A 72089-nucleotide genomic window follows, 5' to 3' on the forward strand; every position below is an offset into this window, starting at 1 on the left:
AACAACATTAATCTCATACGTCCCCATCAGAGCTCTTGGGTAACCAGGTATGTTGTCAACAAGCAGTCATATTTTGAAAGGAATCTTTCTTTCTGACCAGTAGGTCTCCACAGTGGGCTTAACATATTCAGAAACTATGTTGTAAACAGATGTGCTGTCATCCAGGTTTGGTTGTTCCATTAATACAGCAGAGGCAGAGTAGATTGAGCATAATTCTTGAGGGCCCTAGGATTTGCAAAATGGCAAATGAGCATTGGCTTCCACTGAAAGTCACCAGCTGCAATAGCCCCTCACAAAGGAGTCAGCCTGTCTTTTGAAGCTTTGAAGCCAAGCAGTGACTTCTCCTCTCTAGCTATGAAAGTCCTAGATGGACTTTCCAATAGAAGGCCATTTCATCTACCTTGAAAATCTATCATTCAGCATAGCCACCTTTAATGAGTCCTCTTACCTACACCTTCCAACAGAAGTCCAATAGAAGGCCATTTCATCTACCTTGAAAATCTATTGTTCAGCATAGCCACCTTCACTGAGTTCTCTTACCTAGACCTTCCAGAAAACTTGCTGCACCTTCCACATCAGCACTTGCTGCTTCACCTTGCACTTTTATGTTACAGAGATGGCTTCTTTCCTTAAACCTCATCACCCAACCTCTGCTAGCTTCAAACTTTTCTTCTGCAGCTTCCTCACCTCTCACAGCCTTCACAAAATTGAGGAGAGTTAGGGCCTTGTTCTGGGTGAGGGTTTGGCTGAAGGGAAATTTGTGTCTGGTTTGATCTTCTATCCAGACTCCTAAAACTTTCTCCATATCAGCAAGGAGTCTATTTTGCTTTATCATTCATGTGTTCACTGGAGTAGGACTTTCAATTTCTTTCAAGAACTTTCCCCATTGCATTCACAATGTGGCTAACTGTTTGGAGCAAGAGGCTTAGCTTTTGGCCTATCTTGGCTTTTGACATGCCTGCCTCATGAAGCTTCATCATTTCTAGCTTTTGATTGAAAGCGAGAGATGTGCAACTCTCCCTTTCACTTGAACGCTTAGAGGCCATTATAGGGTTATTTATTGGCCTAATCTCCATATTGTTGTGTCTCAGGGAATAGGGAAGCTCCCAAGGGAGGGAGAGAGATGAGAGAATGGCCAGTAACTGGAGCAGTAAAACACACACAATATTTATCAATTGAGTTCACCGTCTTATATGGGCATGACTCATGGCATCCCAAAACAATTACGATAGTAACATCAAAGATCACCAATCACAGATAACCATAAATGATATAATAACAATGAACAAGTTTGAAATACTGTGAGAAGTACCAAAATGTGACAGAAAGACATGAAGTGAGCAAATGCTCTTGGAAAAATATGCCAAAAGACTTGCCCGAGACATGATTGCCGCACATCTGTAATTAGTAGAAACTGCCCTATAAGGGAAGCACATTCAAATGAGGTATGCCTGGAATACCAATTCTACAAAAACTCTTCTTCTAAAAAAAACTGGAGAGGAAGGAATACTGCCTGATTCATTCTATGAGGTCACCATTACCCTGACTTTAAAACCAGAAAGACAGAAGAAAAAAAATTAGAGAACAATGTCTCTCATGCACACAGATGCAAAAATTCTCAATAAAATTCAAGCAAATTAAATCTCAAATTTTTGTAAAGAGACAATAAAAATACCTGTGGAGGGTTTCTCTCAGGAGCACAGCTTGGTTTAGTATTTGAAAACTGATCCATGGAATTCACTGTATGAGCAGCCTGTAAGAAAAAAACAAAGCAGGACCAGGTCAGTAATAGATGCAGAAAACCCTTTTGTAAAAAACAAACATCCATTATAAAGAAGATGTGGTATATATACACAATGGAATATTATGCAGCCATCAAAAGGAATGAGATATTGCCATTTGCAACAACGTGGATGGAACTGGAGGGTATTATGTTGAGTGAAATAAGTCAAACAGAGAAAGACATGTATCATATGATCTCACTGATATGAGGAATTCTTAATCGCAGGAAACAAACTGAGGGTTGCTGGAGTGGGGGGTGGGGTGGGAGGGATGGGGTGACTGGGTGATAGACACTGGGGAGGGTATGTGCTCTGGTAAACGCTGTGAATTGTGCAAGACTGTTGAATCTCAGATCTGTACCTCTGAAACAAATAATGCAATATATGTTAAGAAAAAAAAAAAGAAGAAGAAGGTGGTAGCAGGAGGGGAAGAATGAAGCGGGGGAAATCGGAGGGGTAAACGAACCATGAGAGACAATGGACTCTGAAAAACAAACAGGGTTCTAGAGGAGAGGGGGGTGGGAGGATGGGTTAGCCTGGTGGTGGGTATTGAGGAGGGCACATTCTGCATGGAGTACTGGGTGTTATGCACAAACAATGAATCATGGAACACTACATCTAAAACTAATGATGTAATGTATGGGGATTAACAGAAGAATAAAAAAATAATAATAAAAAAATTAATAAAAAAAAATCCATTGATTATAAAAACTCTGAAAACTGGCATAGAATAAAACTTCATCAGCCTGATAAAGGCATCCATAAAAAACCTACAGCTAGCCCCATATTTAATGGTAAAAGACTATGCTTTCCCTCTAAGATCAGGAATCAGCTAGATTTGTCTGCTCTTTCTACTTCTGTTCAATGTCGTTCTAGAGGTTCTAGCAGCACAGTAAGGCAATCAAAAGAAATTAAAAGCAACCATATGAGAAATAAAAAGTAAAGCTGTCCTTATTCACAGACCTGATAATTTATAAAGAGAACTTCATAGAATCTACCAAAATGCCACTAGAACTAATAGGTGAGTTTAACAGGTTTCTGGTCAATATATTTTAGAAATCAATTTTGTTTCTATATATTGGTAATGAATACATGGAAATTAAGATTTATAAAATGATGCTTTTTAAAATAATAATACCAAAAATATGAAATATGTAGGGATAAATTTGACCAAAGTTGTGCAAGACTTATACTCCCTAAGAAATCACCAAACATTGCTCAGAGAAATTAAAGAACATCTAAAGAAAGTGAGAGAGATGGTATTGAAAGACCTAATACTGGTAAGGTGTCAATGCTCAAATTGATCTATAAAGCCTATACCAACTCATTTAAAATCCCTGCAGGCCATATTTGTGTAAACTGAGTAGCCACTTCTGAAATTAATATGGAAATGCAAAGCTCCTGATTTTGGAAAAGAGGAACAAGTTGGAGAAATTGCACTATAAGATTTCAATACTTAGTAGAAAGCTACAGTAATCAAAACAGTATGATATGGTGTTGGCAAAAGAAAAAAACACAACACAAAGATCAATGGAACAGAATAGAGTCCAGAAATAGACCCACACATACATAGCCAAGGATGCCAAAGTACATCTGTGAAAATGAAAAGGAAGCCACAGATTGGGAGAAAATACTTGCAAAATGCGTATGTTGCAAGAGACTTCTATCCGGAATACATAAGGAACTCCTACCACTGGATAACAAAAGACAAACCATCCAATATACATCTGAACAAACATTTCACCCAAAAAGACATACAGAAGGAAGGGCCACCTGGGTGGCTCAGCCAGTTAAGCCTCCGACTCTTGGTTTCTGCTCAGGTGATGATCTCAGGGTCATGAGTTCAAGTGCTGCATCGGGCTCTGCACTCAGCATGGAGTCTGCTTGTGATTCTCTTTCTCTCTCTGTCCCTCCCACTCATGCTCTCTCTCTCTCTCTAAAATAAATATTTTTTTAAAGAAGACATACAGAAGGTAAATAAGCATATAAAAATTGCTCAATATTATTAGTCATTGAGAGAACGTAAAATAAATCACACTGAGATACCACTTCACTCATACTAGAATAAAATGTAAAAGATGGATCTGACCAAATTTTTATGAAGTTGTGGAGGAACTAGAACCCTCATACTCTACTGGGAAGAACGTAAAAAGTGACAACCACTTTGGAACATGGCCTGGCAGTTTCTTAAAAATTTAAACATTCGGGACACCTGGGTGGCACAGTCAGTTGGGTGTCCAATTCTTAGTTTCAGCTCTGGTCACGATCTCAGGGTCATGGGATCAAGACCTGTGTCAGGCTCTGCACTCAGAGGGGAGTCTGCTTGAAATTCTCTTCCTCTCCTTCTGCCCCTCCTGCTCATGCACTCTCTCTCTCTCTCTTTCTCTCTCTCTCAAATAAATAAATAAATCTTAAAAAAATTTTTAAACGTTCAACTAATGGATGACCCCACCATTCTCCTCCTCATATGTACCAAGGAGAAACTGAAGCATGTGCCCATACAAAGACTTGTAGAAATAGGGTCAAGGAAGCTTTACACTTAATAGCCAAAAAATAGAAGCATCTGAAAAGTCTATCATCAGATGGGTAGATAAGTGAGTGAAAGATATCAGACAAAAAGAGTATGTATGCTATGTATCCACTTATATAAAATTCTAGGAAATTGCAAACTAATCTATAGAGACAGCAGATCCATGGTTATGTCGGGATGAAGGAGGAAGGTATTCGGATGAAGAAGGCATTATAAAAAGGCTTGAGGAAACTTTCAGAGGTGACAGATACGTTCATGATCTTGATTGTGGTGATGATTTCTCATGATGGATTATAATGTCCAAACTCATCAAATCCTATACTTTATTTTTTTAAAAGATCTATTTATTTATTTGAGAGAGAGAGAGAGCAGGTGGGAGTAGAGGGAGACGTAGAGAGAATCTCAAGCAGACTCCACGATGAGCATGGAACCTGTCACAGGGCTGGATCCCACGATGCTGAGATCGTGGCCTGAGCCAAAATCAAGTCGCTTACCAGACTGAGCCACAGGCACCCAAATCGTATACTTTAATATGTAAAGTTATTGTAAGTCAATTATACTTCAATAAAGCTGTAAAATAATGCAACCCTCAGTCCCATGCCCAGATATGCTGATTAAGTAGCAGTAGGTAAAGTACAAGAACCATCAGCTTTTTTAAACAGGTCTCTCGGGACATGCTGATGTAGGTGATCCCTGAACTGCACTTTGAAAAATGCTGCCAGAGGAAAATATATCTCTTGGCTACATCAACCAGCCAGGGGTACCATATACCAGGCATGGTTGGCCAGTTCACCCCAATCGGTCAGGCAAGCAGGACCCACCTAACTGGAACCAGCAACCACTTTTTCCTTCCCTCCCTTTCTCTCCACACTGTCTCATCCACAAGTTCATTTTTCTTTCTCGTCACTTCTTGTCTAGTGTTCTTACCTATCACTCTACTGATTCTGGCAGACCCTCCTCAAAAGTCTTCCCCTTGTGGCTTTAGACTTCTCATGTCCCTAAACACCCCCAAACTTCTGGAGCCCTCCCCATCCTTAAGCTGGAAGGATCCTGCAACTAAGAGAAAAGGCATTACAAAGTTTCCAAAATTGACTCATAGAAAAGATGTTTTGTCCAGAAAGGCTAGAAACCAAGCTCAGTCTAATGGACTCAAACACCTTTATTATTTTTTTTTCACAAATTCTTGTGTCCCTTTTTCTGACTTCATTTAGTTTTGAGATCTTGTGATTTCAGGCCAGCGGGCAATACGAGTGCATATTGTAAGAGTATGGAAAAAGTTAAAATTAAAAAAAAAAATTAAGAAATGGAAATAAAAATCCAATAAACTTTTTTAAAACACTGATAACCATGAGGAAGATTAATGCATTTTCCCTTATCACTAATCCTTTGTGTGGATTAAAAGGGGTTTTCTTTGTGTGGATTAAAAGGGGTTTTCATTTTTTTTTTTAATTAATTAAACAAGGAGGTCATTAGGCTGAGGTGGCTTTAAAGCCTTAGTAACCTACATAAGCCAGCAAAGCCTAAGCCTTCGATGCCTCAAGGTCAAGTCATGGAAAACTAAGGACAACCAGTCACGATCAGCCAACCAGACTTTCCCAAATAAGGCAACCACAGGAGCTGTGGTGAATCCAATCATTTCCTTGCAAGAGTCTTTCCTCTGGCTCCTGTCTGTGGTTGGTGGACTCCTAACCACTTCCCCTCTGGTGCTGCCTAATTCAAACAGAGGTTAGCTCAAATAAACTCTTGAAATGCTAAGTGTGCCTCAGTTTATCTTCTAACAGGATCAAGACATTGCCCGTTTGCTTCCGCCGCTCTGCCTTTGTCTGCTTCTCCTTCTGAAGTGAGTCCATCCCTCCCCCCCATTTGGGCTGTCAGATTTGTCTTAGTTACTTTGTTTGAAGGTCACTTTGCTAGCACCTGACCTGGGCGGTCATTCAAAGCTGGCAGGAAAACCTGTCTCTCAGAGTTAGGGGCAGCATTAGTGCTCTCTGAGCTGCCTAATACGCCTCTTCTTTGCCCGAGACAATGAAAACCTAATTTGGAAAGCTGCCCTGGCTTTGGAAGCCGCTGTTCACTCAGTCAAAAGAGAACTTTATTTACATAACAACAATGATCCTATAAATTGATTGACTGCTTCTCACTTGCAGTGCTTCTGGGTCCATTACAGTGATGATATCAGTCAGGACTCTGTGTTGCAGGTACCAAGAACTCCCAGGTCAGAGAACTAAGCAAAAGGGAGAGGGAAAAAATGGGCTCACTTAACTTGGAAGTACAAGGGTAGAGTAACCTTCAGGCATGTCTTGACCCAGGGATTTAGTTGGGTGCTCCCTGGTTTCTATCACCTGACTACCATTCACTGGGCTATCTTCATTCTCCTGCCCCATGTTTGGCCCCCGGCTGGCCCAGCTTACAAACCCACGATTGCTAGCCATATTTGCAGAAAGGAGCCGGAAGCTCTCTCCCAGCATTCACACCTAGCAAAAGTTTCCTTGGGTCTCATTGACTTCATGAGATCACATTATCATCCCGGAGCCAATCACTATGGCTAGACACATCCCATACTTCCTTTGGCCAGTTCCCAGGTCACAAGCTTATAGAGCTGGGGTCAGAATGAGAGTAGGGGAGGGGGCCCTGAGAAGAAAATCAAAGTGCATTAGAAGGGCACAGTAGGTGCTCTTGGTGTCCCTCCCAAATCCTCAATGCAAGGCCCATGCAGCCATCTCCCAGCTGCTGCACCACTGGCTGTTAACAGCTCATACCGCACTTCTCTGGAGGATTGTTTGGTAGATGCCTTCTCACTGACAGCTTTGGGGAATTGGGTCCTTCTCCCAGGAGTGGCCAGCAACGAATGACTGATTGATACAGGGGTATAAATCTGGAGAGGGCAAACTCCGTGCTACAGTTCATGCACCAGAGCTCGCTCTAGGATCCAGCTAAGACTAGGCATCCCCTGGAACCACTTCTTGGCATCCCCAACTTTCCAACCCTCTCCTGTTTCTCTTACCCCATTACAGGTTTGTCCTGAGAGCACGCACTCAAATAACCATTTGCACAAGAATCCCAATTGCAAATTCTGCTTCTAAGCAACACAACCTAAGGCAGATAAAAATGGAAAAAGCATGCTAAGTAGCAAAAACAATAGACCCTGGTGATGATGATGATGATGATGATGATGATCTTCGCCATGTGTTGAGGACTGGCCTCCATGCTAGATGATTTACAAACATGTCTTCTTCATATCCTCACCACAGCTTCCAGAGATGGTCATTGTTATCCCTGGAGGAAGTCGGCCTTTAGAGAGAGGAACTGAATTGCCCAAACTCATATTGCTAGGAGCTAGAAAACTTGGATTTGAACCTACTATCTCTTGTTGCCAGTTGCTACTGCTCAGAGACCAGGTCAGTAACCTCCACCCCACCCGACAATATAGCAAACCTCCTGTATCCGCTATATTCTTTCTTTAATGTGTCATATGTGTCAGACACTTTGCCAAGCTTTTTATGCAGAACCTCATTCAGTTTTCACAAAAGCTGTAAGAAGTGGAATATCATCCCATTTCACAAACCGGGACAACATGGGAAGATGCATGAGCCTGCCCAAAGTTGCACGCTAGTAAGTGGTAGAGCCCAGCTTGGACCCGAGCATCTGACTTCAGGGCTCTCTCTCCTAACATCTGGTTAACTATTGTTGCTAAAGTTCTTCCAAAATGTCCTAAGAAACCAGACTTCATCTAGCTCTGGAGAATCTAAAACAAAGAAAAGTTTCCCTTTTCTTTTTCTGAGCCTTGGCTTTCTAGCTAGGTAGGAAAGCAAATAATAACTCTGGGTCATTAACCCACGTCTCAATCAATTTAAGTCAATTCCAAAAACTGTCAGAGGTGGGTACGAAATTGTCTGTCAGCTTCATACATTTACGATGTGGGGGGGAAAAACCCTGAGAATCGTGTTTAAAATTGGGATTCATTTCCTTGAGCTACATAAAGAGAAGTTGGCTCATTTTCTTTATAGTAATTGCCACAATTTTCCTAGTAGTTCCCTCTTTGTTGTCTGGCTCTCCCTGAAAGTAAGCTTTGTGAGCACAAGGACTAGGTTGGTCTTGTTTATCACTGTTTTCCCAAGACTTGGCACTGCCATGGCACATGGTTTGTTTTTTGAAAATATCTTTGAAAGAATACATTTTGAAAATGAAGGGAAATAGCAATCGCATCAGGCTATCTGCTCCTGATAAAGTTCTCTTTAAAAGAGAGAACTGAATGATAAGGTTAGAGGTCTACTAACTCCTCATGATTCTACCAGTGATTAAAAGCCAGTAGTTTCATTATTTTTTTCTGTCCTCTGGTTTCCAGAACTTAATTCTGTCTTGTAAATTGAGGTCAGAAAACTGGTAGAAAATTGAATTCCTCCAGGCTGTTTCTCCATTTGGAGACTAGAGCCACCATCAGCAATGTCTTAATGAATCTCTACTCTATTAAATTGTTATTTGGTCCTGAAGCAGGTCATTTGTAGCCCCTCTTCCTCAGAACAGAAGGTAGGCTGCAGAAAAGAAAGGGAACACTCAGACAAGGCAGAACGATATTAAGAGGTACTCTCCAACTGTGGATCCACATTTAATTAACTCTTTCTGAACAAAGAGCGATCAGATAACAGGCTCACACTGTCAAGGGAGGTTGGAGGCGGTGGAAAATTCCTGCAAAGGACTGTCCAGAGATGGACGTGGTGAGACATCCAGGGATGGTGCATCTGTTTGGAGAACTGGGTCCCTTGCTGCTGGGAGCCTGGAGAATGCAAACTTCTTGAGTCAACTCAATTCAGGTGGGAACGAACCCATCTTTGACCCATCACTCAGTTGCTGTGCTGTCTCATGCCCCCATCATGTTTTATTGCCTTCTCTAGACTGGCCTCCCTGCCTTCATTCTCAAGCCCTGCTCCCCTTTGCAATCTAAAAAGAATAATTATTTAATGAGCTTCAATTACATCCAGATACTCTAAGCACATTACATGGATTAACTTGTTTACTCCTTACAACAAGCCAGTGGGGTAGATAGGGTTATCATCCTCATTTTGTAGAGGAGGAAACAGGGATTTAGGGAAAAGAAATGGTTTGCCCAAGGTCCCATATACTAGTCAATGGCAGAACAAGCTTCTAGCCCCGGGCAGCCTGATTCCAAAGACAATGATGTTCACCTTGCTGTCCTGCTTCTAGCCAACACCCAAGTTGTCTCTCTGAAGCCTGGATCTGACCATATCCCTCTCGTTAGTCTTCTGTGATTCTCTGCTGCTCAGCTGATGAAGTCCAACTCCATTTCCTAGTAAGTTTCTAGACTAGGCTTGAATCTGCCTCCACCATCTCTGACTCCCTGACACTCTCCCCAATGCACTCAACTTTCCATCCCCTCTAGACTTTTTACTGTTTCTTTTCTTTCTTTCTTTTTTTTTTTTTTTTGAGAGAGAGAGAGCACAAGTGGTGGGGGGTAGGGCAGAGGGAGAGCAAGAGAGAGAGAATCTTCAGCAGGCTCCATGCCTGCCACATTCACATTTGGGGGAGAGGGAATTCTACTAACATCCAGTGAGTAGAGGCCAGGGATGCCACCAGATATCACATATATAGTCCCATCCAACAAAGAATTATCCAGCTCCAAATGTTAATATTGCTGAGGTTGAGAAACTGGCTTATCCTAGAGCCTGCTCATAGCAAACAAAGTGACTGATGTGTCTGTTAGAACAAATACAGCTCCGAACTTCAGTTGTGATGAGTGTTTATTTTAAAGGACCTAGGCTCCATCCTTGAGAATCCAATCAGAAAGTCCAGACACAATCAAAAATCTTAAAGTCCCAGGAATCTGGCATGGAAAAAAATCTGAGACATGCATTTCTTCAGTGTTTGGCTAATCTGGGCTTTTAAAAATCAACACTGTTTGACATAGACAGGATACCTGGTATGGCAGAAAATACAAATGAGCTCCATTCAGAAGAGAGGTTAATTTTTTTTCCAGAGCTATTTTGGGGAGGAAGGTGGGGAGAATTATCAGAGATATAGGAGTGACTGAGGAGTGTGAGTTTATGGTTGTATTCCAGAATATACTGGAGAGTGCTTCAGATGGAAAGTGTGGAATAATGCATGTGTCTAAAGAAGCAAAGGCTGTGTTTTGTTGAGATATTTTGAACAGAATATTGAGAAAACCCTGATCTAGGGAAAGGAAGATTGCAGCTAATCATGAAGGATCGAGGCCCAACAGAAAGGACTTAGGAATATTTCTTGAGTAAGAAAATGAACTAATGAGAATAATGCAAAAATTTTTCCTGGGTGGCTATCTATCACTTCTTATCCAGACTAGGACACTCTTGAAAATGAAGGAGGGACTGTGCATAATTAACAGGGATTAATTGACATGACAGGCATAAACTGAGACGGTCCCAGGAAAATTAAAACTTTTGACAATTTTACGTAAATATTCTAATTATTGTACTTAGGCCACAGGTAGCGTAGACGTGGCATGCACACCACCATTCCTTCCTTCTATGCCGGTAGCAGACATTACTAATCCATTACAGTAGTCTTCCCCTCTAAATCAGTGTGTGGTCTTGAAATCATTCTCATTAGAGCATCGCCACTCTTCTCTACAAATTGACAGGCACTGGCATAAGTGATCAGACTCCAGCTGTGGGTGAGGACCCATTTTTACACTCCACTCAGTTCCACGTGTCTTCATTCTCCCACCATTTTTGTCCTTACTGGAATTCACATTCTCAGGAATCTAGAATTCTACCTTTAGTAATTAAGATTATTGATTATTAGATACCTTTTAAATTAATTAATTAAATAATATGTAAGTCAAGTTATTTTATTATAAAATAAATTCTGAATTAAATTCAGGTTCCTAGGGAGGCAAAGCCTGAGACACAATAGTCCTTTTATTTTCTTTTTAAAGTTTTTATTTAAATTCCAGTTAGTTAACATACAGTGTTATATTAGTTTCAGGTGTACAATAAGTGATTCAACACTTCCATTTGTCATCCAGCACTCATCATGACAAGTATGCTCCTTAATCCCCAACACTTATTTCACCCATCCCCCCACCCACCTCCCCTCTGGTGACCATCATTTTGTTCTCTATAGTTAAGAGTCTGTTTCTTGGTTTGCCTCTTTTTTTTTCCCTATGACTGTTTTGTTTCTTAAATTCCACATGAGTGATATCATACGGTATTTGTCTTTCTCTGACTGACTTATTTTGCTTGGCATAATACTCTCTAGCCCCATCCACATCGTTGTAGTTCCTTTAGACATAACCTTGCAGAATTACTTGAATATCTTGTTGTGTGTGTTTTAATGCTATATGATATTTTATCAATTTGATATCTAGGGTCAATTAGGCATGAATATTAAATATGTTTTTCAGTTAATGGTTAATAAAACAAAACCATCGGGTGAATTTCTGCTTGCTGCAAGTTGTAAGGTTTGATTAACATGGCCATTTTTCTGAGGAGCCATTCTGGTTTCTATCTTGGCAAATACATCAGATAATTTCAACAGGCTTGACTAGTAGTTACTAAACTGAGTGGGATGAACTAAGAACAATGATTGAGGGACACCTGGGTGGCTCAGTCGGTTAAGCGTCTGCTTTCAGCTCAGGTCATGATCCCAGGGTCCTGGGATCGAGTCCCGCATCGGGCTCCCTGCTCCGCGGGGAGCCTGCTTCTCCCTCTGCCTCTGCCTCTCTCTATCTCTCATGAATAAATAAATAAAATCTTTAAAAAAAAAAGAACAATGATTGATGGGCTGAAAGCTATAAGCAATTAAGAGACCCATCTCCCTCAATGAATATTAATGTTTAACCATTGAGGACATGGGGGGGCAAGGTCAGGGGGTGTGGTTGGAGCTTTTCAACCATAACAGAGATCAGTTATTTGGAAATAAGACTGACTCAAAGTATCTGCCTTGTTTAATATAATACATGTGCAAGTTGCTGAAGATTGATCTCTAATTCCATAATCTTTCCTGTAAATTGCTATGGGGGAACCCTTTGTGATGTGTGCCCTGCAATCTAACCTCAGACCTCAAAATTGGCCCTTAACTGAATTCTTACCAGTGTTAGAAGCTTTGTATTGTTCAACAGTAAACATATTTGTTATGTATTTGATGTACCCAAGGTTATTCATTATAAATTAAATATTCATTGCAAACTAAAATACCATTTCAGATGTAAAACATTTAACTCTCTTTCTCAGATTGATGGCCTGTGAGTTGTATCCAGGCTACAGATGTGTTTATTTGGCCCCATAATATTTTAAATTATGTTCTAAAGCTTGCAACTACTAAAAAAAATCTAAAAATCAGGAATTTTTGCATTTTTTAAAGCACATTTTATAAATGAAAAAAAAAAAAAAAAACCAAAGCCCTCCCACTCTGAAAAGTAGACTATTTAGCAGCACTGGGTATCCATTCCTGTGAAGATACAGGGTATTTTTCAGTTGTACCTAACCATCCTCATTTATTATGTTTCCTTCCTGGCCCCTCGAGGTATTTAAGTGTGCAACTCATGCTTTAGCTTAATAAGTCAATCACAAAGGAATCAACCATGAAATTGAAGATGTAGTCACCCAAGAGTATATTTTAATTTAAATTTAACATTAGCCAATGCTTCAGGCTAATGATGAACATTATCCAGCTGTTCCAACACAAACCCACAGACACACATGCACACAGAGTTTCAGAACAAGTTCTACTCATTCAACCAAATACATATTTGCTAAGTACCTACTATGTGCCAGAAATGATGTTGGGTGTTTTGATAACAACATTAACTTCATCCTTGCTCTCAAAAAGCCCAGAGATAAGCAGGACAAATACACAAGCTAACAGAAAATTGCAACACAGTGAACTGCTGGATTGGGGGATGTATTATGGAAACTCTGATGTGAGGCACATTCCCCAGATTTTTAAAATGTACCTTATACACTGTCAGTCTAGAAGGCAGAGGTAGGTTGAATATGTTTATAAGTTCACAATTGCCTTGTTCTTTTGGATTTAAATTTGTTTTTAGAATTGATAACAGTAAGAGGAAAGCTATAAGTGACTCACTCAAGACCAACTGGTTTATACCAGGGGCAGGACTAGAACTCAGCAGCTGGGCAATTTTATTTTTTTCAGGAGAGATTTCCACCCACTGGCTTGAAAAGTGGGTCACGCCATTGCTGATAGATATGAAAAATATTATCAGGAAAGATTTGCTTCAGGTCACTGCTACATAATATCTCCTGGCTTCAAACAATGGGCTGAAAGATATTTCTGTCTTGTGGGCATTCATCTAGAATACCTGGACTAAATGATGATTATTTGTGTGGGTTGGGGTCAGTCTTAATGCAACAGCACAAGATCATTATAGTGAAATGAAGGGCTTGGAGGAGGCTCTCATGGTCATCCTGATCCAATTTGTGTTTGACAAAATACTGAATGGGACAGCTAATCCCCAGAATGCAAGAATCAAATTGAGAAAGATCTCACTAGACTGGAACACTGGGCACAAGCCAAAAGATGAGCATTAACAGGGATAAATATTGCTTTAAAAAAATCAATTGGTCAGGTACAGTATGAAGAGGATCAGGCTAGTCTGTGGTTCCCGTGAGAAAGATCCAGATGTCTTAGAGGCTCATGTCTGCCAAAAGAGATGCTATGCCATAAAAAGATGCTAATGGAGAAAACTCTTCTAGTTAATAAATAACAAAATTACTACTAAAAACAGGCTCCCGATAAATAAACAAAGAGCAAAGTTCGAACTCAAATTGATTAAAGGAACATGAAGAATTTATTGGATCATGTACCTAAAAGTCCAAGAGAGAACTCCAAATGGTAGTCACTTTGTAATGTGTAACAAACAACATCTAAATTTCAGTGGCTTTCAAAAACAAAAGTTAATTTTTAATTTTTCTTTCTCATAGGTGTATGGGGCAGCCGCATTTGGACCGATAGAGGTTGGGTTTGGCTGGGCCAGACTGAACTCAGGACTTCCAGTTAGTTTTGCCTGCTCCATGGGTCTTCAGTCTGAGGCCCAGCCAAAGAGGCTGTGGCACCTTGGAGGTGATCATTTCAAGACTGATCACAGGAGCTCACAAGGGGTGAGTAGAAATAGGCATGCTTTAGGGTCTGTGCTGGAAACTGGAAACCATCACTCCTTCCCACATTCCACTGGCCAAGCCCAGTCAACTGAATAGCCCAACATCAGCAGAGTTGGGAAATCTAATCTACCCCATTTATTAGGAGGTATTGTGGTTGCATGATAAAGGACATGGATGTGTAATTCTAATGCAGAGAGAGAGATACAATTTTCCACATTCCATATTCTGGCTTCAGTACGCCTGGATTCAGAAATGCAAATAATGCCAAAAGGAATCATTTCTTTCATCTCTCTGCTTTATTGACTTTGAGTACTAAAACCCATCTATACTCATAGCTTACCATCTGCATTAACATAACTTTACTATTTCACTGTATCCATCAACATAATTTTACTGTTCCAGGAAACACTTGCCCAGCAAGATAAAAGTTGTGAATAACTTTATTGTTTGTCCAAGGAACTTCACAAAAGACCCATCAATTCTTCAATAGAAAGCATTAAACAATAGTTTATACCCAAGACTCTTTGAACCCCTCATCTCAAATTTCTGATCTTGTTCTGTCTACCAATCCAAAACTATTATATCATAATCCTTACTAATTTTTAAAAAGATTTATTTATTTATTTGAGAGAGAGAAGTAGGGGCAGGGGGTGAATGAGAAGCAGAATCTCAAGTAGGCTTGACTCCCAGCACAGAGCCTGATGCAGATCTCAATCTCAGGACCCTGAGATCATGATCTGAGCTGAAATCAAGAGTCAGATGCTTAACTGACTGAGCCACCCTCTACTAATTCTAATTAGTAAGTTGCCCCCTTACTAATTCTAACATTAGGGACTCACCTTATATGGGCTTCAAAATCTCAATAAATATCTCATTTTTGTCCTCACTCCTCTGAGATGCTACTAAGATTCTATCAAGGTAGTGTTTTCCTTTATAGTCATAAAAATCAGCTTATCTCTATCTTATCTGCAGGTTGTTTTGGTGATATTTTGGGGAACCAGCATTCAGTAGCCTCATTCTAAGGATATCACCACAAGGCTGCAAAAGGTGTCACCAGCTCCTTTAGATTTATGTTATAAAAGCTGAGCATCCCTACAAGAAAAGACAATTTCTTGGTAGCTACAGAAAATGTCCAAGGTAAGGCTGTGATTGTCCCAGGCAAACCACATGCCCAACCGTAAACCAGTCAGATCTAGCAGGTCATTGTGCTCTGGTGGGCTACACCCCAATCTCTTGGCTACTGCTGGAAATGAGAATGGAGTGAACCCCTCCTGAGCCACATGGATTGAGAGCAGAGCAGGTGTGGTTCCCCAGAGGACAATGGAGCATCTGATACCAGAAGAAGGGGGAATAAATGTTGAGAAGACATAAATGACAGATATTTGCTCAACTATTTTAGCCAATAGATATTACTGGGTCCCACACAAGAGGAGAAAAGCCTTCTTGCACTACTTAATATTGATCTCTACAAACTGTTGTATATCCAGAAGAGAGAGTGATAACAGAATGGGATGGGCACCAATTTAATACTGAAAACTGCATAGTTTATCTAGAACAAGAAGCCTTGAAAGTTTGTCATGTATAAAAGTGAATAAAACTGATTCACACTTGATTCAATTCAATTAAACCCACAAAAATTGGGGCTGAATTATGTTATGGACTGAATGTGAATACCCATCCCACCCCCCAACCCCCCCACCCCTGCCAAATTCATATGTTGAAGCCCTAACCCCCCAGTGTGACTGTACTTGGAGTAAGGAAGTAATTAAGGTTAAATGAGGTCATAAAGGAGAGGCCCCGATACAATAAGACTAGTGTCCTTCATGGAAAGAGACACCAGGGAGCGCTCTCTCTCTCTCTCTCTTTCTCTCTGTGTATACACATTGAGGAAACACCAGGTGAGGACATAGTGAGATTGCAGTTTTCTGGAAGCCAGGAAGAGAGTTATCACCAGAAATGAATCATAGGAGCCTTGATCTTGGGACTTCTACCCTCCAGAACTGCGAGAAAATAAATTTCTGTTGTTTAAGCCATCCAGTCCAGGCCATTTTGTTCTGGCAGCCTGAGCTGACGAATACAAGCATTAGTTTGCTACATAGTGTTCTGTGATTTCAGTAGGTAGGTGGCAACTTCTCCACCAGATCTTGACCATGGCAAAAATCCTATGCCAGCTACTGAGTTAGATATTAGAGCATCATCACAAAAGAGGCTCTGACCATACGGACTGATGAGAAAAAATACCCAGAATTTAGGGACGCCTGGGTGGCTCAGTCGGTTGGGCATCTGCCTTCAACTCAGGTCATGATCCCAGGGTCCTGGGATCGAGTCCCACATTGGGCACCCTGCTCAGCGGGGAGCCTGCTTCTCCCTCTCCCACTCCCTCTTCTTTGTGTGCTCTGTCTCTCTCTGGCAAATAAATAAATAAAATCTTTAAAAAAAAAAAAAGAAAGAAAGAAAAATATCCAAAATTCAGAAATAAGGACAAAAAATAAATACTATAGCATCTCATGTAGATATCATGTTACAGCACTAACAGTTCTGCTCACTCAAGATTTATCCAATTCTTTTAGAGAACGTATCTGTATTGACTTTGCTTTTTATTCTTTGGAGATCAAATACTGTAAAGTTGCATGTCATCTTACAGATTTCTATGCAAGGGAAAAGATAGCCTTAAAGATTACAGTCCTACTGTCCTATAGGACATGACTCCATTTTATCTAACTAGCAATCTTATTCTAATTTCTTCTTTCCAAAAAGCCTATAAATATCTAGTTCTTCAAAATGTTCCTTGAATAAGTTTTACCTTTTTACTGATTCTTTCATTGAACAGTCGAATAAAAATCCTGACCTGTGCTCAATTTATATTTGTATGAAAGTCATGTTTTCGACTTTTTGAAAATTATTATTTGATAGAGCCTTCTAGATGACTAGGAGAGAGTCATTAAAACAAATTGCAATTGGGACAGGGAGGGATTAAGGAAAGGTAGCCACAGTGCACCATGGAACCAGAAGGATTTAGCCTAGCCTAAAGGATTGGGAATGGCTCCCAAAAAAGAGACGTTTCTTGAAGCATGAGTAGGGATTAGTCAAGTGAAGGAACAATAAGGGGATAAGGTCTGCAAAGGCCCAAGGTCATCAGTGAAAGAGAGGAGGTGGATAGAATCAATAGGGGAGAAGCCATAAGAAGCATATTTTTTATCAGAGGGGTTGGAACCAGAGTTCTAGGCCTTCCAAGGATGTCAAAATTCCCAAAAGGTGAACAGAAAGGGAGCTCATGTCCCTCACCTCTGATCAGGCTTGCACATGGCTTTGGATTCTAGGTAAGCTGTCAAATGACTCCCACAGAAAAAAAAAATAGCTCAGAGGCTCATCCTTGGGACTCACAGTTCAGCTTCAGACAGCAGGAAACAATTCCCTTCTCCTCACCCACTGTGGAACCCTGGAGAGGAGGAAGGAAGCACTTTCCATAAGACCAACCGAAGAGAGAGCTTTCCCAAGCCTGTGTTACACAGAGGCCTAATTAAATCTACATCCATGAAAGGGAGTGGCAGCCAAGTGGGCTCGTTCTGATTCCAGCTCTGCTTTGCAGATGAGGGTTTTTCCATAATGAGCCCAAACCACTTCTCATTTGGTTGCAAATTTCAGAAGCCAGGAGGGAAATAAAATGTGGGGCTTGTGTTGCCAGGATATTAAGCCACTCATCATAAAACAAGATAACTAGAATGTGGTAGATAGAAGACAACGTTTCATCGAGCCTGGCTGGGCCCTGACTTCCTGCGCTGGCTGGGCACAGGAAGGTCTTTGTCAGGAAGTTTTGACCTGGAGGACTGTAAGGCAAAGTGCTTTGTTCGGCCAGCAACCAACCCAAGCAATGGCAGCCACATAGAAGAGTCGTTTCTCTTTGGATTTTTGACACTGGTCAAAATACTGCAGACTTTGGAGACATGCAGACCTGGGTTTGTATCCTGGCTCTCACTTACTAGCTCTGTGGCCTTACATAAGTAGACTCAACTTCTTCGTCTCTATTAGGGGATAACAACAGTCCTTACCTCAAGGGGCTACTCCTAGTATGAAGTAAGTCAATGCTTGCAAAATGCCTGGTCCAGGGTCTGACATGGAGCAAGTGTTTTCCCCCATTATTATAACTACAGAAATAATCCTGATGATGATGATGGTGGTCATCAAGGCCTGTCTGTAATTTCTATTATAAAAATTTGACTTAAAAAAAAATTTTGACTTCAAACCCTAGTCTTTTTTTCTATTGCAAGTTTCATCTTCAGCCCGTTTTAAGGAGTATGTCAATATACTAGGGAAAAACACAAAGAGTTTTGAGGTCCGTCATTCCACTCTGAGGACCAGGGGGGGTTCAAATGAAGAGATGGGCAATCAACCCATCTTGGTTTGCTTGGGCCCTTCCTGGTTTTAGCACAAAAAGTCCCATATCCTGGGAAACCCCATGGTTCTGGGCCAACCAGGACATTTGGACACCTTATTTATAGGACTGACTCAGGTTGCACAGTGAGTCATAGAACCAGAACGTAACTCCAGGTCTCCTGTCACCCAGCCTGGAAGGTGGGCATAGCAGAGGTTAGCTCCAACACCTTGTCCTGCGGGTGGGCTGAAGAGGTGCACATATGAAAGAAGCTCCTATTTATAAACTTGAGGGCACGGATTTTTGCAACGGGTACTACCAATGAATGAAGCAGGCCAGGGGAGCCTTGCAGCAAACTACACAGTGCTTTCGAAGTGGGTAGCAGGTATTTCACAACAGCCAAGGGTTGCTCTGTGGGAATGTGAGCCCAGTATTGCCAGATAGACTGATGATCCAAGAGATGGCAGATATCCAAATTTTTAAAAATGTGAAATCCCCAGTTTCAAATGTTAGCAACCAATTCCACCAAAACAAATGAACAAACAAAAAACCTGCATGGGCCCATCAAAATATATTCATGGGCCAAACGAGATGTACCAGCCCTCAGTTTACAACCCTGACCTAGACCATGCTTTTCTTCACTTCCAGGCCTTTCACACACTGGTCCTTCTGCTGGTACCCCATTTCCTACCCTTAGCTCTTCAGATTCACCCCAGATGTCATAGGCTATGGATCAACCACACGCTCCTGGTTTTCCCACCACTATATGGAAAGAGTCCCAGGGCTCTGTCCTTGGATGACTACTTGTCTATCTCTCTTCATTTCCTTGTTCATTCATCCTCATGTCTTCAAACATCATCTCCAAGCTAATGACTCCCAAATTTTATTACCACTCTGAAACTCTCTGCTGAACATGAGACCCATATCTTCGACTACCTTCTCGACATCCATTCTTGATGCTTCGTAGGCATTTAAAACTCAATACGTCCAAAGCTGGACTTTTGATTATGTAATTACAAATGTGTCCCTTCCCAATCCCAGACCAAAACTGGAGCCTTCCAGAATCCAAATTCTCAACCCTCTCCTGGCATCACCTTGGTCCAAGCAACCATCATTTATCATTTATCACATTTATCAGAATCACAGGCTCCACACTGGTCACTTGGCTTCTAAACCCCACAGTGTCCAACAATTTGCCATTCACCTCTGACTCTCCTTCACCTCTGACCACAAGTCCTAAGGACCACCTCGCTATTATCACCAACTCTTTGCACATGCTGCTTTATCAGTCAAAATGCTTTCCTCCAGATATTTGTGTGGTTCATTCCCTTTGCTCTTCTCACATCTTCACTCAAATGTCACCTTCATGGTAAGTATAGCTTTGAAAATCCAAATTTTCAATTGCCACCCTACCCATCACCATCGCCAGCACCCAGCAAACCCCACCCTGACCCCAGGACACTCCTGTTCCTTTCCCTGGCTTTATTTTCTCCTTAGCTTTTACCATCATCTAACATTCTATATATTTTACTTTTCTGGTTTGGGGCTATCTGACTTTTCTCCCACTAGCTCCTAGAGAACAAAGATTTGTGATTATTTTTTTTTCACTTCTCTATTTTCAGAACCTAAAACAATACCTAACACATAGTAAATGCTCAATAAATATTTGTTGAATGTATGAGTCAGATAACCGAGATCCAAAGGATTGGCTGTCCTTTAGGAACTATCATGGAAATTTGAATAAATCAGAATAAATCAGAATAAAAGCCAAAATAATAAATGAACTCAAAAGAAAAATAATTAAGCGGAGGGAAAAATATTTTTGTAACACTAATGACAGAGATAGGATTGATTTCTTTTGTTGAATAAGTGCTCCTTCAAAGAAATAAAAGATGACCAATATCCCAGGGGAAAACTCAGCAAAGGACACAAGATAACAGTTGGGGGAGGGGGAGTAATCAAATGACTCATTAGCATATGAAAAGATACCTGTCTCATAATTAAAGAAATGCAAATTGAAATAGCAGTGAGACATTAAGTTTTGCCTAACGGGCTGGAAAATAGAAAGATATTTATTATATACAATGTTAGCAAGAACTTGAGTAAATGGTGAGTGTGCAGATCAGGGAAGCCTCTGTGAAGGCAATTTAGTCACTAATATGCAAACTGTTAAGACACAAATCCTATGATCTACCAAGAATTTATCCTGCACTTTTCTTTGCAGAAATGCACTAAGATATATGCACAGAGAAGTCCATAGCAGTGTTGCTCATAAAAGAGAAAGACTGGAAACAACCTAATTCACCAAAAGTAATTGTTGTTAAATTATGAAGCAGGTCAGGACTCTATTTTATAGATGACAGTATACACCTATTTGGGGGGGGGGGAATGGTTAGGTAGATCTGAATTATTTATATGGAAATAGGAAGTGAAAAATGGAAGATGCACAACAGGGTGCTTCATTTTATCCCTTTTGTATTAAAGAAAAAAAAAAAAGGATACGCTTGTACCTGCATAGAAAATTTACGAAAAATATACAAGAAACCATTAACACTGGTTCTCCCTAGGAAGGGTAATGAGAGGTTGGAGGAAGACTTTGACTTCATTTATATATTTTCAAAATACTTAAACATTTTGGGGGGGCAGTTGGGTGGCTCAATCAGTTAAGTGCCTGCCTTCGGTTAAGTGCCTGCCTTTGGCTAAGGTCATGATCTCAGGGTGCTGGGACCCAGCCCTGCACTGGGCTCCATGCTCAGTGGGGAGACTGCTTCTCCCTCTCCCCCTGCCCCTTCCCCCTGCTCATTCTCTCTCTCCCTCTCTCTTTCAAATAATAAATAAAATCTTTAAAAATATATTTAAACATTTTTTTGTATTTACTTTTTTAATAAAAATTGTGTTTTAATAAAACACCATTTCCCCAAAATATACATTGAGTATTTTAAGATACACATCGTAGGACCAGTAGGAGATTGCCTGTTAGATCACAGGCCCCCCATTCCTCCACCCCAAATGCGAATTTTGCTGCTTCTTGCCATCTTAACCTATGTATGAATCAGAATGAGAGTTCTCTTACATCATTCAATTCAGACAATGGTGCCTTCAGACCTGCAGACCACAAAGATAATTACATTGTGATGGCATTTTCTCTCTCCTTGGTCTCAGTCCTCAGTACAGACTTTTGGAGAAAGAAAAAATTATGGAAAGCTTTTATTCCTGACTTTGAAATGTGGCATAAAAGCCCTATAACTACCTGGAAAAATGAAGAGTAATGCAGGTGGAAAACTTCAGGTCCAGGAATAACTTGTTCTTTAGGCTTGGGAATAACGTGCTTTGCATAATAACAGCTTCTAATTAGGATATGTTTTTGGGGGGTTTTTTTGAGTTTTTTTTGGTACCTCTTGACCACCTTCAGCCATTTTGCCCACCCCCCTCAACCACCACCTCTGGCAACCACCAATCTGTTCTCTGTATCTATGAGTTTGTTTATTTTTTAGATTCTAAACACAAGATCACACAGTATTTGTCTTTCTTTGTCTGACTTACTTCACTTAGCATAATGCCCTCAGGGTCCATCCAGTGTTGCTGCAAATGGCAGGATTTCTTTTTTTAAGGTTAATAATATTCCATTGTACGTATACACCACATTTTCTTTATTTATCTGTTGATAAACACTTAGGTTGTTTCCACATCTTGGCTATTGTGAATAATGCTGCAATGAACATGGGAGGGGTGTGCAGATATCTTTTAAGACAGTGAGTTTATTTCCTTTGGATAAATACCCAGAAATGGGATTACTGGATCATGTGGTAGTTCTATTTTTAATTTTCTGAGGAGCTTCCATATTGTTTTTAGAATGTATTTAGAATATGGGCAAGACCATACAAAATAAAACAAAACAGGGGCGCCTGGGTGGCTCAGTCATTAAGCGTCTGCCTTCGGCTCGGGTCATGATCCTGGGGTCCTGGGATCAAGTCCCACATCGGGCTCCCTGCTCAGCAGGAAGCCTGCCTCTCCCTCTCCCACTCCCCCTGCTTGTGTTCCTGCTCTAGCTATCTCTCTCTCTGTCAAATAAATAAATAAAATCTTTAAAAAAACAAAAAACAAAAAACAAAAAAAAAAGTCATCCTTCTCACTTCGGTATTGAAAATCCAAGATTACATGTTAAGACAATGCCTTTTATTTAGCTTACTTATGTTTATGCTAATGTATATCAATTTGAGAATGCCTTATGCCTCATCTAGATCTTTTATGCAGAAGTCAGGTTTACATCCATGGTCAGTGACTAAAATTTCAACACTTGGAAGCACTGGGGGAAAAATGATGATGGTGGTACATAGAGTTATAAATAGAAGTAGAAGAAGTAGAAATAGTAGAAGTGAAAATAGTAGACATAGCAGAAATAGTAGTAGTAGGTAGAATAGAAATAAAGGAAAAAGTTGATGTAAAAGAGGCCAATGTAGTAGTGACAGAGATTCTCTCATTGACCAAACTCTGCTCAGGCGCCCCTGAACTCTTTCCCTACTAGGCCTGACTTTTGGACTCCAATGTTTGTCTCTGCATTGTCCAATATTAACAAGAATTCTACTAGTTGGTTTAGCCAGAATTTCCCATCCTCCATACCTGATCACCCTTCAGTGTTTAACCATGTTCCTCATCCTCTACCATCCTCCAGGTGATGTCTGATTACCTTGGCCTGTCTTCAGCAAGAATCTTGTTTGATTGGCTTAGGCAGAATCCTCCTTACCCTCAAGGTTTTTTCTTAATAATTTCCCATCTGTTGACCTCCCCCCTTGTTCCTTGGTTATAAATTCCCACTTGCCCATGCTGTATTCAGTATTAAGTCCAATCTCTCTCCCCCATGGCAAGACCCCATTCCTACACCTATCATGATGACCCTTTCCATTACACCATGAGTGTCATGAAGACAAGGACCTGTGTGTCTTGCTTCTTGCCTATCACCCACCATCTAACACTATTCTCTCTCTCTTTTTCAACCTTCTACCCCCTTTCCAAATGCCTTTCATGACTTTGCTTTCCTTGAAACAACCACACATATGGCTATTTAAACTAATTAAATTTTTTTAAAAAACTTAAAACTCAGTTCTTTATTTGCACTACTCACATTTCAAGGACTCAAAGCCACATGGGGCTAGTGGCAACTGGTTTGGACTGAATACATCTACAGCATTTCCATCACCACAGAAAGTTCTATCGGACAGACTGGAACAGACCATTTCAATACATTCTAAGTTTTCTGAGATTTGAGTTCTCATTTGAGACTTTGCCAACACTGATCCCAAGATGGACTTGGATGATTTGCTTCTCCTAATGTTCAGAATCACCCAGCAAGATCCATTTGGACCAAAGGAAGACATTAATGGCATCCCATGAGGACCACCAAGTCTCATTTCTGTACAGATAGTACTTTGAGTGGTTTGGGATGGTAGCACAGTGTAACCTCTATGTGGTTCCTGGAATCCCCAAAGCCCGGCCTCTTCCTCCACAGTCATCTGTCTCTCCATGGAAGGGATGTTGCATCCATGTGGGAAAGGAGAAGAAAGGAGGCTGTGTGGTGGTGTTATTGCCATGAAGACTCTTGATGTCTCTCCTGATTCCCCAAATGTAGCAGGGACTGAGTGAGCAGTGACAAGTGGCTTCTTTGAAGCCGATCATCCCCATTTTAATTATTTGATCCATCGGAGTGCAGTGATTTGACGGGTTTAAGCTCAGGATCTTTCTAGGCAGCCAAAGTTCAATTAGGGAACATTAACTGTTCCCCAGTTACATGAGAGGCTCTGAAATTCCACTGAAACTCAAATTATACTTGGGTGGAAATCTGCAAGTGTCAGGCTTGAAGATTCATAAGCATAAACAAAAGGGAGAGGAAGATTTGGGAAGAAAAGTGGATGAGGAACAGAAATGGAGAATACAAGAGAGAATACATCCAGCCAGAAAAAAAAATGACTCACAAAAGTAGTCCTTAGGGATTTAAAAATTGGATTTACTGCTTCAACAAGCAGTTGTTAAGGAGCAAAAAATGTTCTATGTTAAGTGCTCTGGAGAACATAGAAGAGAGAGCTCCGGTGTTTTCCTCAGACAGATCTGACTTAAAATCCTAGACCTTCTGTGGGATACTATGAAACTATGCAGCCTCACTATGCTTCCAAGTTCGATGGTGTCTACCTCAAATTACCACTGTGAAGAGTAAATGAGAGAAGGTAATAGATGTGGAGCTCCTAGCATGCATCTGGAAAAGAGTAGGGTCCTAACTAAAGATAGGATGTGAATGGACTTGCCCAGTAAGTACAAAGAGAGAAGAAACAGGGGCCCATGTTCAAGCCCCGAGAAGGTCAACATTCCTTGAAAAGAAAGGTGGGAGAAGAGGAGGCAAAGGCTACTGGAACAGCCAGATAGAGCACAGAAAAACCAGCACTCTTGAAGCCAAGGAAAGAGATTGTTTCAAGATGCTCACAAAAGATAAGGAAAAACTGGGGCACCTGGGTGGCTCAGTTGGTTAAGCGACTGCCTTCGGCTCAGGTCATGATCCTGGAGTCCCGGGATCGAGTCCCACGTCGGGCTCCCTGCTCGGCGGGGAGTCTGCTTCTCCCTCTGACCCTCCTCCCTCTCATGCTCTCTCTATCTCATTCTCTCTCTCAAATGAATAAATAAAAAATCTTTAAAAAAAAAAAAGATAAGGAAAAACAAGGACTGAAAATGTCCATTCATAACCAGGTGTGGCCATTAAAAATGAGGTGTGGCTAAAACACCAGAGGTCATAGATGTTTATGACCTATTGCTTCAAGGGAAGAAATCAGATTATAAAACATCTATGTATTCATTGATAAACGCTGCTGACTGTTTAGTTAGCTCATTCATTCAACAAATATTCACTGAGTGCCTGCTACATTCCAGGCACTATTCAAAATGCTAGCAATATGGGGGTGAGTGAGACAGGTACCCCATGGTGCTTACATCTTACTATGCATGTATTTATGTGATATTATGTGAATATGTACACATGTTTACATAGCTTTACCTTTGGTTGAAAAGGAGTATATGTGATGGATAATAAAATTGGAAAAATTCATATTTTTGCATATGTACATTGCTTATATAACAAAATATGGCAAGCTATGTCCCAAATATTATTGATGATTCATCCAAGTGGTGGGACAGTGTCTGAGTGGTTAAGAGCTCAGTTTGGGGATCAGGCAACCTAGGCCAACTTATTTTTGCTATCTACTAGCTGCTTTGCTGAGCAAGCTACTGACCCACTCAGCCTGTTTTCCTTTCTCTAAAATGGGGATAATAAGAGTCCCTACCTCATAGTGTTTTGGTGAAGAATAAAATGATATAATGCAAGTATATGCATAACTCAGTGTCTGATGCATAGCAAATGCTCAATTACTCTCTGCCATTATTTTAAATAATTGTTCAGCTTGCCTGGATATTACAATTGTTTCTATAATATGGGTGTATTCCTTTTGTAGCTAGGAAACATAATAGAATGTATTTAAAACAATGACTGTAAGTGGAGGGCAAGTAGGGGCCAGTTGGCTGGAGATTAAATGCCTGAAGAGGAAAAAAGTAAGGTCGTACTGTTATCACAATCTGATTGTGTCAAATATTAGTACTTTGTAAATTCTGCTGTTGAAGACAAATCACAGAAGGATCATATTACCAAGGATGGGAAGTGAGATAGACCACTTACATGAAAAGCCCATTTCTGGAAATGGTGTGGTGACAAGTATCCATGGAAGAAATGAGGATCACAAAACTTTCATGAGAGCCCACAAAAGACAATTCGCTTCCCCCACATCAACAGTGAATCTGTAACTCAAGCCTCTGGTTCCCATATGCCAGGACCCTTTCTATTAGACCTCACTGCTAGGGTATCACTACTTTCAAATATATTCTCTGCTGGGTTGGTTCCCTGCCTCTCATCCTAAGACCTGTATTTGCTCAATTTCTGAAGGTTACATCTCACCTTTCTATATTTAAACATCAATAAAAGGTGGGGGGGGGTCAATTAAAAAATCTGTCAATAGAAGAATCTGATAACTATGTGCTTGAAACTATGTCTTTTCAGTCTTTCCAACAAATGAAACACCATACTAATGAAAAGTCTGAGCAGGTGAGTCAGGTGGCCCCAAGTGTACTTGCATAAGAGGTTCCTGAGTTATAATTTATTCAAATAGCCCTGGGAGGGTGGTTGTGTCAATTTCCCTCCTACTGCAGAAATTTTTTCTAAGACATCTCTGAAGGCTAGTAATTGAGCTGCTCATTGAGCTACTATTTATTTAGCAACTATCCTTACTAGACACTGAGTTGTGATCTATTCTCCAGACAGCATGCGGAGTGATCCTTGTGAAACCTGAATCAGGTCTCACTCCCCTCCGATAGCTTCCCATCACATTTGGGATACAATCCACATTCATTCCCTAGCTTACAAAGAAGGGCACCATGGTTGCCTCTCTGACCACATCTCCTTCCACTCTCCCTCATCTATGACCCTCCAACCTCTGCACCAGGACACTCCACCATTTCCTTTCACTCTCCCTCATCGATGACATTCCACTTCATTTTTAAGGGTCAAGGGGAAGACCCCTGAAAGTCTTCCAGGCCTTTAAATATGCCGGTTTATTTCCTGCTGGGGTTTCTATACTAGCTATTCCTTCTGCCTGGAATGCTTCCCATCCAGGTCAGTGCATTGGCAGCTCACCCCTGTCATTCCCATCTCAGTTCAACTGCCCCCTCCTCTCAAAGGACCTTCCTTGATACCTGACCTAAAATAAGACCTTCCCTGGGCGCCTGGGTGGCTCAGTTGGTTAAGTGACTGCCTTCGGCTCAGGTCATGATCCTGGAGTCCCGGGATCGAGTCCCGCATCGGGCTCCCTGCTCAGCAGGGAGTCTGCTTCTCCCTCTGACCCTCCCCCCTCTCATGCTCTATCTCATTCTCTCTCTCAAATAAATAAATAAATAAATAATTTTTAAAAATAAAATAAGACCTTCCCTGGTCACCCTCTGCCCCACCTCTCCTGTTCTATTACTTCATATTCTAATCACTACCAGGAATTACCTTGTATTTCAAATCGTGTTCCCCAGAAGCAAAGCCTAGGGACTTTTGTGCAACTGACTGGCTCACTAAGGGAGTGTTATCGGGAGAAACTTGTAAGGGGGGGTGCAGGAAGTAGGATAGGACATGAAAAGCCTGAGCAAAGATGTAGTTCAGGTGACACGTAGTAGCCTCAGCCCACTGGGAGCTCTGGAGCAGGAACCGCACCACGAAGTTCATCCTACCTTGAGGCAAAGGAGCTGGTCTTCTGTATCCCACTTCAGTGTGTCTGTGAGTGAGGGCGGCTCTAGTGTGGGGCATGTTAAGTTTTGAGACAATCTCAATTTTCCAATGGCAAGCCTTTGCACAAGGTTGTAGATGTGAGCTGTTAGGCTGGCAACAGCTGGGGGATGGATGCACCCACCGAGAGGCTCAGAGCAGCATACCAACACCATCTACAACATTTTGCCCCTCTATTATTTTAATTGACTTATGTGTGTCTGCCCTGCTAGACTTTAGGCTCCATGAGGGCAAAGATATCACCTGCTCTATTTACTGTGTTACTCTTTAAGACATAATAGGCACTCAATAAATATTGGTTGAATGTTCAAAGAATTAATGAGTTAAGACACTTTACTTGCTCTATCTAGCTAATCCTTACAATCACCCTGGGAGGCAGGACCTGCAAGTCTGAGTTCTTTCCAGGCTCGGATCCAAGCTTGCCCATTTGAGAGCCAATTAACCGGATAGCCTGGATATAAATAAACCATGCGGACAAACTTCTCTACAGCCTTTACCTAGAGCTTTTTTCCTTACTCTCCACTATCTCCCTCCATGCACATATGTAGGCTTTCCTTTGATTTTCAAAGTATTTATTCCCCAAACCCCAGATCTTGAGCCTAAATAATCACACAGAATCAGCACAGAATCCCTGCACTATTTTCCTTGATGCCTTGCTTTGTTCCCACACAAGTTAAGAATATTTTGAAAATAAACACTGGTTGTCATTAGTACAATGGATGAGGGCTGTATGTACAGATGCTAACTGCATGAGTTAGCACACATTAAGGTTATATAATGTTTTAATCTTTAAAACTAAATGGAATGAATTATCGGGCCAACAGGAATATTCCAGCCTGCTTCATCCCCATTCATTGCTTAGGGTTTTGTCAGGTACGTGAGGACAGAATGCCTTAAGATCTCACTCCTCTAAGAGTGATTTGTGCACGTGCAGCATCAGCACCAGCTGAGAGTTGATTGGAATGCAGAATCCCAGGCCCTACCCCAGGCCCGCTGAATTGAACCTGCATTTTACCCAAATCCCCAGGTAATTCAGGTGCACATCAAAGTTAAGGAGGTGCTGCCTTCCCACAACTGCACCCAGCCTTTCCTACCACTCCTCCTTTGGTGATGCTAATTATTTTAGAACACCCCCATTAATTCCCCAGATTCCTTTTGCCCTGAGTCACAGAAGACCGTAAAGGGGACCTAGATGCTCCCTTGGTCTGTAAAAGTAAAAGAAAAAGCTTGGGATCTTCCAAGTGAGATACCTGTCCTGAATCCAGAGTTTCAGAAGGGGATAGTGTAAAGAATACATGGTTCTGGAAAGATGAACATCAAGAAATGTCACCACCTCTCCTACTCCCTTTCCTTGAACTTCAGAGAGGGAAACTTCCCCATGAGCATGCGGACTGATTCTTTGTTTTGTTTTTTTTTTCAAAAAATATTTTAAATTATTATGTTAATCACCATACATTACATCATTAGTTTTTGATGTAGTGTTCCATGATTCATTGTTTGCGTATAACACCCAGTGCTCCATGTAGAACGTGCCCTCTTTAATACCCATCACCAGGCTAACCCATCCTCCCACCCCCCACCCTCTAGAACCCTCAGTTTGTTTTTCAGAGTCCATCGTCTCTCCTGGTTCGTCTCCCCCTCCGATTTCCCCCCCTTCATTCTTCCCCTCCTACTATCTTCTTCTTTTTTTTTTAACATATAATGTATTATTTGTTTCAGAGGTACAGATCTGTGATTCAACAGTCTTACACAATTCACAGTGCTCACCATAGCACATACACTCCCCAATGTCTATCACCCAGCCACCCCATCCCTCCCACCCCCCACCACTCCAGCAACCCTCAGTTTGTTTCCTGAGATTAAGAATTCCTCATATCAGTGAGGTCATATGATACATGTCTTTCTCTGTTTGACTTATTTCGCTCAACATAATACCCTCCAGTTCCATCCACATCGTTGCAAATGGCAAGATCTCATTTCCTTTTGATGGCTGCATAATATTCCATTGTATATATATACCACCTCTTCTTTATCCATTCATCTGTCGATGGACATCTTGGCTCTTTCCACAGTTTGGCTATTGTGGACATTGCTGCTATAAACATTGGGGTGCATGTACCCCTTCGTATCCCTACATTTGTATCTTTGGGGTAAATACCCAGTAGTGCATCCGGTAACCCAGAGGCCCTTCAGGGGCCCGCTGGTCAGGGGCAGAGAGTAAGCTTCTATGATCGGAAAGAAAAGAGATGGATGGGTGTCACTGAGTGATGGAAGAAGTGTCATCCAAATCAATCACTGATGTCAGTACTTTCGAACCCTGGAAGACCATGTAAATGGCCTGTGCTATGAATTTAAAAGTACCCCCCACCATAGGGATCCTGAATCAGCATCCTGGAGCAGCACCTAGGAATCTGAATTTATAAACAAATTCCACAGTCATGTTGGGAACCAATAAACTTGGTAATTACCATAAATCAGAAATGTTCAAACTTAATTGGTGATTTTTTAAAAAAATACATGGAATACTTATTATGCTAATAATAAGTTAATGCTATTTCCAAAGCTAATAAAATGCTAATTCCAAGGCTCTTTTCTTGCAGTATAATTCAAGGGACCCAAGAATCTGTAAGCCGTTGAACCAACTATTACTCCTTGTAGCAGAAAAGACTCTGAGCTTTCCCACCAGCTGGTTTTGTGCTCCTTGCATGTGTCATTGAAGGGCTCTGAGGTCTAATTTCTTCATCTGAACATGGGGTATTAAATTATCCATTTCACAAGGCTGATGTAAAACGCTAGTGAGTTTAGCTATGGGGACACGGTTAGTAATTCTATCAAGTGCTGTACATGGGGATAAGCAATTTCAATTTTCAACTGGCTCATTGAAATATTTCTTTATTGTATCTTGGAACAATTACCTAATTTGCAGTGTCCAGTGTAGGATGGAAATGTGGAGCTCCTTATTAAAAAAAAATTATTAAGAATTTGAAGTTGGTTACAGCAGAGCATTGGCACCCTTCTGAGCATGGGGCCTTGTGCACAAGTCACATACTCAAGAGGCTGGCCCTACTTATATCCACAGGCTCTGGAAATCAACCCTGCCAAGTACAGAGGGTTAGGGATGGGAAGGGAAGACAACAGCAATAATATGAGCTGAGCATTTGAAAGTACTTAACAAGTTTACAAAGTTCTTCCATATGTAATGGCTCAAACTGACTTGGTTATCAGAATCACCTGGGGAGCTTGTTAGGAATCCCTATTCCTGGGCTACTCTCCTGCCAATGTCCAACTAATAGTCCTGGGAAGAGGGCCAAGAATCTGTATTTTTAACAAGCTTCTTTGAAACACATCTTTATGGTCAGGAAAGTTCTGGAATACTTTTAGTAACCTATTAGATTCTCAAACGAGCTATTCTTCCTCCAACTGTGAACTGAGGTAGACATCATTAGCTCCATTTTGTGAATGAGGAAGCTGGGATTCAGAGAGGTTTGGTCAAAGCTAGGAAGGGCCAAAGCTAGGATTGAAGCCGTCTTCAAAGAGAAGGCTCTCATAGCTCCATTACATCACAGTGTGTGGATGCCCATGTGTGACAGAGAAAGAGAATATGAAAGAGTAAAATCTCCCACATCTCCCCTAGATTTGAACATAGAATTGTGTGTACGTGTTGCTTTGGGGGAGATGGGGGTGCAGCTGTTTGATTGAAGCCAAGAGAAAGCCGGACGTTTCTCAGAAGCCAGCATAACCATCAGAAAAGACTTCCTGGGCGGTCTCTAGTCAAGGCTATTTTTAAATTCTTGCTTATTTATGTCAAGCAATTCTTGCTTATTTTGTTCATTCAGTCATTATCCCTTCCCTTTGCCTTGTTTTTGAGTCTTCATTATTTTTTTCAGGTGGTCCATTCTCCACATGGGAGCCTGAGCCATCCTGGGAGGACAGGGGTCACACCGTTTAGTGCCTCTGCTCAAAAGTCCCCAGGACCTCCCCATTTCACTCAGGGTAGAAGCCTAGACCCATCCAATAACCTACAAGGACTTAATGCAACCTTCCTCCAGCTCCTGTCTCTTCCCAGGATCCTGTCCACTCTGTCCCAGCCACACCGATTAACCAGGCCTGCTCCTGCCTCAGGGCTTCTCCACATATCCCCACATGGCTCCCTCCCTCACCTCCTTCAAGTCTTTATTCAAAATGATGTCTTCTTAGTGAGGCTTTCTTTGATTACCCTATTAGGCATTGCAGCCCATACCCCTGGCTCTCTCAATCTCCCTTACTCACAACCATTAATTTTCTTCTATCACTATCTTCTAACATACTAAATAATTCCAACCCATGTGTAATGTGCGTCTGTCACCTGGCCACTAGAAGGTAAGCTCTGTGAGGACAAGGACTTTGTCTCTGCTCACCACAGCATTGGCAATAGCCCGCACACTGCCTGGCACAGAGCAGAGGCTCTGAATAGTTGTTGGATGATGGGTGTGGTCATTCAACAAACCATGTGTCCCGCCCTAAGCTAGACACTCACCACGCAACAATGAAGGAGACCCACCCCCGCCCTTGGGAAGCACACAGTCTGCTATTTAAGAAAGGACTCAAACACAAAGAAGTCAAACTGAGTGGTGGGAGTCCATGTGAGAGGAGCGTAGGCAAGGGGTGCCCAGGGAGGAACAGACTCAGCCCAGGAGCCAGTGGGAGCTTTAAACAGCAGCTGAGGATTGAGTTGCGCTTGAGGATGATTGACATTTTTACAGAGGGAGACCCAAGAGGGAGGAGTGAGCCCTCCCCAGACAGAAGGATCAGCAAGCAAAACACGCAAAATTCAAATTGTTCTCAGGAGGACTGCAAGCAATGGGACAAAGCATGCAAGCCAGGGTGTGTGTGTGTGGGTGGGTGGGTGGGTGTGTATGTGTGTGTGTGAAAAATGAGTACAGCTGTAAGGCTGTCCCGGAAAAAGACAGATGCCCCGGGGGTCCAGTGGACTGGGGTCCAAGTGCCAGTTCAGCCCAGCTCTCTCTGGCTGGCTTCCATACTGCCTTTTTGACAGCTCCCAATGCCCCACACAACTATATCCTCTGGTTCTTCACCCTCAGGCCTTCCCATATTTTGCAGAGCAATTTAGCCTCAGACCTATCTTCAGATTCATAAACACAAAAATATCTGTATAAAAATTAAGTGTCAAATATTCTGAGACTTACAGCCTCTAAGCACAAAATAAAATCGAGTAGAAGCTTTAAAATTTCAGACTCCTCCTTTCCTTTTCTACACTGATCTATCCAACTCAGAGAGATTCCTTTTACTTTCTCTGACATGGACAGCCACCACATCCCTATCCCCCACTGGGTCCATAGGGTTCCTCATGCCATTTTCATCTAGTGCACCTGGTTATCTCACTGACTCCTCGCTGCACCCCTGTGAGGTAGCCATTATGATTCCATTTCTCAGAAGAGGAAACTGAAGCCCAGGGTCACATCGTACATTAGGGACCGAGCTGGAGGGAAAGCCCAGGTTCATCTAAGTCCAAGGATAAAACACTTCTCACCCAACATCAACGAGAAACAGGACGGGACAATGTGTATCTCATCATCAAGAGATTAAAGGCTGCTTTTTAAAATTGAAGACTCAAAAACATGGCAAAGAATGGATTCTTCCCCCTCTCCTTCCACTGGGCACATATTAAATATTAATTCCCTTTGTCTTTGCAAACAGAGATGTTGACTAAGACACACCTCATAAAAAATGCAAGGTAAAGTCTCATTCTAATTGCAGCTTTTCTATTGGAAATGCATTTGGATGACTTTCCTCCCTGCAGCTGGGGTTGGACATTTGACCTTCTTTGCCCTTGGTCCATGTTGTCCAGAAGAACATGGGTGTCCGTGGAGTAGCAAGAGATCAAGGACATATTCCCATCAGGAGCCTGACAATCCCAGCTCCAGGCATCAACAAACACTGTCCTTAAAATATTTTTAGGAGGCAAGAGAACTTGAGAAGGAGTCCTTTCTGGCTAATGGTTCTCTAGATTTCGTGAGAGGGGCTGGGAAAGAAAGGTGGGGCAGCAGGGGTCAAAGGACCCACCAAGATGAAGGAAGGCCATCAACTGCAGGCTCCAGAAGGGACTTTATGTTTTGTTTTGTTTTCAAGCCTGATTTTCCCTTGGGTTTTTAAAAATAATAAATTTTACTGGGTTTTTGGTTGTTGTTTTTTTTTTTTTTTGGAAAGGGTATGTGTTACAGCAGAAAATTTCAAAAATGTGAGCATGCAAAAAGGAGATAAAAATTAACTGTAATCCAAGAAATGCATGGGAATGATAAACATCCAAGTTACAGCAGTATTTATCCCTAAGGGCAAGGGGCGGATTATAATGGGAAAGGAGTAACACAAGAGACCATCAATCATATGGGTAATGTTTTATTTCTTTGGCTAAGTATTGGGTACCTGGATATTGGTTATACTTTTTCTTTGGTATCTTTTTAATATGTCTGAAAAAATTCAGAGTACATTTTTGAAAGTCATCTGTTAGGTTCATCATTGAAAATTCAGTGGCTAGAACAGCCCCCTGCTACATAGTAAATACCTAATAAATATTTCTTGAATGAATGAATGACTTAACCGTGTGTTGCCTCTGCCTTTTAGTTTCCCCTCATCTAGAAATTAGGGCTGGCAATATCTACTCTTACAATTAACGATGGGAGTTAAACATACCTGGGATACCACCCAGATGCAGCACTTTGATAAATACTCAACCAGGATTTTCATTTTTCCAACACATGGATTTTTTTTTTTTAACAGCATTTTAAAAAACAGGATCATGTTGGGGCACCTGGGTGGCTCAGTCGGGGTTAAGTGTCTGCCTTCGGCTCAGGTCCTGGTACCTCACATCGGGCTCCCTGCTCAGTTGGGAGCCTGCTTCTCCCTCTCCTCCCCACTCCTGCTCTCTCTTGTTATATCTGTCCCTCTCTCTCTTCAAATAAATAAATAAAAGCTTTAAAAATGAAAAATAAAAAAATAAATAGGATCATGCAACACATGGTACATTGTAATCAGGTATAATCACATTTTCGCTTGTCTTTTTTTTTTTAAAGATTTTATTTATTTATTTGAGAGAGAGAATGAGATAGAGCACGAGAGGGGGGAGGGTCAGAGGGAGAAGCAGACTCCCCGCTGAGCAGGGAGCCTGATGCGGGCGGGACTCGATCCCAGGACTCCAGGATCATGACCTGAGCTGAAGGCAGTCGCTTAACCAACTGAGCCACCCAGGCGCCCTTCGCTTGTCTTTTAAATTCCTTTCTCCATTATTTTAGCGGTTGGATGTTATTATTATTATTATTCCATCATATGAGTAATCTCCTTTGAGCTTTGAAAGAGTCACATCCTTAGTTGTTGAAGACGGTCTGATGGTACCATTGACAGAATTACTCTGGCAGACTCGGGAGTTGGAGGGCGCTGTGCTCAGCAAGGAGGGGTATTAATTATATCCCTCCAAGATGACCCCAAGAAATTGTGTCAGGGAACATTCTGAGAGGTCTGTGGCCCTATCCTTTTTTACCTTTCTAGGGAAGCAGTCTCAGACAGCCCCTCTCTTGGCTTCTGCTTATTTATGGAATAAAATCCAAATTTCCATATACCCGTCCTAGTCTGGCCACCAGCCTTTTCTCCTGGGCTCGCCACCATCCAGCCATGTGGGTCTGTCCAACTCAGACCTTGCCAAGCTCTGTCCCAGCCTAGGTTTATCACATCTACCATCCCCCATGCCTGGAGCCCTTCTTCCTCAGCTCCTCCTCATTGTTCAGGTCTAAGCTGAACGTCACTTCCTCCGAAAGGCTGTCCTGGCCCCTCATTGGAAGAAGGTTCCCCCTTATGTCCACACAGTGCCCTGTGTTTTCCCTTCACGGCCTTTGCTCTACTACAAGAATTCAATATTCATCTGCACAGCTGTTTGCTGAACAGTTTGTTTCCCTCCTTACTGGGAACTCTAAGCTCCAAGAGGACAGGGAAGAACTGCCTCTGTTTTGCTCCTTGTTGAGAGTACAGCATCTAGCAAAACCCCTGCTACACACAGATGCCTAATAAATATCTCTCTCTCTCAAATGAATGAATGAATGAATGAATGAATGCTTTTTTTTTTTTTTTTTTTGTAATGAATCACTTAACTGTGTTACTTACCTCTGGGCTTCAGTTTCAGCCTTGTCTATAAAATAGGTCTGGCAATACCAAACTCAAAAATTATTACGAGAGTAATCACACTAGTTTCTGTAAAATGTCTCACTGGGCATAGTTGACAGGTGAGAAATGGTTCTCACTGGCATGGTTATTTTGCTCCTCAAACACTCCTGGCCTTAAGTATATAAAAAGAGGTACCCACCGCTCTACTTTACTTAAAAGCTTTTTCTTTGCCTCATTCGAAGGCAAGTACAAATGAAAATGTGGGGATATTCGTTTTAATATTATCCCTTTGAACCTCAAAATGCATATGATAGAAAACAAGATGACACATGCAATTTTACCTTTTCTTCTAGCTAACTACTGTTTACAAAGGCTGGGTCGGTTGCTCTGGTCGGAAAACCTTTTCAAAGCTCAGGCAGTTAATTACAGCTGCCTCTGGGCCACACTTGGAGATCAATAGCTTGAAACAGACAGGGAAGGAGTAGATCACTCAGGCATGATGGGCTGAATGCTGGTAACCTCAGGAACCAATGTTTCTAGAAGTCAGTGGTCCCACCCATACACCCATTTGTGATGGTTTACAAATGTAGTCAGTGCAAAAACATCCTTTACTTCCCAAAGAAAATCTGGCCTCTGATCTAGACCAGAGGGGATATGATATAATTCATCTATTCAATCCATAAATACTTATTAACCACTTACTACATGCCAAGCTATTTAATAGGTGCTAAGCAAGGATATAGCAGTGAACAAGGTAGGTAAGACCTCTGTTCTCCAGGAGCTTATGTATTTGGGGCAGGGGGGTGGGTGGGGATAGGCTGGGGAAGGACAGAAGACAAAGAAACAAAAGAAGGGAAAAAAAACAAAGAAAAAGATCATACAGAGATGAATCTTTTTAAAATAAATTTACATGCACTAGAGAATGAGAGAGTAACTATTTGATACTGCATAAGGAAATGAAGTTTAATCTGAGATCTGAGTGACAGGAAGAAACCAGTACACAAGAGTCTTTCAGGAAGAGAACAGGTGGTGCAAAGGGCCTGGGGTGGAAACGTTAGATTTTGAAAACATAGTTAAGTGACTGGAAGAGGAAACAGAAATAGTTATGGACAGAGACTGACCCTGTGAGCCGTGGTGAAGAGCTTCCACTTCATCTAAGGGGCACAAGAAGCCACTGGATGGTTCTAAGCAAGGCAGTAATATAATGTGATTTATGCTTTTTAAAAAAATCACTCTGGCTGTTGTGTGAAGAATATATTATAGGGGCAGGTGTAGAAATAGCGAAACCATTCAAGAGCCTGTTGCAATAATCTAATTGGGAAGCAATGGCGGCTTGGACAAAGACATACAGACAATCCCATCTACAATGGGTTTATAGTTACTTAAAGTGAACACTTTTAATCCCACAGAGGGGATATTAGTCTTATAAGAGGGCTACCAATCAAATGAAATTGTCAGTTAATTTGAATAGAAAAGTTCAAATGTCCCACCTTTCCTGTTGTTAGAGATGGTGTGTATATAATCTTTCTCTTCCTTCCCCAGATCATCATGTTAAGATTCATCTGTTTAATAACCTCCCTGCAGATCTGAGGTACTGTCATTAGCCTTCAAAGAACAAGGTGGGAAAGATGAAAGACAGGTGTTTCTCCTTTCAGGTATATGGAATCAAGGGGTCTGGGATCAGGATGTCAAGGCAAGAGTTTATTTGAACAAATACAACCACCAAACAAGGCTGAATTAGAAACCTCTCCTTCTGCCCCATGTGCTAATGGGCAGGAACCTCTTGGGTCATGGAATGAAGGCTGCAAAGGAATTTACCCAGTGTCTCCCAATGATGTTCACTTGGGAGGTTAAGGAAATGTGTTGGGAAGAGAACTGGTAGAAGGAGAGAGTATTTGTGAAAGCCACCCACGCCCAGTCCAATCACAGCTCCTAAGATTTTGCCAGCCAGTTGGTCTCTTTTTCAACGCATATTACTCCAGGGCCCTGGGCCCATAGCAACTGAATGAGATGGGGGCAGGGAAGGGATCTTGGCCGCCTTAATCCAGTATCCAATATGGTGGGTAAAAAGTCTAAAATATATTAAAGATCAGTAATCAACACTTGGATGAGAGGAACCGAGACACATGTATATGGAGAAAGGGCAGGTGAAGATGTACTCCAAAACGACTGTCCCATCTCTCAAATACCTGTGTATGGAAGAGCCCTCTTGCATGTTTTTTTGATGCCTCCTTTGAGAACACTGTTCTATTTGCCACTAACTAGGCCAAAAAACTCTAAACTATCAGAATCAGAGAGAAAGAGACAGAGACAGACAGAGACAGAGAGACACAGACAGTGAGGCTAAACAGATGCCGTCCCTCTTATCTCTAACCATATGATAAGGCCAATAAAATATATCACAATACCAGGGGTCTCATGTGCCCATTCATAGAAAGAAGCAGCTCGTGAATATAGTCATTATAAATCAATATTAAGGTATGACTTGGAATCAATTAGATGTAAGCCCTTCAAATAGTCTCACTTCCCAACCTTAAAGCAAAATTCCTCTGTGGGAGCTAGCCTCAAATTTACACACACACACACACACACACATACACACATTCTTTAATCTCAAGATATGTACTCTCAGATAAGGTCCTCAAATATTAATACAAGTTTTCAACTTTAAAGAACCTTTAATGTTAAAAGAAATTACAGTGAAATCATATGATACATGGCTGCATAATATTCCATTGTATATATATACCTCATCTTCTTCATCCATTCATCTGTTGATGGACATCTTGGCTCTTTCCATAGTTTGGCTATTGTGGACATTGCTGCTATAAACACTGGGGGGCACATACCCCTTCGGATCACTACATTTGTATCTCTGGGGTAAATACCCAGTAGTGCAATTGCTGGAATTCCTAATCTGAGGAAACAAACTGAGGGTTGCTGGAGTTGTGGGGGGTGGGAGGGATGAGGTGGCTGGGTGGATAGACATTGGGGAGGGTATGTGCTATGGTGAGCGCTGTGAATTGTGTAAGACTGTTGAATCACAGACCTGTATCTCTGAAACAAATAATATGTCATATGTTAAAAAAAAAAAAAGAAGATAGTAGGAAGGGAAAAATGAAGGGGGGAATCGGAGGGGGAGACGAACCATGAGAGACTATGGACTCTGAGAAACAAACTGAGGGTTCTCTAGAGGGGATGGGGGTGGGAGGATGGGTTAGCCTGGTGATGGGTGTTAAAGAGGGCACGTTCTGCATGGAGCACTGGATGTTATACGCAAACAATGAACCATGGAACACTACATCAAAAACTAATGATGTAATGTATGGTGATTAACATAACATAATAAAATAAAATTTAAAAAAAACTACAAAGTCTGGATGCCCGCAAACTGTGATATCTCCCCAAATGTCCATGACGCCCCTGCAGGAGCCCCTCCTTTCCAAGAACAGAAGGTCAAACATGGCTGCCTCCTCTGTCCACTGCGACTATCACACCCTCTCTCTTTCCACGAGGCAGCAGCCCCTGGCCCCCCACCCAAGGACAAATCAAAGGGAAATTCGAGTTCCCAGCACTTTGGGCAGATCCTTCTTTTTCACAACTCTACAGAAAAAAAATTACTCTGTGTTCCCAGGGGGAGGATGTTTATAGCGAAAGCCTGACTCTGAGTCCAAGAGGCTGTGAGGAAGAGCAGAAGCACCGACCTTTGCAAGGTGACTGCCTTCGATGCCATACACCTGACTGTAACATGTTCTGGGGGTAGAAGGGAGAGGTGGCTCAGAGGGGAGAGTCAGATGCCAATTCAACACCAAATTCCATACCGATGTGTTTGAACATGGGCTGTTAATGAAGGGTACCTGACTTGAAATTAATCTTGCCAATCACACAAACTGATAGAAAATATGCATTGAAAAGCATACATGGGCTCTTTATTGATTGAGATTTTCTTATTCATTTGTTTGTCTATTTCTTCTCCCCTCCCACCCACTTAACATGTCAGCTCCAAGAGAATGTTGCCTTGTGTACCTCCTTCGCCGTCACGGCTACAGTGCCTGGCACACAGAGGGTAGGTAGTAAATTCTGGTTCAATAAACAGATACAGAGAAAAGACTAGAAGGAATGAATAGAATAGAAATTACTTGGGGAAGAAAGGCTGTGGGGTGGTTACAATTTATTCTTTATATTTTCTATCTTTCCCAAGTTTTGTAAAAAATATTTTTCTAAAAAAATAAAAATATATTTCTAATTAGAATAAAATGGAATGAATATGGCTTGGGGAAAACCCAAACTATCACCAACATGGCCATTAGCTAAGAAGTAACAGGCCAATTCAAACCTAATAATAATGCACATAGTTGAACTAATGTTATATTGATAGCAGTGGGGATATACATCCCTGTTTATTCATTCATGCATTCATTCAACAAGCATTTATTGTGGGCCAACCATCAGTCCTTGGCCCAGACAGTAGAGAAACTGATGAGGGATCATGTTCAAATTCAGAAAAAGTAAAATCATCACATTTTACCCCACATTTACATCTCATACAGATGTAAAGTGAAAATGTGTTCGCTCATTTAAGTCACTAATGAGTGAACTGGTAGTATGTTTCTATCAGTTCAAAAGAAAATGGAAAGATTAGACACACGGATAGGTCAGAAATATTGAAATAAATATGTAAAATGGAAGCAAAACTGGCCTCTTGCACAGCTTGGGAGCCTCCAGTGTACTGATGGATGTGAGCCTCCATCGTACTGAATTTTTGCATGTCTGCAGGCACGAATTATTTTGCCTTGCTCTCAATTATCTACATTTTACAGAGTAGACAATGCAAGGTTAGCACTGGATAACCTGGAGAAACAGGCTCTAGACAATGGATAATTTTCCATGGCAGCACAAAGGTGATTAAGATATAGTCACTGACTTCTCATGTAGTATCTGGGAAGAATGACATAAATAAAGGACTTGCTTTGCTCTGGACAAGAGGAAAGCAAATCTTTATGTTGCTCCTCTTCTGTTGACAGGGACCCTGTGAAAGAAACTCCTGTACGAGAATGGAATATTATCCAAGGAAATGAAAAAAAAAAAAAAAAAAGCTATAATTTGGTTTCAAAGCACATTTTAAACTTTTCTGCATTAACAATTTTATTATAAATACAACAGCAAACCAATACATGCTCACCGTAAAACTAAAATGCAAACCATAAAAAAAAATATGGGAAAATAGAAATCAGTGCCCTTGACTGCTTCCCTTGCACCAATTGCATCTTCTCACTCATTGGAGACGCTACAAAAGACAAACAAACAAACAAACAAACAAAAACCAATGTCCACAAATCCATAGATGAGTTATAATGCTGAAGGAAGAGGGTCCTTCATTCAATGGGGCCATTTTAATGAAATTTTTGTGTTTTTAAAGTACGATTAGTTTGGGGAAGGCGGGGAGAGAAGAGCTCGAATGCTGTGCATTGGAAAAAAGTCACAAGAATGTTAAGTGTTTAAGGCCAGCAAAGGAATAGGGTTGGGGGTATTCAGGGAGGCCAGGGGAGGAAGCCATAGAAAGTGAAATCCTCAGCTAAGATATAGCCAGTGAGACATGCCCGGTGCCAGGAAAGCTTTGATGAATTCTTGGGATCGTGACATCTAATATTTCATCTCAAGTTATTGTCCATTCTGTCCCATGATGTAATCTCCCGCTATGAGCAAAACCTCTTCCATTAAATAAATATCTGCTAGATAGGACAACCTATATCAGTGGCACTTTGGAGATCTTTGAAGTCTGTGTCAGTGTGGGTTGGGCTCAGGGTGGGGGGGCAATGGAGAGAAGAGAGCAGTTGCAGGAGGTGAGAAATTTAATAGTCAGAAACTCAGAGCAAGAGATGACCGGGAGATGGTAAGCCCCCAACTCCAGGTTCTGCTAAGAACACTTGGAGATACAGGACAAACATACTAGACTTCCTGCCTTCTCCTGGATTGAAATTCTATATATTTGAACTAAATGCTAAAGGAAAGTGTTATCTCAAGAAGCTGGAGCCACAAATGACAGCATGGAGGGCTTCCCAGAGTAAGTGACGTTTGAACTGAGTCTGGGTCTCATCACACAAAAGGGGCTAACTGAGAAAGGAAGATGGAACCACATGCACAGAAGCAAGGCAGCATAAAAGGGCTGAGGGATGTTTGGGGGAACAAAGAGCTGGCTGGTATTATAGAGCTCAGCCTACATAGAAGGAGTGAGATATGATTTTGAATTGTATGCAGATCTCTGAGGCTAATGTTGGGATTCATGTTATAAGATACACCTGGTACAAAGAAGGAAAGCATCATGGTATAGCCCTGGTGATTGGACAAGGATTTGGAGACACATAATCTAACATTCACTCTGTCACTAACTCAAGCCATCAGCTTTCCTTCGTTTGTGAGGCAGAGACAATGAATCGTCCTTCCAAGGCTGTGCTTATCCCCACAGAGCACTGAACTAACACAAAGTGTTGGGATGAGAGAAAACTTTCTCCTTTTCTGAGCAAGAATGGAGGACAAACCCACGAAAAGAAGGGTATTTTGCTGAAAAAGCTCGGAACACGTAAATGGACTGAGTTTAATTCCCAGTGTTGGAAGAGAATCAATAAGCAAAGAATCCCTTCCAAGAGGTACTGTCTGGTGTGTAAACAAGACACGATTTTAGCAAAGTTGGTCCAGTGTCTTTTTTTCTTGCCTTTTGCTGGCATTAATGTCCTGGAACAGATAGCTCTGTACCTCTAACTCCATTCTTTCCCCCTTTTTTAGTTGTGTTTGTTGCTGTTGCTGTGTCTACTGGCTGGAGGCGTGAGTTCAACAGTCTTACAGAAGGCCAAGTGGACAGATATGACCACTCTGACGAACAGGAACTTTTATAATCTTTCTCTGTCTTAGTGTGCGATGCTCAGGGTCCAAGAGCCAGGAAGGCACACCAGTGCAGCCCCCAGGATTCATTCATCTGCGTCGAAAGGACCCAAGGGCTCAGATGAGGTCCTTCAGATGATCTTGAGGTACTGAAGTCCTTCTTCCTCAGCAGGGACATCAAAGTCCTCACCAAATGGGCTTTGGCAGTATGTCAAGTGGTTCTCTGGACATAGAGGTGGGAGTTAGACTTATTAGCAATTCCCTGGGTTTACCTGGGACTGAATCTCAAATGCTCTTGTAGGTAAGTCTTGATCGGTAGGGACCAGTGTGTATTATAGCATTGTCACCATTAAATGCTAACTGAGCAACTAGGATGAGCTGAGTGTGAAGAGATGCCCAATAGCAAAAACATGAGTGTTCCCCTAAAGGAGCACAGAGGATCCAAAACACATCCACAGAAGATACATAGCAGCACGCAACAAGTCCTTTTGAGTGATGTGGGTAGTGTTGCAAACAAAGGTGGGGATTATTAGTCTGACAAGTTCAGGTCATAGCCTGTGCCATTTTGTGTAATACATCCCCAGAATTTGGCATAGAACATGTACATAGTCGGGAGCTCAAAAACATTTGTTAAACAGGCAAATAAGTCTGGGGTGGTGGTCAAGGAGGGTTTGAAGGAGGCAGTGGCATACAATTTGTCACAGAGAAAATGGACAGATGAATGATTAAGAGCATGGATTCTGGAGCCAGGCTGCCTGCATTTGAATCCTGGCCACACCACTTACAGCCAGGGGATTTCAGGCAAATTACTGAATCTTGCTGGGTCTTAGTTGTTTTAGCTGTAAAAGGGGGACACTTCCAGTACCTACATCATAGAGTGGTTGGAAATATTACAAATACATAAAGTATTAGTAAACTACCAGAATATAATAAGCACTATATATGGCTAAGTGATGGTGATGATCATGACCATGATAAAGAGATTGAGGTTCATTCTAAATGAGCCAAAGCACAAGGAGTGTTTAAGGGATGGGAACACCAGTTGGATGGTGGGCATGTGGTAAAGGAGCAGTGAGAAGTATCAGCATAAAACAGGATGAGGATAAGACTCCTCAAATGCCATTTGAATCTGACAGTGTGGGCACCTGATCGTTTTATAGCCGGTGCTCATCAAAGGGTGTTTTAGAAAATGAAGAAATAAATTTAGTACCACTTTTCATAACAAAAACATGCAAATATCAACAGGAAAATGGCCTCATAAGCTTTGGTATATTTTAACCAGGGAATACTACACAACAGTTAAAAAGAATGAAGTCAATCTGTATGCAAGACTTCAGGAAAATCTATAAGTCATATCGTTGAGTGAACAAACGCATGTTGCCCAGCAATAATGAATTACAATACTACCAACACAAGCCTGTGTTTCTACATACTTTCTATCGGCCCATATGTTTGCAAGTACAAAGAATGATGTTTAGAGGCTCACATATCAAATTGATACACACAAAGATTCTGGAAAGAGGAACACAATTGAGGGGATAAGAAGGTGGTCAAAGACATCTCACCCACATCCTCCACGTCTTTCAATACGGAGAAGAGCCCCACATTATTTTTGTAAATAAAAAGTAATACTTTTTTAAAGAAATTTGTTTGTATGGAGGAGAGAATAGAAGCCGACAGCTTAAATGGAAAGCACTGCAGCTGTCTGGGTGTGAGGCAATAGTTAGCGTTGTCAGGGATGGGAATGACAAGGAAAAGTACACAGTAGGAGTCAACAAACCAAAGTAGAGAGACAGAAAAATGGTGACGTAGCTCTCCAAGAGAGAACCCAGAGTTGAGAGACAGACAGACAGACAGGGAGGGAGAGAGAGAAAGAGAGAGAGAGAGCATGAGTTCCATTTTATGCTCACACACAGTGACACCAATACTCTGAGAAGAGTTGCCATCCAATACTCTACTCTTGGCATGTGGACCACTTCCTCTAGCATAATAATGACAAAATTAGGTCAGTTAGTTTTGTCAATTAATTAATTACTTGGCCCACAGCTGTTTTAACTGCTTTATAAAACAACTGCAAAGAAACCCCAAGCAGTTGATTTGATACTGAATAGCTAGAGCTTCACTCTTGCTTAATAAGAAATAGCCAGATTGAGACCAGAGGGTCTTATTATTTTATCAGCGCATTGAATCTGAGGCAGTAAATGGTTCACTACTGATCTGGGGAAGTTACTTTTATGCCATAAAAAAGGGGGTAGTTTAAGCCCTAAGCGACTTGGATTTCAGCATTTCTGATCAATACAGAGCCAAAATGTATCTTTCACTTACAACTGAGCAGAATAGTATTTATAATGTCCTGACCTCTCTGAGACCCACAGATAGTCCTTTCTCCTTCTGAAGTAAATCCATAAATAGGACATTTATTGAATCAAGTTTATACTAATCCTGTTGGAGATTGTCTATTGACAATGCCAAATAGAGTTCCCTTCTGTTTCAGCTCACATAAGATGCTAGAGAATCTATTGAAACACAAGTTCTTAATCTTGGGCTAATGAGGTTGGTAGTTCATGGATGGGCTTCAGAGGGTCAAGAACATTCTGGAATATTATGCAAAATTCTCTGGATTTTGTCTTGTTAATCTTTTGGGGAGCAAGAGCTCCTGGTTTAAATAAGTTCTACAAAACTAACTAAATAATGCTTAGAAACTGCTACAGTTTGGGAGGTTTTGTTTGTTTGTTTCTTAAAAAATACATCATTCTAGCTAACTGAATCATTCTATGTGATTCTATATTAAAGTTATTTATAGTAAGTCAATCTTCTAAGGGAATTATGACATATGAACTAACAACTTAAAAAAAATCATAGTTAGGAACCCGACATTTCTCAGAAACAATACCTAAGGAAAAAAGTTTACAGAAACACTATCTAAGGAGAAAAACTTGAAGGAGAACAAGGTTGCCTCTGGTTGAGAAAATCCCAGGACTGTTGGAAGCAGAAAGCACTTGAACTGTCCATTGCAGAATAGATAGAAATTGGTAGGCAACGATGGAAGAGCAAGTTCTAAGTGAAGATAAGTGTTGAGCAAAGTCATGGACATAGGAAAAGACAAGGTATCTTCTATAGCTGGAACTTTCTGGGCAAGAGTAGGAGATAAGACAAGGATGTAACCTTCAATCTGATCAAGAAGGCTGGGCCCTATTCGATAAGAAGCTATGAAATGGGAAGCTATTTAATGTTCCTGATCAAAGGGATAACATGAAAAAGTAGGTCCATCTAGAGTGGAGGTGGAAGAAGTCTAAAGGAGGGAAGTCCATTATTTGTAGAGTAACCAGGGTGGAGAGGATTAGACACAAAGAAGGGCAGAACAAGTGAAGGACCACCCAGGGTGAAGGAGCTTGTAGTTGCCAAGGGCAACTGCTCTGAGGTCAAAACTTCTGTCCAAAATCATCGCCTTTTTCAAGTGTTTACTTGGCATGTCCATACAAAGACACAAACCCTTAGCACCTGCTCTAAGTTCAGGATCATGCATCCCCAGTATCCTTCCTCCCATAAACTGGCCTTAGTAGGAGGGAAACATACTGAGCCCATAAAAATGCTGTCTCAGCAAGTGCCAGAGAACAAGAATAAATTCCCTCCTGAACTCTCTAGCCCCTCATTATAGTCTTAACTCCCTGCCTCCCTCACCAACATGGGACACAATGAAAGTTACCATTGAAGGTGTCAACTCTACCTTTCCTGGCTTGGAGAAGTGTAGTCCTGTCTGTCTTCACCACACACTCCCTTCTGGTTATCAACTGAAGGGTTAATTACATTACATACTCGGGCGAATCAACAAATACATGGCCAGAGGGCCAGAGGCCATTTCGAATAGAAAACGTACACCTTCTCTAGAAACCATGACACAGAAGCATTGGAAGAAACTCTCAGGTCTCTCCATCACAGAGCCAACAGAACACAGGCTTCTGAGGTCATTATCTTGTATATAATCAGGACAACTTCAACAGGAAAAAAAGGAACCTTAAGATGGGAATCTGATAGTGTGCAGAGATTTACTCAAACTGTAGCAGACATGCACAGTCCTCTGTTATTACAAGTGTTCTCTGGTAAGAAATAGTAAATCTCCTCTTGTTTAAGTCACTGGTGGTTGGAACTGTTACTTTGTGCTTTTGGGGAAACCCAAACAAGGAAACTGTCTACCCACAAGGACTGGAAGAGAAAAAATGGGCCGAATATTAAGATCTCAACCTAACTGTATCAATTAACAGCTGAGCAGGAGTTTGGTATTCTTGAGCAGGAACTTCATTTTGGAAGTTTGATGAGCAGTGATTTAGTGAAGTCTTGAGATAAGCTGAGACTTCCACTTAATAATATTTGCTCCTGAAAAGAATATTACTTTTGAACAAGGTGCTTCAAAGTCCATGTGTCATTTCTAAAATTATCTTGTTCCTTTGTAGTGATTTCATTGTTTGAAGGTTCTTTGTTCACAGTTTCATTTTGTTTGATAATTATGCCAGGTATAAAAGTCCTCATTACTTAAGAATCATGGTGAGTAAAATAGGTAAGAATGATAGATCATATATATGGATGGATGGATAGTTAGATGATAGATAGATAGATAGGCAGATAGATGATAGATAGATGATAGATGATATGGATGGATGGAGAGAGGGAGAGAGATGATAGATAGATAGATAGATAGATAGATAGATAGATAGATAGATAGGGTATTTTCACCAAGGTCACAAATAAGATTAAAAAAAAAAACCCTGAGGTAGGCAGAATAACCCCCCTCCAAAGATTTCCATGCCATAATCCCTAGAACCTGTGAATATGGTAAAGGTAACACCTGGCAAAAGGGAATTTGCAGATATGATTAAATTAAGGATATAGTGATAGGGAGATTCTCCTGGATGACCTGCTGAGCGCAGTGTAACCAGAGTGGTCCTTTTAAGATCAAGGCAGGAGATCAGTCAGAGGAGATGTGATAATGGAATTGGAAGTGGAGATGGGCACCTGGGTGGCTCAGTCGGTTAGGCATCTGCCTTTGGCTCAAGTCATGATCCCGGGGTCCTGGGATCAAGTCCCGCATCAGGCTCCTCGCTCAGCGGGGAGCCTGCTTCTCCCTCTGCCCCTCCCCATGCTTGTGCATGCTCTCTCTCTCTCTCTCTGACAAATAAATAAAATCTTAAAAAAAGAAAGAAAGAAAGAAAAGGAATTGGAGGTGAAGGAAGAAGGGGCCATGAGCCAAGGCCTGTACGTGGCCTCCAGAAGCTGGAAAACACAAGGAAACAGATACTCTTCTACAACCTCCAAGAGGAGTATAGCCCTGGCCACACCTTGATTTTAGGACTTCTGACCTACGGAACTATAAGCCAACAGATTTGTATTGTTTCAAGCCATTAGTTTGTGACCCTCTGTTGCAGCTGCAATAGGAAAGTAATACAAGACCACACTTGGAGCCATTAGGGCTCTAAGTTCCTGCATGAAAGAAACAATAAAGATGTAGGAATGGCCCCCCCCGCCTTCCTGCCACAGGCCCCCAGAGGCACCTGGGGGACCTGAGCTGCAGACAACAAAGACTCATTCTACTGTCCAGAGCAACCCCCAGCAAGTAAGAACACGTTCATGTGACAGCAACACCTGGGAGAACCCTTCAACAGGCTCCACTCCCCTTCTGTTCACATTTTCATCCCATTGTGATCAAAATGGTGCAGAGGGTGAACAGCCCCAAAGCAAAGAGAAGGACTTGCACAAGATGACTGGAGCCTGAGGTTGCATGGAAGGAGGAGCTGACAGAGGAAGGCACTGCGGGGTGAGGGGAATGTTGTCTCAGCCTGAGTCTCCTAGGAGCACTACCAGTGACAATGGCCAGTGGGCAGGTGGCTTATTTGGGTAGTGGTTATAGGGAGCTGGAGTGAGGGTCCAGGGAAGAGGAAAGGAGGAAAGGGAAAGCAATGCAAGCATGTCCTGTTGAGGGTGCTCAGTCTGCAGATGTTAACAGAATGCACTGTTCATGGGTAGTCCCATGGGCATTAACCACACATGTGCACTCGATCATACACACACAGTCTCTCTCTCTCTCTCTCTCTCTCTCTCTCTCTCTCCTGGGCCACACGTGAATGCCATAAGGTCCTGCAGGCCACCCGAGTTACCACCACATCATCAGAGAAGCCCTGAGGCAAGAAGCTAGTGGTACATCCTGACAGTCCAGGATGAAGGCCGGCCAGATGAAGACCGTTGACATCTGTTCTCAACTGGTTACCACAGCAGCATTTGGAGTAAGAGATGGGGCTGACAGGGTTTGCAGTGGTCCACAAGAAGGATCCAATCCAATGACAAAATCCAAACATTGTAATGGAAAGAAGGATCCATTTGGAAGACCAAAAAAGGAAGGCAAATCAGCCCCTATTGTGTGGCCACTGACATGTGTTATCAATGGTGACTGGAGCTCCTGGTCAGCAGTTTCCAAGTTCCCCACATCCGGCACAAGGCTGGAAGCCGCACAGCAGGCCCTCAGCAAAAGTTTGTCAAATCAAATTGAATTACTTTCCACTACCCTCTTCCCATGTATTAGCTTCCAGCTGCCATAATAAATTACTTCAAAACTAGTGGCTGAAAACCACAGAAACTTATTCTCTCAGAATTCTGGAGGATAGAAGTCTGAAATCAAGGTGTATGCAGGGTCATGCTCCCTCTGAAGCTCTGGGGCAGAATCCTTCTTTGCTTCTCCCTAGTTTCTCATGCTTGCTGGCAATCCTTGGTTTGTAGATACATCACTCTAGCTCTCTGCTGCCATCTGCACATGGCATTCTCCCTATTTGTCTCCAAATTTCCTTCTTCTCATAGGGCACCAGGCATTGGATTTAAGGCTCACCCTAATCCAGCAGGACCTTGTCTCAATTTAGTTACATCTGCAAAGACCCTACCCTCAAATAAGATCATATTCACTGATTCTGGGTACCCATGAACTTGAGGGGACACTACTCAATCCAGTGAATATACACAAGTTTATTTTGTATCACTAAGGGAGTCATGATTTTGCCTCTTTTGGAAAATTATCCTATAATAGTCAATTCAGCAGGAAGGAACGGATTGAAATGGGGGAGATAAAAGAGAAAGTGTTTGGAGGTGAATATGTTAAATTGGCCTAAAAGTGGGGCTTGAGTTCAGAGGACAAGGAAGGGCTGATGGAGAGGAGAAGTAGGAACAGCAAAAGCTTCCTTCTATCTAAAGGGCTCATTTTACAGATGGGAAAGTTGAGGCCCAGAGTGGGGTTACTCTCTCAAGGACACAGAGCAGAGAATTGGCAAAGAGCAGGATGCAACCCAGATTTTTTGACTACCAGCCCAGAATCCATATGCTGATTGGAAAGGTTCTCATTAGTTCGACATTTGAATGGAGTCTGTCAGACTGTTCATTTTCCCTGGATAACTTTCCACATGTCACATCTTAAGCGTTTCCACATCCGCACGCTGGTACATATATATATATGAGAAAAAGTTCCACCCACATAGTGGCATAAAACCTAATTATAAAATCTCTTATTAGAAAAGCTGAACCTGACTCAAAATTCAGCCACAGATAATTAGCTTACATGCCTCCCTGATTACACCATTGTGCAATCTTTTGGCCGCAGGGAAATGTCTAAACTGTAGACAACTCTATAGCTATTAGTACAATGAAATAGATTTTGAGACAATGATTTCAATACTTGACACAGGTACAGAGGATCTCTGAATTCTTAGAATTCACAAAAGCAGGAGGAACTGTGAAAATGAAAAGCATTAGAGCCCCACACTTGATTTTTTTTTTAAATTATGGTCCTGACACTAGGGTCTTGGAAATACTATAATCAAGCACCATTTTCTTGTCTAGCCCTCCAGTGATATTCCAGCTCCTGAGAGTTTATAATCACCAAGTCATAAAATGTAGCCTACTTTCAACTTGCTTTCACTCCATACTCCTGTAGGTATTAGTTATCTAGTGATATTTCTTTATCAGTCAAAGAGACTTGAGAAAATGTAATCATTGTTTTATAAACTTTCTCAAAACTTTAGTGGTTTGGAGAAGTATCTCTTCTATTCTTGCAAGAAATCCAATGTGTACCAGGATTATGTTTTGGCTCTGTGTTGCCATATGCTTTGGAGATACATATACAATAATCTCCATGTTGTGTTTCCAACTGTCATTGTTTCCATGACATCATCTCTTATGATTCTCACAACCACTCACTAAGGTATTTAGAGATAAGAAAACTGAAGTTCAGAGAAATTTAACCAACCTGTCCAATCAATGCCTCTCTGTGAAAGTGGCTAAGTTGGAACCTTAACACCAAGCCTCCTCCTCCTTCCCATGCCCCAGGCCACCATCTGTCACCTTAAATGAGGCCAAAAGCACGCTCTGCAGAAGAGTTATTTTTAAGATATATTGATGAAATGATCCATTTGGAGTTGTTTGAATAACCCAAAAGATCTACCCAGAATAAAGTCACCATGGCACAGAGTAAGGTTCTCCCTAAAAATTCATGAATAAATTCTATAAAAATGGCAGTCACAATCTATTGACCACTTTCTTTACAGTGAGTATAAGAAGCCATAAATGTCGAGAATATCAGATCTGAAAAGAACATAGTATCATCTAGATCAGGGTTTGGAACTGGAGGTGCTGCTTGGCAACTGTGGGCAGTGCTTCTGGCGTCTAGTGGGTGGAGGCCAGGGATGCTGCTCAACACCCTACAACACACAAATCAGAATCCCACAAAAAGAAATGATCTGATCCAAAATGTCAAGTGACCAAGTTGAGAAACCCTGATCTAGACCAGAAGTCCACAAATGCTTTCTGGAAAGGAGCAGATGGTAAATATTTTAGGCTTTGCCATTTACAACAGAAGCAAACATATGCAATATGTCCATGAATGGATATGGCTGTGTTCCAATATAACTTTACTTGTAAAAACAGGCAACTTCCCAGATTTGGTCCACGGGCCATAGTTTTTCCACTCTCATCTAGATTAATGGATTTCTAATTTTCTTTTCTAAGGACCGTGAAGTGTTCCACTCAAACAAAATACGACATGGAATTCAAGACATACAACAGATCAAAGGAATGTTTCTTTGGCTGAAGCAAGGATGCATCCAATGTAGTTCTCCAGTGGTAGGCTGGGCGAGACTACTCAGGGCAGTTTGGAACACTCTACTCTTACCCAAATGACCTCTTCAAAATGAGCAAGTCATCTTGTACTCAAAACCCTTCAGTGGCATCCCACTGATATGACCTCACGACACAGCAATGTAGCTAAGTAGCTCTAGACCCTGACTGAGAAGCATCCAGGAGGAAAAAAGTGGTAAAAACAAACAAACAAACAAACAAAAAAACCAATTTTTTGTAGACACTGTCAGCTGCTTCCCAACAGCTATGACTAGTCCCCTTCCTGGTTCCTTGGAGAAGTCTCAAGAATCAAAGGCCATGTTTTGCAGGGGAGGCTCTTCACCAGCCTAGGGGTTAAATCTTTTTCAATTCAAGCTGCCCAAGGCAGTTGCACTTGCCTATGGTTAACAGAGAAGCAAACATATGACACAGCTCTGGTCAATAAGACCAAAGAGACCCTCCTCACTTCCGACACCAACTACAAGCTTGGTGGTCTCAAAGACCACCCTCAGTTTCAATAATTCACTATAATTTTACTGATCATTTTATGGTTTATTACAGTGAAAGAACACAGATTGAAATCAGCCAACGGGGCGCCTGGGTGGCTCAGTCGTTAAGCGCCTGCCTTCGGCTCAGGTTATGGTCCCAGGGTCCTGGGATAGAGCCCTGCATCAGGCTCCCTGCTCCGCAGGAAGCTTGCTTCTCCCTCTCCCACTCCCCCTGCTTGTGTTCCCTCTCTCACTATCTCTCTCTGTCAAGTAAATAAATAAAATCTTTAAAAAAAAATCAGCCAAGGGAAGAGGTTCAAGAGATACCAAGCATGGAGCTTCCAGTTGTCCTCCTCCAGTGGAGTCATGCAGGTGGTGCTCACTTCTCCCAGCAATCACGTGTGAGGAGATGCATGGAGGGTTGCCACCCAAGGCTGCTCCCCTGAATCTTGGTATCCAAGAGATTTTACTGGGGGTTCAGTCATGTAGACATGATTGACCAGCCCCATGGCTGACCTTAGTCTGCAGCCCCTCCAGAGGTTGAGCCACACAGCAAGGTCCAAGGCCTCCCACCATAAATCACATGGTTACCTTAGACTCTCTGGCATAGCCCAAGGACATCAGGTAAATAAAGCCATTCTTATCTGGTAGGACATTCCAAGGGCCTCTAAAGGTTACCTCCCAGGAGCAGGACCCAAAGGACAAACACCTGGGCAAGTTTAATCCCTTACTGCACAGACTTACAGAGGAGGACTTGATGGGAGTTTTTGTCTCCTGTCTTAAAGAGATACAAGACAGGGATCCTCATTCTCCTCACATTTGACTGTTTTTGTGTGTAGACGCAAGGCCTGGAACTGCAGCAACCACCCTGTAACCATGAGGCAAAGCTCCTGAAGATAAACATCACAAGTGGAGTTTGGCGGAGAGAAAAAATGGGAAGCCTACAGTTCTAGCTCATGTCTTGACACAAACTTTTCTTTACATGAGCTCATATATCTCCTTAATTTGTTTAAGCTCTTTTAAGTCAGATTTTCCTGTTACTTGCAGGTGAAAGCTTCCTACCTCATTAGGGTATTATGGTCTGGCTAAGAGCCAGTCAACAGGATGAACCAGAGGGAGTTTCTGAGGCAATGTAGAGTACAAAGCACACCTGAATAATAGTCATAGAGTCACCAGTTCATTCCATCAGAGTGTGTATATTCCTGCAATTTACAATACAGTCTGCAGATTTGGGTTTAAAATTTGATTCTATCAGCACTTCACTGTGGGACCTTGAAGGGGTCACTCAACTGCTCTGAGCCTCATTTCCTCAGCTGAAATACAAGCCAAATAAAGATTCACCTAATTCACAGTGCTTTTGGAAATCCTAGGACAACTCTTGCTTGGTAGGGGACACACACCAAATTAAAATGGTTTAAGCAAGAGAGAGAGAGAGAAAGAAAATTGATTTTGAGGGGGAGGTAGCGCAACTCGCACAATCGGGAGGTGACTCTGGGTACTGAGAGAACACGTATCGGGGTGCTCAGCCCAGTCCTGGGTGGGGGGCTCTTTCCCAAGTGGAATCTAGATAATGGGAGTTGGTCAGGTGATAAGAAATGTGAGGAGTGCTCTGGGCTGAAGAAACAACACAGAGGTGAGAAGCCATGTAACGCACACGCATGAATGTTTGTGCACGTCTGTGCATGCGTGTGTGCACAAGTGTGTGTTTATGATGGCGTGTGGGTTGCCAGGCAAGCGGCTCAGCGTTACTAATGCATAAGGATCAGGTGCGAGATGGTGCTGGACAGGTGATCAGGGACTGCCTCTTGGGAGGAAGTTTCCATGCCAAGCTGAGACACTGCATTGACTTTGTAGTTTTCCTCTTTACTATATGAGAAGGGAGAAAATTCCACCTCAAGCAGACTTTAAGCCAACCCAGCACATACATGAACAAAAGCTGCTGTCATTCTCCTTTTCTATACTCTTGGCTCCCACAATTTTCCTTCCCTTGCACTCGGCTTTTCCTTTACCATACCCCCCATTCAGCAGGTAAGTGCCCTCTTTATGTATTTTATTGGATTTTCCTTTCAAGCTACAAAATGCATGCTTGTGGCAACAAGTCAAAATCTGGTTTACAAAGAAAAAGGCAACAGTTTCTCCCTCTTTGCTCAATTCCTGCCACCCTTCCAGCAAGGCTGTTTGGTGTGTGAGTTTCTACACTTGTCCCTATGTTCATACAACTATATGTCAACATATACACCGTGCTCATAAAATTTTTTCCTACTTTTTAAAACAATTGGATCACACTATTCTCATTATAGGATGCAGCTTGCTTGTGGAGATGTTGATACAGAGACGTAATTAATTCCTATAAAAGCTGTATCATATTCCATAGAGCAAGTAAACTTCCCCATTAATTCGAACATCTATACATCAGTGGATAACATTGAATTTGCATCTGCCCTTTCTAGCCATTTTCAATAATATTGCAATAAACACGCTAGTACATTTATCTTTATGCACTGGTACATTTATGTCTATAGGATAGATTCCTCAAAATTGGATTCATGGGTGAAGAGGTATTTATATATCTAATTTTAACAGATACCACTGGATTGACTTCCATTATATTTGTTTTGAAGCTTCATACCCATTTCCTAAATGAGGAGCCAACCAGAGAGACCATTTTTCATCCATCAGATTGACAGGTGCTCAGCAGGGTGAGGGGGAAAGGGATAATGCATCAAGGGTCTTGGGAGAAAGGATGAACTACCTATGTGGTGGAACTTCCTTAGGTCTTGGGTACTTAAGAACTGAGCAAGGGAATCTAATTTGAAGCAAGTTACCTGGCTATTCAGAAAGATCACTTCCTATGCATGAGGAGTGACAGAGAAAGTGGTCCTGAAACTATTAGGTCAAGGTCATTCCCTGCTCCCTGCCCATCTCTTATGCTCTGAATAAGGCATCAGCTCTTGTGTCTGCAGAGTTTTGCTGAGGTTTCTCCCTTCTTAGGCTGCCCTTCTTCTCCCAACCCATATGCCCATGTCAAACCCTCCTCTAGTTCAAGACAAAGTTCAACTTGCCCCTTTTCCATGAAGCCTCCAGATATCTCCATTGTAATTAATCTCCTCCTCTACTACTTGCTACTACAACAGAACAACAACTCCATTGTTTATGATATGCCAGACATCATGCTATGCACTTTATATGCATTATCTTATTCACTCCTCAGTAATCTTATTAGGTAGGTCTTTTTTTTTTTAAGATTTATCTATTTATTTGAGAGAGGGAGAGAGAGAGCGCACTTAAGCCGGCAGGGAGGGGGGTGCAGGGGAAGAGAGAGAGAGAGAGAGAGAGAGAAAATCCTCAAACAGACTCCATGCAGAGCACAGGGCCTAACACGGGGCTCAATCCCAGGACCTCAAGACCATGACCTGAGCTGAAACCAAGAGTTGGGTGCCCAACTGACTGAGGCACCCAGGCAGGTGTCCCTAGGTAGGTCATCTTTTTATCTACACTTTGAAGGTAAGAAAACTAAGGATCAGAAAGGTTAAGTCACTAGCCCAAGGGCACACAGCCAGTAAGTGTTGCAACTGGGCTTTATACTCAAGTCTGTTCGACCTCAAAGCTCAGACTCCCATCATTGCCCAGTGTCACATAATAGAAGAAGAGTTTCTCTGAGCAAGCTTCTACTTTAATGGCAAACTGGTTGCATTACTGCTTTGTAAACACTCCCTGCTACAGATGAATTTGTTTTCTATGGCTCCCAAGCCGTCTTACCCCCCAATGAATATTATGAATGGAGCAAAGTTGTCAAGCCGTACAGTAAATGGCATGCAGTGCGATGTTACCAGAATTCAAGCTTTCTGCTGCTAAATTTTCACTGGGTTGCAAGCTTTAATTTAACTGTCAGACCCTGGGTCTTTTGCCAGCGCTAATGGAGGACTGTGGCAGTGATGGCAATTATTTCCAGACACTGGTACCTCCTTCGTTTACCTTCTGGTCGCAAATACTCAGCAGCTTCAAGCTAATTTCCTTTCTTATTTTCTTCATTAGTTTGCAAACTCCCACTGCCAACAAAAACAACCCATCTGATAAAAACGTCAACGTGCAGTGTTCAAAATATTAAAACTGTCAAATAAAAATTGTGTTTTTCCAAGGCAGTCTAAATATGTCACACATGTGGAAACCACTTCCTGAAGACAGATTTCATAGGTCAACAAGTTGTTGGGTTGTTTTCTTAACCCCAAACACAAACCCCACCATGACAGGTTCTTCTATATATCATTGTGATATCTTGAAAATTAGCTTCTCATTGACCCTGGACAAAGGTGACAAAAATGCTGGCCTCAAATGTCCTTGCTTCAAAGGAAGACCACAGGTTTTTTGCTCAGGGCAAAATTAACAGAATTCCCTGAAAAAAGTAGTTGGATTTGACTAGCTGTTGTTCCTTCATTCTTCCTGCCATGAAACTACACAGACAGAAGATGGGGCCTATGAACCAACATTTATTATCAGGGACGTGCTTCTCCCCAAAATCAGAGGCTAAACAACCTGATTCAAATTGCTAGGTAGCAGCTGAAGTTGTGGATGGGAATTAAAGCGCCAGAGGTCATTGAGAAGCAGAGAAGAAAGGTGTCTGACCTCAGGTGGGGTTGAGGCAGAAAGAGACAGAGACTGAAACACAAATGGGTGATTTTCAGCAGGACTTCAAGGAAAATCCTCCCAAATGGACCATGTGGCCAAATAAACACTGGCAGGTTCACCGTGCAGAGTTAGAGAACAGGAGCCTTTTGGAGGGGCCTTCATGCTCCACCTGGCCCAGCTGGAAGATGGTGGGCAGGCACGTCCTAAGGAGTTGCACCCCTCGTGATGAAGGGAGAGAGGGGATGCTGTAAAATGAAAGAGGAAGAAGCAGAGTCATGTCTGGGAAAATACTTATGTGTGCACACATGTGCATGCACACAGACACGTGCAGACAAACACATGTAGACACAGACACCCAAAAACGCACACACACAGACAGACATGCAGACACAGACACACAAAGATGCAGACACACATGCAGACACACAAAGATGCACACACACAGACACACAGGCATAAATACACACAGACACACACATGCAGACACACACAGACATAGACACACACAGGCAGACACAAATGCACACATGCACACAGAAATAGACACACACCCAAACACAGACATGTAGACACACACACGCAGGTGCAGATACACATACACATATACAGACACACACACAGGCAGATACATACACACAGCCACACAGTCACACACTCAGACACAGAGACACACACACACGTAAACACAGACACACACACACACGTAAACACAGACACACCATGTGTATTATTTTTGTTTGTGTATGAGAGAGGCATAGAATAAGAGAGAGAGAGAGACAAGACAGAGAAAGATGGACAAACAGATGGCAGAGACAAAGCAGAGAAAGAGGGAAACATTATACTTATGAAAGACAACTGCATATTTGTTATAGCAGGACTTGGATATTATATGGCATGTTTTCTTAAGTTTGCGTATAGCTTAATAGCAAAAAATAAAGGAATCAAGAGGTCACGTGGGATCATTACACAGAAATCTGTTGCATTTCTATACACTAATAACAAAATAGCAGAAAGAGAAATTAAGAAAATGATCTCATTTACAATTGTACCAAAAATAATAAAATACCTGGGAATGAACTTAACCAAGGAGATGAAAGACCTGTACTCTGAAAACGATACAACACTTAATGAAAGAAATCAAAGCGGATACAAAGAAATGGAAATATATTCCATTCTCTTGGATTAGAGGAATGAATATTGTTAATATGTCCATACTACCCAAAGCAGTGTACAAATTTAATGCAATCCCTATCAAAATACCAACAGCATTGTTTACAGAACTAGAACAAAAATCCTAAAATTTGTATGGAACCACAAAAGACCCAGAATAGCTGAAGCAAACTTGAAAAAGAAAAATAAAGCCAGAAGTACCACAATTCCAGATTACAAGATATACTACAAAGCTGTAGTAATCAAAACAGTATGGAACTGGCACAAAAAATAGATAACATAGGTCAGTAGAACAGAGCAGAGAGCCCAAAAATAAACTCACAATTATACGGTCAGTTAATCTTTGACAAAGGAGGCAAGAATACGCAGTGGGGAAAAAGACAGTCTCTTCAACAAACAGTGCTAGGAAAACTGGACAGCAACATGCAAAAGAATGAAACTGGACCACTTCTTTATACTACACACAAAAATAAACTCAAAATGGATTAAGGACCTAAATGTGAGACCTGAAACCATAAAAATCCTAAAAGAGAGTGCAGGCAGTAACTTCTCTGACATCAGCTGTAGCAACATTTTTCTAGATGTTGCCTCTCCTGAGGCAAGGAAAACAAAAGCAAAAATAAACTATTGGGACTACATCAAAATAAAAAGCTTCTTCACAGCAAAGGAAACAAACAACAAATAAAAGGCAACCTACTGAATGGGAGAAGATATTTGCAAATGACATATCTGATAAAGGGTTAGTATCCAAAATATATAAAGAACTTACACAACTCAACACCAAAAATACCCAAATAATCCAATTAAAAATTGGCAGAAGACATGCATTTCTCCAAAGAAGACATCCAGATGGCCAACAGACACATGAAAAGATGCTCAACATCACTCATCATCAGGGAAATGCAAATCAAAACCACAATGAGATATCACCTCAGAATGGCTAAAATCAACAACACAAGACACAACAAGTGTTGGTGAGGACATGGAGAGAAAGGAACACTCGTGCATTGTTGGTGGGCATGCAAACTGGTACGGCCACTGTGCAAAATCAAAAAATTAAAAATAGGATTACCATATAATCCAGTAATTCCTGGGTGTTTACCCAAAGAATACAAAAACACTAATTTGAAAAGATATACACAACCCTATGTTTATCGCAGCATTATTTACAATAGTCAAATTAGGGAAGCAGACCAAGTGTCCACTGATAGACAAATGGATAAAGAAGAAGTGTAGGTACACACACACACACACACACACACAAAAATGGAATATTACTCAGCCATAAAAAAGAACGAGATCTTGCCATTTGCAACATCATGGGCACATCTACAGAGCATAATGCTAAGTGAAATAAGTTAGTCAGAGAAAGATAAATACCATATGATTTCATTCCTACATGGGAGAGTTTGAAAACCAGGGACACCTGAGTGGCTCAATGGGTTAAGCATCCAATTCTTGGTTTCAGACCAGGTCATGATCTCAGGGTTGTGAGGTCGAGCCTCATGTCAGCTCCAGGCTCAGCATGGAATCTGCTTGGGAGTCTCTCTGCCCCTCCCTGTGCTCTCTCTCTCTCTCTCTCTCAAATACATAAATAAATCTTTAAGAAAAATAGGAAGAGTTCGAAAACCACCTTTCCATGGCACTATGCTACAGCTCTGCCTAAAGTAACCCCTGTACAACTTTTCCTTTCAGATGCCTTAGTGATCAGGTTCCTTTGCTACTCTCCTTCTGTTGGTGGGACAGGGTGGGACAGCATTGAGATCCTATGGATCTGAGTTCATATCTTATGTCATCCATTAAATGAAATGTGAGGGTGTGTGTGTGTGTACAGCTTTTGAGAGTAGCTTTAGAAATGCTTTTCTCGATACAAAAGTAGGGATCTGAAAGGGTACATGCACCCCGATGTTTATAGCAGCAATGTCCACAATAGCCAAACTGTGGAAAGAGTCAAGATGTCCATCGACAGATGAATGGATAAAGAAGATGTGGTATGTATATACAATGGAATATTATGCAGCCATCAAAAGGAATGAGATCTTGCCATTTGCAACGACATGGATGGAACTGGAGGGTATTATGTTGAGTGAAATAAGTCAAACAGAGAAAGACATGCATCATATGATCTCACTGATATGATGAATTCTTAATCACAGGAAACAAACTGAGGGTTGCTGGAGTGGGGGGTGGGGTGGGAGGGATGGGGTGACTGGGTGATAGACACTGGGGAGGGTATGTGCTCTGGTAAGTGCTGTGAATTGTGCAAGACTGTTGAATCTCAGATCTGTACCTCTGAAACAAATAATGCAATATATGTTAAGAAAAAAAAAGAAGAAGAAGAAGAAGGTAGCGGGAGGGGAAGAATGAAGCGGGGGAAATCGGAGGGAGAGACGAACCATGAGAGACGATGGACTCTGAAAAACAAACTGAGGGTTCTAGAGGAGAGGGGGTGGGAGGATGGGTTAGCCTGGTGGTGGGTATTGAGGAGGGCACATTCTGCATGGAGCACGGGGTGTTATGCACAAACAATGAATCATGGAACACTTCATCTAAAACTAATGATGTAATGTATGGGGATTAACATAAGAATAAAAAAAAAGAAAAAAAAAGAAATGCTTTTCTCTTAATTATGAAATTTTTCAAACACAAATAAAGGCATGGGGTTCCCCCACATTCTCACATCCCATTCATTTCTCCAACTTTGATTCTTCCCCTTCTCCTCCCCCATAGAAACTTCTTTTGCGGGAGCCTGGGTGGCTCAGTTGGTTAAGCGACTGCCTTCGGCTCAGGTCATGATCCTGGAGTCCCGGGATTGAGTCCCACATCAGGATCCCTGCTCAGCAGGGAGTCTGCTTCTCCCTCTGACCCTCCTCCCTCTCATGCTCTGTCTCATTCTCTCTCTCTCAAATAAATAAATAAAATCTTTAAAAAAAAAAAAAAAAGAAAGAAACTTCTTTTGCCAGTGTTACTGATGACCCCCATCATGTTGTCAAACCCAATGCCCATATTTTGGTCTTTATTTTACTCAGTCCCTCAATGGCACTTGACAAGACCGGCTTGAAGCGCTGGGGCTCTGTTGGTTCCTAGAACATTCGGTTATCCTCCTCTCTTCCTGATCATGCTTTTTAAGCTATCTCTTGCTCTTCTTCCTCTCCTTGACTCCAAATATCAGCGTTGCTCAGGATTCAATACTGGGCCCCCTTCCTCTTCTTTCCCATCCCTTCATGTTCCATGCTGGATTTCCAGTTAATCCAAAAGATCTCAGAGTCAGACTCAACCAGGCAATTTGACCATGAAGCCTGCCTGTTTAGTGGTTGGACATGAGAGGAAGCTGGGTCTCTGTGCTGCCTGAGGGAGGACACAGTGTGTGGTCTTAAGTCTTCGCCAATGGAAAGTGGGATGACCAGGATGACAAAGGATATTTAACCACTGTGTTTCTTATCACAGTGTAAGCATAAAGTCTGAATACTTACTGACAGACTGCTTGCAAGGGTGCTGCTATCTGAGCAGCTGCTTTGAAAAATAAGAGAAGTATTCCTGGCTTCAGACTTCAAAGCATCCAGAATTATTAATGATTTTTGAGCTGGCCTCAGTGCCACTAGCAAGAAAGCACCAACAATTTTTTAATTCAACAAATTATTAATTAGGAGTAACCTTTAAAAAGAGGCAGCCTCCCTGGCCTTGGCTTTATTTTATACTCTAAACTCAAGGCACTGGAAATGTAATAAACCCACAGTTTCAATATATTTAAAACCAATAGTTTTTTTCTTTAATTATTGCAGGTTAAAGCTTCCTTCATTTATATGCATTATTTGAGAATTTTATCTGGAACACACAAAAGAAGGCCTTTGAGCCTTTCCAAAACTCATTCCTCTCCACTGTTAAAAACAATTACAAATTCCTGTGCGGGAAATTTTCTCGTTTTGTTTTGTTAACCATGTTTAGGTGAATCTGGAGTCTGTTCATTTAAACATTAAAGATAGATGATGGGTAGATGATAGATAGATCGATCGATCGATAGATGGATAATTATGAAGATGGATGGGGCGCCTGGGTGGCTCAGTTGGTTAAGCGACTGCCTTCAGCTCAGGTCATGATCCTGGAGTCCCGGGATTGAGTTCCGCATCGGGCTCCCTGCTCAGCGGGGAGTCTGCTTCTCCCTCTGACCCTCTTCCCTCCCATGCTCTCTGTCTCTCATTCTCTCTCTCTCTCAAATAAATAAATAAAATCTTTAAAAAAAAATTATGAAGACGGATGGATGCATGGACGGATGGATAGCTAGATAGATGATTAATAGATAGATATGAGGATGGATGGATGGATGATGGATGGATGGATGGATGGATGAGTGGATGGATGGATGGATGGATGAGTGGATGGATGGATGGATGGATGGATGGATGAGTGGATGGATGGATGGATGGATGAGTGGATGGATGGATGGATGGATGGATGGATGGATGGATGGGCAGACAGATACAAACAGACACAGCTGTGCTGTAGCGCAAGCGAAAACACAGTAAAAGCATTAACCTCATTTAAATCTTCATAGCAACTTTATATGGAATATGTGGTTTTTACCACCATTTTATGCAAGTGAACTGAAGCTGATGGATGTCGGCTAATTTGTTCCAGGTTACTCATCTTGAAAAGAAAGGAACCGTTGATGATGATTGATGATAACAACACACAATAATAATCTTTTTTTTTAATCTCCTATGCGCTAGGCACCATACTTGGTGTTTTACATGTATTATGTCACTTAGGCACCACTATCAATCTTTATTTATCTCTATTTAAGTACGGAAATTGGCATTCAGAGTAATTAAGTAGCATGAACAAGGTCACAGAGTTATAGGTACTGGCATTAGAATCAGAACGCAGCTCCCTCTGGGTGGTCAAGATCTTTCCATTGCACCATGCTTTGTCTCTATCGGTTTAGCCTTTTGAAATTTTGAGTAGTGGCATCAAAGGCCATCAACTTTGTCTATGCAGACTTCAGAAGTCTATTGGGAAGTCTGGGAATATAGTTCTGTGTTGTTCTTCTTTGTATGGATGGCTTATGGAAGTCATAGATACAGAGCATCAAAAAGGCTCAGCTCAGAAATATCTCCTGGATATTATTTTTTTTTTTTAAGATTTTATTTATTTATTTGACAGAGAGAGAGACAGCGAGAGCAGGAACACGAGCAGGGGGAATGGGAGAGGGAGAAGCAGCCTTCTTGCCGAGCAGGGAGCCCGATGTGGGACTCATCCCAGGACCCTGGGATCATGACCTGAGCCGAAGGCAGACGCTTAATGACTGAGCCACCTAGGTGCCCTCCTGGGTATTATATTTTGAGATTTGAGTAAATAAGAGCCTCTTTTAAAATGTAAATACCACCTGAAACTGTTAAGCTTATTAGAAAGTCACACCTTAGTTTTAACAGTTAGATAATCCAATTTATACCTGAGCAGCACCCTGCCTAGTAATGGATTTACTGAATAGGTAGAATGGATCATTTTCTTCTTTTCCTTTAGTCTGGGGAATTGCAAAGGAGAAGAATAAGGAAAATAATTGTGTAGGTTTTCTTTAATAAGCTTTTTATTTTAGCATAGTTTTGGATTTATCCAAAAAAATGTGAATATAGTACAGAGTCCCTATATCCCCACAACCAGGACCTCCTTAATAACATCTTACATTAATATGGTGCCTTTGTCACAACTAGTGAACCCATTCTGATGCATTTTTATTAATTAGAGCCCATTGTTTCTTCATATTTCTTTGGTTTTTACCCAATGTCCTTTCTTCTGTTCCAGGATACCATATGACACTTGGTTAGCATTTTCTCCTTAACTTCCTCCTGGCTGTGACAGTTTCTCAGACATACCTTGTTTGTGATGACCTTGACAGTGTGAATACTGGTCAAGTATTTTGTAGAATGTCCCTCTATTGGGATTTATCTGATGTTTTTTTCTCATCATTAGACTGGGGATGAGGGTTTATAGAAGGAAGAACACAGAGGTAATGTGCCATGATATCAAGGGTACATGCTTTAAAGAATACTATTTTTTTTCTTTTTTTTAGAGAGGGAAACGGTGGGGGGGACAGAGGGAGAGAGAATTTTAAGCAGACTCCATGCTCAGCGAGGAGTCCGATGTGGGGCTTGATCTCAAGACCCTATGATCATGACCTGAGCCAAAACCAAGAGTCCGGCGCTTAACTGACTGAGCTACCCAGGCACCCTAAGGATACACTTGATGTGAACCTTGGTCACCTGGCTGAGGAGTGTTTTCCAGGTTTCTCCACTGTAAAGCCACTGTATTCTCCCTTCTCTTACTGTCTTTTTTGGAAGGAAGTCACTATGTGAAACCCCCACTTAAATAATGGGGTCTGAGACTAACCCTTCTTGAAGAGGGAACATCTACATAAGTATTTGGAATTCTGCATGACAGATATGTCTGTTCTCCCCATTTATTTAACTATTTATGTAGCTCAGCATGGACAGCTGGATGAATATTCATTTTTTACTTCAGGTAATAATCCATATTCCTTTATTATTTTGTTGCTCAAATCATTCCAGCTTCAGTCATGGGGAGCTCTTTCATTTGATTCCTGTGTGCCCTTGACATATCCTTATCATGTGAGATTTTTTTTCTGAGCCCTTTCTTACTTTCTGGCACCCCAAGCTGCTCTGGGCTTATCTTGTGTGTTTCTTCCCCAGTCTTAGAATCAACCATTTCCCCAAGGAACACTGATATGTTTTATTGGATAACAGTATTTACTAGAGAATGGTATGAGAAGCTAAGATATAAGCTTTAAAATTGCTCATCACTACCGGGGTGTCATGCCTCTAGGTCCTGTCACCTAACAGAGAAGGAAACATATGACTATATACTAATTGTATATATATCATATATATACATTTATCTATAGATATTTCCAAAGGTAACCATCTGCATCTACATTAAGTTAAGTAGGAGTTCACACTAATACCTGGACATATTTCTAAAAATATCAATGCCCAAAGCCCAGTCCAGATCAACTCAATTAGAATCAATTAAATTTGAATCCAGGCAAGTGTGGGAAAGTGTCTTGCCTGGATCCAGGCAATTTCTTGAGAGCTTCCCAGGTGACTGAAAGATGTCACTAGCCTTGAAAATTACTGACAGAAACAAAATAGCAGATGTGAAGAAAAATGAAATTTTTTTTCTGGGAAACTACATATTAAGATTACTAATAGATGAAAAAATTAGAGTATTTTCCTAATACCTCATACCTTTATATCCTCAGAGTTTTCCTAAACTTTTCAATTTGACTCAACACTCATTTATCAAATCCAACCACAGCAACACTGGTATTTTATATATGAGCAGAAATGGAGTTGGCCTAATCCTGAAAAGAACCAAGGTGGGAGGAAAGACCCACATGTATAAAACCCACATACAAAGAACATGGGCATCATTTTATTCTTTAGACCCAAAGAGGCTGAGACTCATCTGAGCACAGATAAATAATACAGCATGCTTTATGGCAAACTATTACACTAGGCAACTGTATTAAGACAATATTGTAACAGAAATATTCACCAGGAAAAATAACATTCAATCAAGAATAAACTGGGTACTATAATAAAAAAAAAAAAAAAAAGGAAAAAAATGTCTCTGGTCTTTGTCCCCAGCTCCTGGCACAAACCCTTGAAATTTCTTGAGCGATAGGCATGTCATTATATATATATATATACAATGTGTACTATGATGAGATTCTTAACTTTGAGGTCCTCAAATATCCCAAATCAGATTGTACAGAACAAAGCCAACATATGCCTAAGTCATAAACTATCTCTGAGAGCCAATGAATGAGTCAATAAGCAGAATATTCTAAGATGAAGCTGAACAGGCATTCAAAACATGACCAAGAAGAAGGAAGACAAAGGGGGGGGGGAGAGGAGGGAGAGGGGGGGCAGGAGGGGAGGAGGGGGGGGAGGAGGAGGGGGAGGGGGAGGGGGAGGAGGAGGAGGAGAAAGAGAGAGAAAGAAAAAGAAAGAAAGAGAAAGAAAGGCAAGAAAAGTAAAGAAAAAGAAAGAAAAAATTTTTAAGACAAATGGAGAATTTTAAATGTAAACCAGATCATAGGTAATACATAAGAAATTATTAAATTTGGCTGTGATAACATTATAGTCATGTTTTTCATCTGTTACTGATGCATACTAAAGCATTTACAGGTAAAATGCTATTATCTTGCTTGCTTTAAACTATTCCAGAAAAAAAAATAAAACTGGGGAGAATAGCTGAACCCAGAGTAGCCAATGTCAATTATTGTTGTAGCTGGGTGATGCGTACCTGGAGGTTCATTATACTGTGGCTCTATTTTTGTGTATGTTTGAAATTTTTCATAAAAAGATTTTAAAAATTAAAAAATCAGGGGCACCTGCGTGGCTCAGTCATTAAGCATCTGCCTTCAGCTCAGGTCGTGATCCCGGGGTCCTGGGATCAAGCCCTGCATCGGGCTCCCTGCTCGGTGGGGAGCCTGCTTCTCCCTCTCCCACTCCCCCTGCTTGTGTTCCCTCTCTCGCTGTCTCTCTCTCTCTGTGTCAAATAAATAAATAAAATCTTTTAAAAATAAAAATAAATTAAAAAACCATTATTCATAAGCACATTCAAGTACTCTTACTGGGCCCTGCCCCTGTGCCAGGTCCTGTGTTAGAATTAGAGATACAAAGGTGAGTAGCTCATGGATTCTAACCTGAAGGACCTTACATTGGAGGACAGAAGTTCAAGGAGTGAAGAACAGGTGCATGCCAGTGATGATTCCCACACAGAGGACTCTGGCAAGCTGTTCATTCCTTTCACGATCCCACTTCCAATTGTCCTTCCCACTCTCAAAGAATTTCAGCCATGAGACACCTACCATTCTCGGAAATACTGTCTAAAATCCAAAGGTACGCAAATCTTGGACACCAAGTATGGACCAAGGCAGTGAGTAATAGGCAAGCCAACATTCCTGAGGGCAAGCCATCATAGCTTTCGGGGTGCCACTCAAAGAAGGAACAGCTTCTCCAAATGATGTTTGGAGAATATCAAGCCTTCATGACAGCTAGTGGGTGGGCATACTGGGCTGGTACTTGACCATTATGTGGATTGGATAATCCATCAGCAACACTTTTCAACTGATTAAATTGGAAAATGATTCGCTATAAATCCTATAAATCAGCCAAGTAAAAAGCTCTGACACTTTCCATGGTGGAAATCTCATATGGATTAGTGTACTTACTATGTTCATGAATAGAAGCTACCTTTTCCTAAACACCTGGAATGTGCCCTGCTTTGTGCTGTGTGCTTTGTATACATGATCTCATTTAGTGCTCAAACAAATTTGCAAGTATTTTAACACATAAGAAAACTGACACTCAGGGCGCCTGGGTGGCTCAGTTGGTTAAGCGACTGCCTTCGGCTCAGGTCATGATCCTGGAGTCCCGGGATCGAGTCCCGCATCGGGCTCCCCGCTCGGCGGGGAGCCTGCTCCTCCCTCTGACCCTCGCCCCTCTCATGTGCTTGCTCTCATTCTCTCTCTCTCAAATAAATAAATAAAATCTTTAAAAAAAAAAGAAAAGAAAGAAAACTGACACTCAGAGAAGTGAATTGCCCAAGGTCAAACAGCATTTGGGGTTTGTTTTTAGTCAATCAAAAAAATTAAAGAACAACATGCAGGCCAAACAAAGCACACATCTTTGTGGACAATTTCAGCCCCCTAATTCCCAGTTTGAGACTTCTGCTCTGCTCTATGCTGCTACCAAATGTACCTCTTTCAAAAGCTTTTTTCTGATCCCCCAACTAAAAAGAGTTCTAGAGCCCTGAGTTCTAGAGCACGGAACACAGCAAGTTCTGTGCTGTTCTTCACATGATATGGAATGGCCAACTTAACGCTTGGAAATATACATTTCTTGGGCAATATGTATTCTCTTCCCCTTCTTATAAAGACACTACTCCTTATAAGGGGTCAGGGTTCCACCCTTACAACCTCCTTTAACCTTAATTACTTCCCTAGTGGCCCCATCTCCAAATACCAGCATCTTGGGAATTAAGACTTGAACATATGAACTGGGGGGGGGGGGGGGGACACAAACATTCAGTCTATAGCACTTTATAAATGTGAATTGTCACAGCTGAGCCCAGCAAGTATGCCAACCCACTGCCACCAATGTGAGATACTGGAACCAGTGTGATGTTCACAGAATGTACAAATTCTGCATCTGGATGTGACCATGGATCATGGATATAGAGAAGCCAAACCACCACCCCTGTTTCAGGCCCAAAAAGTAAATCAAACATGCACATCTGGGATGGAAAACTCTGCCTCTTGACTTGTCTGTGGAAACTGCCTCTTATAAATAAGAGATCAAACTAGAAGTGCATATCAAACCTGATGCAGCTGGGCTGGTCAGGGGGGAATATGGTGAATTATGAATCCTGCAAGGGAAAAGACAAGTCAGCACAACTCTCTTGAGCAAAACCATGACAATGAAGGAAGAACCTTCGCCACCTGAAAGCCTAAAGAAAGTGCTCTTCTACCAACAGAAATGGATCATCCCCTTAGCTTCAACAACCACTTTGATCAAATAGAATCCTGAACTGACCAGTGATCTGACTCAGCCAGGACTGGCTCACCACTCAGCTATAGTAGGTGATTGAATGGTATAGACCAAAGAACAGAAATTTTAGGGTCAGCATAGACCTGGGTTCAAATCCACTTGCATCACTGACAAAATGCCCGTAAACTCCATTTTGGTGACGAATTTGACCCACATCAGTTTACTTTCCAGATCTGTAAAATGGTGATAACAATATATTTCTCCTAGGGTCCACTGGAAAGAATATATGTTGAGTGCTTACTATGTGCCAGTCACTGTGCTGAACTCATATAACGATCACAACAACCAACACACTCTTCTAGTGCAAGTAGGTACTATTTTTACCCAGATTTCGGATAAGGAAACCAAGTCATAGAGAAGTGAAGTTATTTGCGTGACCAAGTTCACATAGCTAGTGACAGCACGAGACATTTAGCTGTTTCCAGGCATTAGGGAGGCTTTCAATAAACACTTTCCCCTTACCCTATGTTATTCTCACTAACACTAATAACCTTTGGGTTGAGACTGTTGAGGCCTCTTTTAAAATGGAAATATTTTAACTAGGACAAACAGCACATCAAACCGTATCAGCCATGACATCCAATTAGCTTAGCGTCTTATTTTCCAAACTTCCTTGAAAACAAAACTCACTTGGGACACTTGTCTCTCCCCACTTCCCAGGACCCAGCCCTGGAGATTCTGAAGCAGTGGATTGGGACGGGGGTTGGGTTTTGTTTTGTTTTGTTTTAATCTTTTACAAACATTTCAGGTGATTCTGATGCTTGAGGAAGCCAGGGAGACTAGCATGTTCACTGGTGCCACCAGGGAGAAGAGACCTAAAGGAATTATGTGGCCCTCCAAATAGCTCCATAGAATCTCACAGCAAGAAAGGGTGATAGATTTTATTTAATCCCATTCCTTCATTTTATTTACGGAGACACTGAGTCCCAGTAAAGAGAAGTGACTTGCCCAAGGTCACATAACCTAGGTACGGCAGATTGAAATTTGCACCAACATTCCCTGACCCCCAAGGCACTTTCCTTTGTTCTAATATATTCAGAACCTACTAGTATGGTCGGAGAGAGGGAACTACAGGTAAAAGCAATAAGGAACACTGGGAGGTGTCCAAGTAGGTTAAGTCTGGCTGGAATGCTTGTGTGAATGGCCCTGAGCAGCCCAGGGGAAAACAGGAGAGGCAGAAAAAGGGGAAATAAAATAATTGCTCCTGGTATGTTCTGTAAGACCTGGTTTTATCATATTCATTCATGTTTATATTTATAGTCTCTCTCTTCCTCTTCCCCCCTCTTCTACTTCAATCTCACATATTTCTCTTTCTCTCCTTTGTTCCCTCTGTACCCTCTGCACATCTTTTAGATATATTCCCAGCAAACTACAAAGGCATCTTTTCTTTTTTTTTTTGTCTGCAGAAAGCTCACATTTCTTATTCAACGTCTGAAAAGGGTCAGATTTTTCTTTCTGTCAGTGACACCTCCGTTCAGAATAAAAGCTTCCCCTTCCCAGCAGTGGCTCCTCTCATTCTCCACGTAGTCCAGATTCATTTTCTTAATCTTCCTCCAGAAAACATCCCAGTTTGCCCAATTTGGAGCAAATCTGAACCACTTAACACATAGCCAGTGTGTGAGGTTTATGAAACCCTGCTCCTCGTCTGTCCAACAGACCTCCTCAGGGGTTACCTGGGAACCAACAAGGGAAGCATGTTGGGGGGAAGCTCAAGTTGAAGTGAAATGCCTTAGCTTTGCTTTAACCTGTTCAGGGCATATAGGGAAAATAGATTAGAAAGAGGAACAGAAAAAACAATGGATTCTACCAGCCTGGCTGAGGAGCAGTTAGCTAGCTGGGTTCCCATCCATGCACTAGATGGTAGTCAATGACATAGGATGCGACCAAGATGTCCCCTTCTGGGAGCCACAGTTCTGCTGACCCTGAAGGCCAATATCTAATCACCTGGCACCCCACAGGGAGTCCTGTGGTCACCTGGACTAATGGATTCCCAAGTCCGACCAGATGGTGATCTCAATTCCCACTGAGATGCTCAAATGTGAAGATGTGAATAACAGGACCAGAGAGAAATTGATCTTTTATTTTTTTAGAGAGCCAGAGGAGGGGCAGATGGAGAGAGAGAAAATCTTTAAGCAGGCTCCACACCCAGCTCAGAGCCCCATGCGGGGCTTGATCTCACAACCTGAGCCGAGATCAAGAGTCAAACGCTTAACTGACTGAGCCACCTAGATGCCCTAATCTTTTTTAAATCTACTTCCCAGAATAGTATTCTGCAATTACTGTTTAATACCTGATTAGCATAATTAGATCAAAGGCAGAGGACTTTCTTTTTCCATTGGAGGAAGGTAGGAAAAAAAAGAGAGAGAGAAAAATATACACTAAGTTCTGGTGTAAAAAAGTCTTAAGTTCAAATCCTGGCTCTGTCATTTGCCAGCTGTGTGGTCTGGAGGAAATTACTTAACCTCGCTGAGGCAGAATCTCTTCATTTGTAAGATGGGAATGACCGCTAGTAAGATCTATTTCAGAGGTTGAGAGCATTACATGAGGTGATAAATGTAAAGCCTTAGGAAAGTGGCTAAAATTTCATATGCCCATATATTCCAATAGCATGGATATGTCTATTTGATTGAATTATTAAAATCTGTTCCATTACTTTGCCATTAGGAAAAAAAATATCCAAAGGTCCAAACCATGGACACTGAGTAGTAAAAATTCTTAGTAGCCATTTGCCAACTCCAGCGCAATAGCCATAAAATGCAACCAATTAAATTACCAAAAGCATGACCCAAACATTTCTAATGCCATTTCTATCTGACTTTGATTTTTAAAATTTTTTAATATATTGTGGTA

General features: G+C 41.6%; 1 long non-coding RNA gene across 1 annotated transcript; it reads left to right on the forward strand.

Annotated features, from left to right (window-relative positions):
- Positions 1-6043: 6043 nt before the first annotated feature.
- On the forward strand, positions 6044-16481 carry LOC118021945. Its single transcript, XR_004682346.1, has 4 exons — positions 6044-6151; positions 14247-14423; positions 15396-15560; positions 16312-16481. It is a non-coding gene; the product is annotated as an uncharacterized LOC118021945 (long non-coding RNA).
- The last annotated feature ends 55608 nt before the right edge of the window (positions 16482-72089 follow it).

Source organism: Mirounga leonina, unplaced genomic scaffold (assembly GCF_011800145.1).
Source record: "Mirounga leonina isolate KUSES-001 unplaced genomic scaffold, KU_Mleo_1.0 Mir_175, whole genome shotgun sequence".
NCBI lineage: Eukaryota > Metazoa > Chordata > Mammalia > Carnivora > Phocidae > Mirounga > Mirounga leonina.